The sequence below is a fragment of the Podarcis pityusensis genome (genome assembly GCF_964106645.2).
Source record: "Podarcis pityusensis genome assembly, chromosome: 6".
Taxonomy (NCBI): domain Eukaryota; kingdom Metazoa; phylum Chordata; class Lepidosauria; order Squamata; family Lacertidae; genus Podarcis; species Podarcis pityusensis.
This window is the reverse complement of record NC_138030.1, coordinates 48,963,878-49,035,631: the sequence shown is the minus strand read 5'-3', so window position 1 is coordinate 49,035,631 and position 71,754 is coordinate 48,963,878. Positions and strand designations below refer to the sequence as shown.

Genomic DNA, 71,754 nt, shown 5'->3' with positions numbered 1-71,754 from the left:
AGGTTGGCACCCCAGCCCTGACCGCGTCACCCCAATCCCGTTTCTATCTTTCTCAGAACTGAACCTCATAAGGGAAAGTATTGACAGTGGTCTCCCTCGATGTTTTCTGTGGTATGGGTGATTCAAGACCGGCAGCTCTACGGTCCCTAAGGGTGAACTTCAGTTTAATTTCAGTCCATGGTAATTTCACATGCGTTCATTCAGAAGTACCGTAAGTCTCATTTTTGCACTGATCTGGGTTTGTTGTTTTTAAAAAGAAACAGATTTTCATACAGATTTTTTTAATTTTAAAAAGTATTTAAAATACTATTTTACCGCAAAATATGACTTTTTTTACCTTAACGTATGCATTTCTAAACATTTTGCCCTAAAATAATGTTGGGACAAGCTTTTCACACATTGGGGTATGTGATTTGAGACAAGAACTGTATTGTAAAATTTGGAGAAGTGCAAAATCTAAATGACTAATGCAATTGATGTATTAGTCCAGGTCAGGTCACCTAAACATGCAGAGCAATTGATGTACTCCTGCTTCTCTAGGGGTAGCTGTTTAAAAACTTATGGCACAGTGGCTACAAGTGAATGGAGTGGCTATGGGGGTGTTTCCTCCCCTGTGGATTTAACCATGTTACAAGTGCTTCTGGACATAATTAAAGGTACCATGTGATAAGCTTTTTAAAGCAATGTCATCTCCAGGTTTTTGTGGAGGGGGGATGAGGTGGGCTTGTTCCCTACATCTTAGTGAGCCCTTTTGATGCAAACTGCTTTGTGCTAATGGAGCAAGCCTCTGGGAGTGTGCCTTGAAAGGTGGTCGCTGTAACCACACCACCTTTCAGTGCTTGCCAATCAGTGCTTGCAGCGATCCCCGTTGAACTTTCCCAGGTGTCAATCACCGGACATTGTGATCTCAGGGGATTGTCTGGTGGGTGGTCCTGCCCGCCGGTCAAAGCTGGCCTGTAGAGGGTCGAGGGCTGACCAATCTGGTTCATGGGCCAGATCTTGTTCCCCACCCCTGAGGTAGGGCTTGAGCAACCCAACTTCAAGAGTCTTCCTAACTGAGTAACACCACTTTGTCTTCATCACTACTTCCCATTTGCTTGTGGGATCAATCTGCACCATTTAGAAGGAGAGGCAAGGCAAGTGGAGGTTGTTGCCCCTTTTCCTTACTGCTCTCTGAGTCACTGTTATATTTTGTACCTGAACTGGGAAAAAGAAAAGGGGAGCTGAATGACCTGCAATTTTGTATGCTACTGTAACACTGTTAATAGCTATTTCATGGGATTTGAAAAACAACCAGTGCCAGATGATTCATATACTTTCTGACTAATAGCCGAAATTGCAGCCATCAAAACACAATCTCAAGTACAGTGTTACCTCGGGTTAAGTACTTAATTCGTTCTGGAGGTCTGTTCTTAACCTGAAACCATTCTTAACCTGAGGTACTACTTTAGCTGCGCGATTTCTGTTCTCATCCTGAGGTAAAGTTCTTAACCCAAGGTACTACTTCCAGGTTAGCGGAGTCTGCAACCCGAATTGTTTGTATCCTGAGGTGTTTGTAACCCGAGTTACCATTGTATTTGAGAAAAGTGATGAAGAACTGTCTCCTATGTGCTTTGTATATTAAATCAGGCAAGTTACTTTAAAAAATGAAGCAAAAAATTGTGATATGCTGCTGTGGCAACTCAGACTTATGTCACCCCATAAAAACCCTGATCCCCAAACAGTGAAAAAGCAGTGTGTTGCGGTGTGTGTGTGAGAGAGAGAGAGAGAGAGAGAGAGAGAAAGAAAGAAAGAAAGAAAGAAAGAAAGAAAGAAAGAAAGAAAGGGGGTTGCTGTTTCTGAAAGGGTATGCAAGTTTCTTAGAAATTTTCAGGATGTATATGTATTTGAAAGAAATAATCCCCCTGGCTACCTTGTTTAAAATAAGAGTTGTCACCCCCCTCCTATTTCTAATAAATTACCTGTTGCTTTCAACTCTACCCCCACAAATTGCTGAAGAATTGTCTTCAGCTTAAAAAATTGCAATGGTATAAACACACTGAAAACATTAAAAAGTAAAAATAAAACTGAAAGGCATGTGTAGCCTTGTCATTTATCCCACACCAAAGTACAGTGGTACCTCGGGTTAAGAACTTAATTTGTTCTGGGGGTCTGTTCTTAACCTGAAACTGTTCTTAACCTGAAGCACAACTTTAGCTAATGGTGCCTCCTGCTGCTGCCGCACTGCTGGAGCACGATTTCTGTTCTCATCCTGAAGCAAAGTTCTTAACCTGAAGCACTATTTCTGGGTTAGCGGAGTCTGTAACCTGAAGCGTTTGTAACCTGAAGCATCTGTAACCCGAGGTACCACTGTAAATATCTTTGCCAATAGCCACTAGAAATGTAGAGCCAGTGAACAGGCCACACATCTTACCTCTAGAAGCTACTCTTGTAGACACAAGTCAATATGAGATTCTGGCAGAGAAGGGAAAGCGCATCTCTTCACCATAGTGAATTTGCTGCCACATGATGTGGTGTTGACTAACCACCAGCTTTAAAAATGGGAGTCTTGCCAGTCCTAGTGCTAACAAGGCTCCCATGTGGGATGTGATGCAGCAAAGCAACTTTTCCAAGAAGATCTCCTAGTGAAGAATTTGCTGCCAGGGTCATTTCACCCATTCCAGGCTCTTCCCCTTTCCTTGAGGGATGGAAAGCCTTAAAGGGGCAGGCCTCTAGCTTAGAACCTAGCCCTCCCCCATTCCGAAAAGTTGCTCTGCAAGCATCAGTTGCAATTAATTAAAAGTTTTGTTCTTGCTTTACTGTAATGCTTTCAGGTGCCACTAGGTGGCTCCCTTGACTTCCCCTCTAGAGCATAACTTGAGAGCAACAATAGAATATTCAGAACCATTGGCACTTCACAGAATCATAGCATTGTAGAAGTGGAAGGGTCACCCCAAGGATCATCTAGTCCAACCCCCTGCAATGCAGGAATCTCAGCAAGATCATAAATGACAAATGGCCACTTAAATGTTTTCTGACTGCAAGCATACATTGACTGATCTGAAGTGAAGCATTTCCTACAGCAATGTATTGTTATGGTGCTGCTTTGCCAGAAAATGTCTGCCATGCTAAAAATGCCCAAGAAGCAGAGACCAGAGAGCAGTAATATTGATTTGATTCAACAGGAATCTTTTAGAAGATCTTGTCCTGCCCCCAAGGCTTACTAGATTTCTCATGGGCTCAAGTAGATCTAATGGGTCCCCCCCTACCCATATTGCCAGCCCAAAACATTTTCTTGCCTAAACTGGAAATTAAATGCATTTGCTAGGGCCAGCACTTTAAAAAGTCTGGTTGCACCAATCAGACACCAGTTCTTGTCTCCATTTTGCCTTTAGGGTACAGTGGTGCCTCGCAAGACGAAATTAATTCGTTCCGCAAGTTTTTTCTTCTTGCGAGTTTTTCGTCTTGCGATGCACGGTTTCCCATAGGAATGCATTGAAAATCAATTAATGCGTTCCTAGGGAAACCGCCTTCAGACCAGGTCCGGGGACAGTCTGTCCCCCGACCTCTTCTGAAGGCTGGGGGGGGGGGACACAAGGGCTTTTCTTCCCACCCACCCCAGCATTTTAAAAAACCCCGGGACAGCGGAGGGCTTCTCCGCTGTCCGGGGCGATCTTAAAATGCTGGCGGGCGGCATTTTAAAATCGCCCCGGGACAGCGGAGGACTTCTCCGCTGTCCGGGGCGATGTAAAAGCCCCTGGGAAGGCAGGCAGGGGGGACAAAGACTTTTGCCCCCCGCCAGCCTTCAGAAGAGGTCCTGGACCTCTTCTGAAGGCTGGCGGGGGGCGAAAGTCTTTGTCCCCCCCGCCTGCCTTCAAAAGCTGTCCGGCCAAGGCTTCGCGGACCTCTCCGCAAGCAGCGGCAGCACTGCCGCTGCTTGTGGAGAGTTGCCGGCATGCCGAAGCCTGCGCGAGCTGAGATCAGCGTGCCCAGGCTTCGCGGACCTCTCCGCGAGCAGCGGCAGCGCTGCCGCTGTTTGCGGAGAGTTGCCGGCATGCCGAAGCCTGCGCGCGCTGAGATCAGCGCGCCCAGGCTTCGCGGACCTCTCCACGAGCAGCGGCAGCGCTGCCGCTGCTTGCGGAGAGTTGCCGGCATGCCGAAGCCTGCGCGCGCTGAGATCAGCGCGCCCAGGCTTCGCGGACCTCTCCTGCCTTCAAAAGCCGTCCGGGATAGCGGGAAGCGCTTCCCTGCTATCCCGGACTGCTTTTAAAATGCTGGCGGTGGGGAGCAAAGCCTTTCGGCCCCCGCCAGCCTTCCTGGACCTCTTCTGAAGGCCGGAGGGGGGGGGAAGGCTTTGCTCCCCACCGCTAGCATTTAAAAGAGGTCCCCGGAGATTTCCCTATGGGCTTTCGTCTTGTGAAGCAAGCCCATAGGGAAATTCGTTTTGCGAAGCGCCTCCAAAACGGAAAACCCTTTCGTCTAGCGGGTTTTCCGTCTTGCGAGGCGTTCATCTTGCGGGGTACCACTGTATTGTCTTATCAGGTTGATTTACCCTGCTGCAAGGCAGGTCACAGCAGGCCCAGTCCTGCCCAGCTGCGTCCAGCTGCCATATTAATGTCCCACAATTCCCCTAGTGTAGTACCACTCTGGGACATTATGGGAAATTAAATTGGTGGCCAATCTCAATCACTCAATACTACTTGTTGTATTGCTGTCGCCTGTTTCACCAGGTAAGCCCCAGTAGGGCTGTTCACACAGGAGGGAGCCCATCCAGGGTTCACTTTGAACAAGACACCCTCAGATCTAGAGCAGTTTCTGGCCAGACCTTCATTGTCATCTATTCAGGGAGACATCCCACAAAATCTAGTCATCTTCACCAAAACCACTGCATGTGCATAAAGCAGAAGAGTGAGGAAGGGCTGTGACCCCCACAGCTGGAGAGGCCTTAATCAACTCTGACACCTAGATGATACCTTTGTAGAAGCTGTGGTCTCTGCAGAACCAACTTGGTGCTCCCTCCTCATTGGTGGAGAATATATAAAGTGGTTCCTGTGTGACTGAGAATCTCAAATCTTCAGAGAGGGCATCAAAACTCCTATCAGGTACCAGGCTGCTCACAGTTCTGCATCTTGTAATATTACTGAGAAAGATCTTTGAGGAGCATACTAAACTACTTGCTATGAAACAGAGTTCTTGTTTTTCTAGGGCAAGCCCATATGTCATTGTGAAAGCACATGTAGTTTCACTTAACTGATAGCGGGCTCTAATGGCTGATGGTTTTTAGCTGCTTTTTATATGTGGAAAGTCTGCCTTTTAGCTTTGATCTCTGATCTCTCTCGTTATTAAATTACAGGCTGACCCGGTTAATCCACGGTTGATTAATATGCGCTGAATGTCTGGGTATCAGAAAGATTTCCTCTGTCTCATGGCGTGTACTGGGTGTACCAGGTTCTTTGTTAATCTGATTTTTATTTATAAAGCAAAAATCTGAATAAAATGTGCAAACTGGAGGAGGGGATTAAACAAGTCTGGCTGTCACTGCTCACACAAGAAGACAAGCCTCTGCGCCTGAGGTTTCAAGTTGAAGCAGTTTTGGCAGGCATCCCCAGCACTGGGCGAGAATCTGATTCGCACAGCGAAGTTCTTCTATGCCATTCTGGCAGTGCAAGCAGACTAAGAGCCAGTACATCCGTTCTTAAAAGGTCAAATGTTTCAAATCATGGACGAGCTGCAATCATGCTCAAGCTCCCTCTTCTGATGTTGTACTGCTCATATGAAACATTCCTGTCTTACAGCAGATACACAGGTCAATACTGATGGTGAGTCAGGAAATATGCTCTCATTATGTTCTCTTGTGCTGAAGCTTGACTATTGATACAAGCTTCCCACAAGAGTTGGCAATAGTTTATTAAGCAAGTTTATATAGAACTTAATGACAGGACTCTAAGCGTGGGCCTCCAAGGAGAACTCTTGAGTCTGGTTTGAGTCTACATTTACTTCTCTGTGTCTGGATGCATCACACTTACAATGTAGGTGAAAAATCACACCAAGTGGTGTGGTGGTATTGGCACAGTTGCAAATTATTTGGCTTCAGGTACTGTCTTTGTCATTACTGTGTCCTAAACATCCATCCCTGCCCTGACACCAAAACATATATATAGATTCTTATATCTATGTACGCCCTACTCCTCTGTGAGCATGTTCATCTTTATAAATTTTCAGAAAGCAACACCAATACAGACATAAGGCAAACTTCTGCTGCGGAGTTGAAGAAATATTTCCGGTCTGTTAAAACTTTCTGAACTCTTATCACCAGCAAAAGAAGCATCAGCTTCAACTCCCTCCTTTTACCTTCCTACTTGAATGAGTCTGGCCTTAGAGGGCTAAACCAACCCATCCACAGGGGCTACTTCCATGGGTTGTGGGAGGAATGATAAAACATATAGAACTGAGGGATCCTCAGAGATCCTGCCCCAGTTTTAAAGGGTTTCAGACAGTGAAAGAGGGCGAAGCCATTCCATTTTCCATCTCCACTTTCTCCACTGCTCTGATGTACCTGCAGATACATCATTATTTCACATCATTACGGTGACTCCATTAAACTAACTTAAAGAACTTCTAGAATCAATCACACAATAGGAAAGACCAGACATTCTTTGCAGTTCTCATAATTTTAATAAGCAAAAACAAAATCCACAGAACACTGTGGTTTTAAGGTCATCTTACAGGACATAAGCCAGCAGACTAAAACTAATACTCTTATAATCCCAACAACCTTAATAAAATATTCTCCCCCCGCTTTTTAAGGTAATGTTTTATTTTACAAATAATGAACAGCACATAACATCATGGAAATATGACCGGAAAAACTGCAGGAACCTTTTAAAGTTATTGAAGCTACTTTAATGAGGTAATTTTAATTAAAAAGCTAGCTGGAAGAGGTGAGTCTTCCAAACCTCTTTGAAGACCAGCACTGATAGGGTCAATTGCATATCGCTGGGAAGAAGGTCATTAAGCTAGGAATCACGTATCACATTAAAAATTGGTCTAGGTTCACTTATTCCTTTAGTGGAGATACATCTTGAAAATAATAAGAATTGCTCTGTTGGATCAGACTAATAATTCCATCTAGCAGAACATTATGTCTTCTTGGTTAGCTAGATGCCTCTGGGAAGCTTGGTCTGTGTATAGAGGTTCCATGTTTAGCTATCATGGCTAATGGATGTTGATGGGCCTATTCTTTATAAATGTTGCCTGATGCTTCTTCAAAGTTATCTGGACTAGCGTCCATCAGCACAGCTTGCAATAATTGCATGAGTTAATTATGAATTGCACGAAGTGCTTCCTTTTGTGTGTCTTGAACTTACTACCAGCCAATTTCTTGGCAGCAGGAATGCAGCTAGGCTTCTCTGTTCTGATTATTTGTTGTGGCTGTAAAGACACCCAGTATTTCCTCTGTGCTGTCCAAGCAAACACTACACAGTAATGGAGTTGTTGATGTAGAGGAAAATGAACTAACCAACTACAAAGCCATAGTCTTTAAACCGTTGACATGTTTGGTGCTATCCTCTATAGGTTTATTGGCAGATGCTCATTGTCCTTTTGAGAAATGAGGCGTAGTCCATTTTGCTTCTTCATGTGCCAGAAATTCTTTCAAGGACAGAACAACATACATAGCTTCCCATGAAACATCTCTGTTGCCCCCACCCTGAAACAGAAAAAGTATAATCAAATTAAACTGCAGCTAGAAATAGAACTTGAAATCAGTTGTAACAAATTGTTAAAATTTGGCATGATCACCCAAAGTTGAGTCCTTTTTGGACTCACTGATTTCAGTAAGGGTGAGTTAGGGCAGAATATTGAATTAGAGAAGCCAGTTTTCATGCTTGCAGGTAATACTTGTACTGTGTTACAAATATATGAATATAATAATGAGTATGTCATATGTTGATTACTTTTGATTAAGATCAAATCAGATTTTAGAAACATCTCACATTCTCAGTGCTTAGAATTAAGGTAGAAATCACATTACAAGAAGTACATATAGCTACACAACAACCCTTGGAAATATTTAAAATATTGTTGACAATTCTTCTTCTTTGAAGTGTGTGTGGATTAGCAGAAGAACCACCCATAAATCACCTGGTAAAGATGCCATCTTCACTTGCTCCAACTCTCCCCAGTATAATCTGCTTTGTTAGCACACTTTTTTTTGGGGGGGGGTGTCACCAGAGGTCAAAACTCAACACTAAATGCTTCAAATGAGGACCAATAGCCAATGCATTTCTTAAATGAGAAACTTCTCAGACAAGGCCTTTTAAAGGCAATGATGACCAAGTGTTCCAAATAGCAGCTGACATGCTTGAGCAAGTGGTGCTGAATCTTTACTGCTGGTAGCCTTTTGCCAATGTTAAAGATGTGCATGCATGATTGGAGGCAGGGCAAGATTTCCTGTTTTTGTCCTCCAGGAAGACTCAGATTGGCTTCAGTGCACCCAGGACCCATAGTTCTCATTGATGAGTGGTGCTAATGGTGGCACTGGCAAGAGACAAACACATACATACGCGCACGCGCATGCGCGCGCGCGCACACACACACACACAGTCTGGTATATGTAAGTCTGGATCTTCCTCCCCGCCCAAGAGAAAATTACAGATGGCAAGAATACTGGATGTTTTGATGATGATGATAATAATAATAATAATAATAATAATAATAATAATAGTAATAATTAGAATCGTAGAATTGTAGAGTTGGAAGGGGCTCAAAGCATCATTTAGTCCAACCCTCTGCGAAGCAGGGATCCTTAATTTATATCATTTTATATTTTTTATTTAGTTTTATGATATTTTTATGACCGTTGAGTTGGATACAAACATTTGACCAGAAAGGGGCTCTTACCCAAACAGTTCCACAAAGGGTGGCCGCTTACACAGGGTCAAAAAGAGGGGGCGAGAGCCTAGATGGCCTAGAACTATAGATGCAAATTTAGAGATAGTTACTGTAATTTCGATAGAAATACAGTATATAACACCATCATGGGGGAGACTGACCAGGAGCCTGCGCTATCTGCTATCCAGCTGCTCCCCATGGATGGGCATTTTCAAAGCCCCTGCTCTTCCTTCTTTGAACTAGACTTGGGACAGACAGACCTTCAGTTAAGGGTTTGACCACTACCCACTGTAAGGTAGGGTACATGGCCAGCCTAGCTCCACGTCATGCATACTTTAAAAGGTTCCTTACATCTGCAGCATGCTGCCTACATAGCAGGCTACCTGCAAGGTTCTTCTGCTATATTCTGAGCAGCAGCAACAGCAGCCAACAGAACTAGGATCCAGTTTCTGTTAGGCTACAAGAATTCCAGAAGCAAAGAACTGTTAACAAATAAGGAATAATGCACTGATCCCACCACCCTTCACAGCTCCATTAATTATGACTATCTGCTCAGGGGTAAGACCTCCTCCTCCTAGGGAACACATTAATTGTTGCTTTAAGGCGAAACCCCCCCAACCCCTATCCTACTCTTCTTCAGACAGACTCCAGAGGTTTGACAACATCAAATCAGATACAACGATCGAATCACAGCAACAAAAACTGATAAAAACTAAACAGCAGCATTAAACAGCAGAAATAAATATTATTAGTGTAGTTGTTTAGTTGTGTCTGTCTCTTCGTGACCCCATGGACCAGAGCACACCAGGCACTCCTGTCTTCCACTGCCTCCTGCAGTTTGGTCAGAAATAAATATGTAGGTGAAAATACGTAGGGCTTTAAAAGCCGTATAAATTGTTCTGGCTGTGAAAATACTGATTAATATAAGCACATGAAAGTCAGCATTTAGTGAAGCAGTACTTATTAAAATGCCCAATACTTTCTTTGAATTATCATTTGTTATGTTTTATAAATTTTGGTAACACAACCAATTTTAGTAACCAGCTATCATATTCCATGCATGTGAAATATGTAACTCTGTATTACACGATTAATTTATTCTGCTGAATTCTAATAACTACTGAGCTTTATATATAGGAACCCTATACTTCTTTTACAAAAAAAATTCCAAGAGACGTATCTAACTTGTGGAACTCACTGCAACAGTATGATACCGAGGCAAAGAAGTTAACAGGATTAAGGGAGGGCAAATATTAGCTAAGTGTATTAATAGTGAGCTTAATCCACAGCTTCATTATAGAAGTAATTTCCTTTATTTATTTATTTGCAAAGGATATAAACACTCACGGCGTTATGGCTTGAGTCATAACAGCTGTCTGAAAGGCACTGACCACTATCTGTGGCAGGAACCTGGACTAAAATGAGCTGCTTGTGGGATTCAGAGTGGCTACGGCTGCCTCAAAGTGAGTGTGAGCGCACCCTAGCTAAAGGAGCCTACTGTCCTCATGGTCTCAGGCAAGAGGTAGGCACACCTAACTGAGTGTTTATTAATCTTTGCTTTTGTTCTTTGCGTAGAGATCAGGTCTCTGGGCTGAGATATTAGAGGGTCCTTTAGAAAGTATGTGAGCAAGCTCTCTGCCTGGTACCCTCTCCATTGAGAAATACCGAGTAGCATCAGGGATTAGCTGCAATATCTGAGCGAAAGGCCTCAGAGGGGCCCGGGATCATTCTGAAGGCTGCTTCCCACATTAAGGTATTTGGGTGTAACTGCTGAACGTTTTACATGCACACCTGAGCAAGTAGTACATGCACACGAGGGACAGGTGATTCAGCCACTTGTAATATGCAGATACATCTGCCAAGGAAAGGGGGGATTGACTGTTATTCCTGACTCTGTATGCACATGTTGTGGCAAGTGTTCCTGAGGTTTTCCTCTTCCCCACTGTTATTGTGCATCGGGTTGCCATGTCACCTTTAAAACTCTGAAGCACCAAGACTGCAGGATGCAGCCACTGGGTCTCCCACATCATTCCTCACCTCACTGCCAAATGAACGAAAGCGTAACCTGGGATAGCTCAGTTGGCAGATCATGAGACTCTTAATCTCAGGTTCGTGGGTTCAAGCCCCATAGTGGCCAAATTATTCCTACATTACAGGTCGTTGGACTAGTCAGGATAATTATTATTATTATCATTATTATTATTATTATTATTATTATTATTATTATTATTAATTACCTCCATGTTCCCTTCCAACTCTACAAATCTATAGTAAGTATGTGCAGCTCACATTTCTTCTGCTTCCTCTTTCCTCCTCTTCACTTGTTGTGTTCACCTTTGAAATTTAGATTGCAAGCGCCTTGGGGCAGGGATCTCTCTCGTTTGCTTCTTTGAAGTGCCTTGCACACTGATGATGCTATGTAAAAGCTGGTGTAGCATCATAGCTAAGAAGAGTGTGAACAATGAACTTGGATGTCCCTGGTTCTAATCTTGCCCCAGCCATAGGCAAGCTACTGCTTCTCCTAACCTCTCCCCTCACCTGCCATTTGGGGATAGCGTAAGGGCAGAATACAACCCTTTGCATGCAAAAGCTCCCAGGTTTGATCCCTGGCATCTTCAGGTAGGCCCAAGAAAGACCCCTGTCTGAGAGCTACTACCAGTCTGTGTTTTTTGTTTTTTAACAAATTTTTATTGGTTTTTAAACAAATACAGATACAATAACTATTAAACACTTATCCAGCAATACTGAGGTAGGTGGACCAATGGCCTGATTTGGGGCAAGGCAGCTTCCCATGTTTGAATGAAAATAATATAACTGACCTACCTTGCAGGGTGGTTGTGGGATATATGTATGTATGTATATGCCACCAAATCTTGCATTCACTGCTTACTTATGAATTCCTGATGACTGAGAGCCACACATGTACTTGAAATGCCCTTTATGCTAATAACCATTACATAAATAACTGATTATAATAAAACAATTTCTCCATGTGTGCCCTGGTCCTCTCCCCCATGCCGTGAGTCTGGAGTCCTGCTGGCTACAGCACATGGAACAGAAGGGTGGATGACATGAACAGCTGTGGAATGGGGCAAGGGGTGCAGTGGGCTGCTAGTCTAGCTCAGTACCTTTAAAAGATATAGTTTCCGGATAAGGATTGGCTGTAAATAACAACAGGAAAGGAATGAAGTCATATTCAAAACAAAACACCACATATTGAAGCAACGCAAAACATCCTTTCAACACTGTTGTGCAACTTCCTCAGACCTGTTTGTTGCAACAGGGTGCATTATGAGAGGGTCTGGGAAAATCATGCACGTTTTCTGTTTTGAAACCTGGCAGAGTACATTATGCTCCTCGTGAGGGACAGGGAAATGCTCCAGCTTTTCCTCCCGTGGTGCACATGGGAGCTCATTGGAGTAAATGTATTCCTGTCTAGACTACAAGGATATCAAATATTGCAGGCGGGATGATTCTATAAGCAGTTTAGGGTGATCATATTGAAGGAGTGGAATGGGATAAGAGATGAGATTGTCCCGGAGGTTATTTGATCTTACCTGCCATTTCCACCAAGCCCGGCTACTTCATCAACATCTTTCAAAGGCGACTTTGCTGCGTCTCGAGCGTTAACTGTACTTCTCAGCTCCTCTTCCCGAAGCCAGCCGGACAATAAGATGAAAGTCTTCTTTTTCTTTTCTTTTCTTATTCCCATGAAAAAACAGGGGGGTAATGTTTTGGGCTACAGCACCATATGCTACTGCAGCCTCTTAGGTACCAGCTATCCGGATGTAAAGTTAATAAAATAGAAGAGAGCCGTGTCAGTTACATTGCCTGCCTGCTGCTTTTATCCTATTCGGAAGAACTTAGCAAAGGCAGATGTGAATTTTCTTTTTTCCCTCCTCTAAGTTTTTTTTAAAATTTGAAATATTATTGTAAAATTGTTTCATGTGACAGATGCATTGAGCTTTGGTGGGTCTCAGCCTTGTACCGGTAAGTCCTGAGGCTAAGTATATTACAGAGGGTTACTTGCTTTTAAAAACTCACTGGTCATCTTGACTAAGCAATCGGGCTGGGGTGAGGTGGGGACAAAATGATGCACTGCTGCATCTATTTTGCTGCTTTCCCCCCCATTTACAGTGAGTTTTAGTCACTGAAGAAACCCAAGAGCTCCTTCTTCTCTGAAGTGAGACCAATTTTATGTAACTGCATTTTGGGATGGGACAAGGGCAAGAGCTTGTTTGGTGGGGGGAAGGAAGAGAAAGCACAGCATAAATATACTAATTTACAAAGAGAATGTGATGGGAGAAACACTCTACCTCCTAAAATGACCTTTATTTTTTTCCGGCAGAGGATTTAAGATAAAGAGTATTAGTTAATCAGATTCTGGGAAGCAGCTGTTGGATGATTTACAGAGAGGAGTAAATGAGACAACTTTCCATTTTGAAATCAATGCTGAAAACTAAGTTATATGTTGCATGTTTCCTTGTGGCTTTGCAGATACATTGTACTTTTATTTTCTGAAAAGGACGCCAACTAATACCCTTAAATAGTCCATGAATAGGGCCAGCAGCCCCTGGCTTCCTTTGTTAGTTTTTTTGCAGTTAGCTATGAGTAAGTTTTGCAATTAGCTTTACAGCTAAAGTGTGCATTTTCATACATAAGCAACAAGAAAAATACAGTGGAAAATAGAAGCATGTCCACATGACTACTGGTGTTCCCGTGTTTGCCTTTGATGCATTCATTTATGGCAGAGCAGAGTATGGTACTGATCAATGTTGATCCTACGATAATCTGCACAGCAGGTGCAAATGGAACAGTTAGGATGTTCTCCTATGCTGTATTATTGAGCCACGGCAATCCACATGGCCAATAATGTTTCCATAATGCATACTAAAGAAGTTAATCCTGCTTAGTAGAGCTTAATTAAAAGTTTCTTCCCTGCAGCATCTTCCCATTTTCTTGCTTCCTCTTTGATGCAGCGGGGGGGTATGTGATGCCTGTTAGTTACTCAGCTTCTGTTCCAGCTATATAAGTTCATGCCTGGGTGTAAGTATGAATATTGATTTCCTTGCATTATTTGAAATATTGCTATTTTGCTATGGAATTTAAAAGAAGTAAAATAGTGGAAGGAAACCAGTACTTAAATCCATCCAAGCAGGTAAAAAGGTAAAAAACTGTGTTGCACCGAACAGGAAGAGATAGCAAATGAGCAGAAGCTGCAAATAGGAAGCTTTTAATTAAAAGGTACAGTATCCCTCAATTGCGTCAAAAGAACTTTGCATGTGCACACATACAAGCTAGCACAGAAACAATGTTTTATTCCCCCCAACCCCAGTGGTGGACCTGGACACCTCAAATTTCAGTGCTGCCCTGTGTGATGCCAAAATCTGGCACCGCCTCCTACCTCTTACCTTCCATTGGATGTCAATAGTTGTGGCGCCTGCCGCAGCACCCCAGAAGTTGCGCACCCAGTGCGACCAAACCAGTCGCGCTCCCCTAGATTCACCTTTGCTCACCCCAAAAGAGCAACAACAACTGGCCTGAGAAATATAGATTAAAAGCAGTGTGTGTGTGTGTGTGTGTGTAACTAGAATGCAAAGGCTGGGCCTCAACGTCTTGATTCTTCATAAAATATGAGTGTGCAAAGGATGGCAATTCCAGAGAAAAGGGCTCATGCAGTGCAATCTATGACTGTGGTCTCCATATTGCTCCCATTCATTCCAATGGGACTTGGGCAAGAGACTTCTCTAGCCCTGTGGAACGCCCTCCCACCAGATGTCAAAGAGAACAACAACTACCAGACTTTTAGAAGACATCTGAATGCCGCCCTGTTTAGGGAAGCTTTTAATGTTTGATACATTAGTGTATTTTCATATTTTGTTGGAAGCTGCCCAGAGTGGCTGGGGAAGCCCAGCCAGGTGGGTGGGGTATAAATAAATTATTATTATTATTATTTATTATATTGTGCCCATAGTCTACAATGTGCAAAACATAAGCAGTTTTGCAGTGAAGCAGTGCACTAGGGAGGCCACATTCCTTGTGAATGATGAGCAAAAGGAAGACCACATCTACTGCGTCCTTGGACCCCAGAACCCCCCTAAATATTCCCTTTTAAGATGATAGCATTTGAAGGCTGTTTTGCTCAGGTGTATAGAAAGGGTGATCTGATGACCATACATGGGGAAAATGAGTGGGGAGATTATTTGTAAGTGTCATTTCACATAATGGACACAGCTGCAATTACTCGGGTTGGAAACAGTTTCATATCAGCAGTTTCATTGGCACATGAGTCTGGTTGTCTGGTGGTTCTAGAACTTCACCTGCCATTCGCCATTCTCAGGCAATGGTGTATTGTATTACTATCTTGAGAGAGTGCAGCAATAGTGGCGACGGCAAACTGTAACCAATACACACAGATAAGACTCATCAGTCATTTGTACATACACAGGCTGAACAAGCTCTGCTTTCCTCCATTAAGGGGAGAGCTGTGGCTAATTTGGTGTGCTGTGAAACATCATCATCATCATCATCATCATCATCAAAGTATTGCTTTCACGTAGTAAGAGGGAGAAGGTAACAGAGCTCTGTGGCATCTGCAGATGGATGCAAAGTGACTGCTTTCAGTAACAATAGCTTTCCCCTTTGTGTTGCTGGTGTTGCCAAGGCAGAGTAATGCAGCAGATTTTGGATTCCATCAAAGCAGCAATCAAGAACTTCTGTTCTATGGGCCTAACAATGTCCAGCAGCACCTCCTGCATTTTGCCCATGCTCTGATTTGGCCCAGGCTATGCCCACCTGATGCTCTGTGATGCCAGGTGTATGTATGACAGAAGATGATGTGGTGCAAAATTAAAAGAAAAGAAAACTAGGAGTTTGCTACTTGAGTTCCGAATGTTTTGAATTGTGACAGAAAATGCAACAAATTAAAAAAGCACTGAATTTCCCAAGCTGGTAAGGAAGAATTGGGAGCCTGCTTAGAGAGACTATGTGCCATTCTTCCTTTGAAGGCATGGGTTGAAAAGGAAGAATCTGTGCAGCTGTGACTTCATTTTTTTCATTTTTTTACTCAAGCCGTAGCTTTAAAGGAAAAATCAGGAGCGCTCCTGATACTTTCTTTGTAGTCACAGGTTTTAATTGGAACCACCTGATGTCCTATGGCATCAGATGACTGGCAGATGGGCGACCCCACTACCTGTCAAAGTGGCTCATGGAGGGATATTCAGTTCTGGATCCCCATCCTTGCATTAAAGAGAGCCATATACAAATATATGCACACGCATCTACATGCATGACCACACACCCAGTGCAAAAAAAGCCAGTATCTTAGCCACAAGAACTGCACACAGTTTTAATTCTTATTTAGCTCCCAAATATGGTGGGTGGCAGGAACTATGGTCACACAACTCTGAATAGTGTACATTCTTCATATCTGTTTCTATGTACTCCTGTAGAGGAGGGATTGGGCTCATTCAGGAGTGGTCACAGAGGTGGACCAGAGCTGCCCTCCTAACACCAGTGTTACTGCCATTTTCTGGAACAGTGTAGAGGTGTAACAAAGAGGCAGTGAGATTAGGGGCTTCACAGGAGCCCCAGTAGAACCACTCCAGTGCTCCTTCTCAGTGTACCAGATATTTTTGACTAGACCAAAATAAAAATGATGCAGATCAAATACAATTGCTAGATCTTGACTACTCCCCACCCCTCCTCCGGGGCTAGGGGCAGAGGGGAAATTTGATTTTGTTCACATTTTAATGAGAAACTACCTAATTCCCACTTCTCCAGCCAATATATGAATTTAAACAGCAATTTGCACTGAATTCTGAATTTTGCGATACAGTTCTCCAACGAAACAATACATATATTGGGGAGAAATGTGCAAAAAATGCATGTATTCATGGAAATAACATCTTAAACACATTACAGAAAATTGGTTGCAGAAATGTGTATATTAGACAAAAGTGCACATCAAAATGTGTTCATTGAAGGACATTTGCATTAAAATGCATACAATTTTTCATGAGGATCCCCCCCCCCGCACAGAAGTGTGAAGAACTGAATTTTAAAATGGGAAAAATGGGAAAGGTAGATAACTGAAATTGACAGATTTGTCCATTCCTATTTGGGATTGCAGCAGCTAGAGATAGCATGCTGAGCAGGGTAGCCTTGTCCTATGTCACTTGGGAATATCAGGAATTAACCTCCGTGATCAAGGGTGTGCTACATCCCATTTTATACTTAAGACGTTTATCTCTGAAGTTCAGCCATATCTCTCCAGCACAATCATGACATAATTTGTGTTCTACAGGGAAGATCACAAGAGTAAATGTAAGATGTTCAGGCTACAATCCTATATTCATTTATCTGGATGTGGGTCTGATTGAACTCCATGGGACTTTGTGTAAGTACATTTACAATGGTGCTGTCTGTGCTGGGGAAATAGTCACAAAACGGTGCAGACATGGGAGGGAATGGTTTGGCTTCTCTCAAACAAGCACCACACAGAACTAAAAATCAGATTCCAAAGTCAGATTGTCAGAACTTTGGGTGTCTACAAGCCAACAGAGAATTTGAAAAGCTGAGCAAAACATTTCTAGTACAAAAATCAACCCCCTCCCAAATTTGTTTCAGCACTTTTGCTCCTCTTTTTTATAGAGGAGTGCCATACCTTTCAATAATTTTAGTAGCACAAATTCCTTTCTCAAAAGTGTCCATACTTCATTGTAATGCTATAAACCCTTTCCCAGGTTATTTTTGGACCACTCAGATACTGGCATTTCTGGGGTGCCATGAGTTTAAATCCAAGTTTGTGTGATTTTGCCCTTTGATGTGTTGGTCCTGCTATAAAATTGCTTTGTTGTAGTAGTAGTAGTAGGGAAGACAATGCATTGTGTGTCCAGTCCAGTGCTCACAATGGCCTTTACTAGTGGCAACTGATTTTCTTCTTCTTGAGGCTTTGATGATTGCTCTGAGCCCATGGGGAATAACCCTCCCATGGGTTTCTGCTCCCAGACATATGGGAAATGGGCATTGTTACCAGAAGAAGCTGAACATCTGCATATTGTCCTCTTAGCATTTTGTCACATGGAAGCATGCAAAATTTGCAGCTTCTGCTTGTTTTGAAGAAGCCAGAGCAATGCATTTCCCATATGTTTGGGAGCAGAAACCATGACGGGGGGGGAGGGGGGAGCTGCGGTAAGCAGGTTAAGACTGAACTCATCCAAACTGGCCACTGAGGGTTCTGTTGCTTGCCCGACTCTGCTCTACCCCAAACAAGGAAAGGGGGGAAGCAGGTCCTAAAAAGATGCTAATAAATTAAATATTAAGGTCCTCTTTTCCTGCCCCAAGGATCTTTGCTTTGAAACTCTTATAGGGATAACCTACAGTGCCTGGGAAAAGAGCAGAGGCGCTGGATTTCTGGAAACCATCCAAGACACTGCCCCTGTAAAACCCTGTAACCTTCAGCACTGTGCTGGGAGGTGTTGCAGAAATAACGAGTGCATGCGAAACACCTACTCGAATCCTCCCTTGAAGGGATAACAGCAGCAGTACTAAGTTAATAGCATTAAAAGTAATTAATTTTGTTTGTTTGAAGATGAGTTACCCTGGACTCAGTTTGATTTCATTCTTTGCGAGCAAGCGACACATAGACATAAAATCCTCTCGGTCTCTCTGTCTGTTCACTTGCAGATCATCATAGCGTGGGAAAGACGCAAGCTGCCGGTATCTAACCTCGGGATTTATGCCGCTAATCTGATTACCCCCATATGATGGACGTGTCCACTTGGAAGGAAATGGAGGTGGCACTGGTTAGTTTTGACAACACCGACGAGGTAGCAGAAGAGCCTTGTTTTTCAAATGACCTCAGGGCTGCTGGCCAATCGCACAAAGGGCATCCCAGCTGCACCAGCCTCCTGTCCAACTGGAGAATTCTCATCAACAGTGAGAACACAAACAATGAGACCATATTCTCCAAATTGTCTACTGAGTTCAGTGACCACCTGGGCTTGGAGAATGTGGGCATGGATGAGGGCGACCAGAGAGTCATCATAAACATTGCTGGGCTGAGGTTTGAGACGCAGCTCAAGACTCTTGATCAGTTTCCAGAAACCCTTCTTGGAGATCCTGAGAAGAGGATACACTACTTTGATTCCATGAGGAACGAGTACTTCTTCGACAGAAACAGGCCTAGCTTTGATGGGATACTCTACTACTATCAATCGGGAGGAAAAATCCGACGCCCAGCCAACGTCCCTATAGATGTCTTTGCTGACGAGATCATTTTCTATGAGCTGGGCGAAGATGCCATGGACCAATTCAGAGAGGATGAAGGCTTCATCAAGGACCCTGTCACTCTTCTGCCAACCAATGACTTTCATAGGCAGTTTTGGCTGCTGTTTGAGTACCCTGAAAGCTCTAGTGCAGCCAGAGGGGTGGCTTTGGTCTCGGTCCTGGTTATTGTCATCTCTATTATCATTTTCTGTGTAGAGACCTTACCTGAGTTCAGAGATGAGAGGGAGATCAAGGACCTCAAGGCTGAAGCTAACAATCTAACCAAAGCCATTGCGGTCCCTAATACCTTCACAGACCCCTTCTTTGTGATAGAAACTGCCTGCATCGTCTGGTTCTCCTTTGAGTTGTTTGTCAGATTCATTGTTTGTCCCAGCAAGGCTGAGTTCTTCAAGAATATTATGAACATCATAGATATTGTGTCCATCATTCCTTACTTTGTGACCCTCACCACGGAGCTGATTCAACAGACTGAGCTAAACGGCCAACAGAACATGTCCCTGGCCATTCTCAGGATTATTCGCCTGGTGAGGGTCTTCCGTATCTTCAAGCTTTCCCGGCACTCCAAGGGGCTACAAATCTTAGGACAGACCCTCAAAGCCAGCATGAGGGAACTGGGCTTGCTCATCTTCTTCCTTTTCATTGGGGTCATCCTGTTTTCTAGTGCCATCTACTTTGCAGAGGTGGACGAACCACAGTCACATTTCTCCAGCATACCTGATGGCTTCTGGTGGGCTGTGGTCACCATGACGACTGTTGGCTATGGAGACATGTGTCCTATCACCCTGGGGGGAAAGATAGTGGGGACTTTATGTGCTATTGCAGGGGTGCTCACCATTGCACTTCCTGTGCCAGTCATTGTCTCCAACTTTAACTATTTCTACCACAGGGAGACAGAGAATGAAGAGAGACAAATATTACCTAGGGAGGTAGAAAGAATACTCACCGGTGTGGTTACAGGGAATGGGAGTATGGACTCCCTGAACAACACAAATGAAAATTGTTCTCAAGACAAGACAAAAAAATATTGAGCAGTCACAGAAGATATAAGCCTTGAAGGGTCTAAGGGTCTCTGACTGACCGATTGATAAACCATGTCTACTGTGTAACTCAATCTCTTTTTTTAAAAACAGCAACAACAACTTGGTTTGGGTTTTTCAGTCTTTCATTTTTGCTATCTGACTTCTTGTGACTTTTCGAATAAACAGAGTATTTCTTATCTCTCTTCCTTGATCCTCTGTCTCTTTTTATAACCAAGTGCTAGGCTGTCTCACATTTGTTTCTTTGCTTTGAGGTCAATACTTGCTCCCTAATGTGAGAATTTATTATCAATGTTTTGTTTTTTTTGCTTTGTTTTATAAACAAGCTCTTTCCCTTAATCCTAGGTTGGCCATAGATACTCTGGTTCCCTCCTCTACACAAATGGGATTATTGTTGATTGAAATTAACAACAAGAAAAATTTAAACTGATCTTTGTTTTAATTGCTATTAGTCTAGATGAAGTAGCAGGAATTTGACTATTGTGCCAAAATGCAGTTGCTGCAACTCCTTGCAACAGGAAAGCTTCCTGCTGCCCTTTTTGTCAGCCTGTCACAATTGCTGATCTCAGCAAAATTTGGAGATTTTCTTGGTAGTAAGGGAAGGCACTCTGTATATGCTCAGAAATATTCTCCATTTCATTACAGTTTTCAGCAACATTTGGAGGTATCCTTGGTCGTAAGGGAAGGCGCTCTGCATATGCTCAGAAATATTATTTATTTCATTGCAGCTTTCAGAACTGAATCCTGCTGCTAAATTATACCTGCTCAGGGAAGCTATCATGAATATGCCATGCAGTTTCCTTTGGCAAAAACTGACCACTTCCCCAAAAGAAGATTTTTTTCAAGTCAGTCATTAAGAATGATTAGTGCTAATATTTTGACTGTGGATGGAAAGAAGAAGTGAAACTTTAAAATAGAAAGGAAGATAAAAGGAACTATTTCTGTATAATAACTTTGCATAAATATCCCATGATGCATCACTTGGTAATCATGCAGAAGCGTCGGAGAAGACATCCGGCTGCAAAAAATGTTTTGTTCAGCTCTATAATTGGCAGTTCATTGACCGTGAACACTTGGTTTTATTTTTGCTTTAAGAAATTAACAATTACATCAGCATTCCTAATATTAATCAGTGTCTGTAGTACTATATTACTAAGGTAGGTTTTTAAAAATGCAAATTTTCACTGCAATCTAATAGCCCAATCTAATAGCCACTAACTTTGAAAATAAGCCCCTTTCTTGCAAGTAGACATGTATCAAATTACAGTTAGAAAGGTATTAATGGCATCGATTCAAGTTTTCCTACTATATACATGATATTAGGCGATATGAATTGCTGTGGTAAATTAATGCTGTTTTATGGTCTTCCTCAATGGATTTCTCACTCAATTTGACCCATATGCAATTGTTTGGCAGGATGTCTGGTTATTATGAGCCATTTTTGATCACAAGACGTGCTATTAAAATAAACCTCTTTTTTGCATTTATTTAGAATATATCTGAGCATATATTTTTGAACCTTGTTATGCATTTCCCGCCAGCACTGCTGAAAACTCTCCCCCCCCCGTCCTTACCAATGAAATCTGAGATTGCTCCCCTGTTCTCACAGCTTCTACCAAAAGCTGTTTGTTGAATAGAAGTTGCGTATAAGATAAAAAAAGCTACAGAAGCAGAAAGAGGGAACCTGCATAAAACTAGACAATGACTGCAATCCTTCTGGTGCATAGGATTGCCCTGTGGGTCAGATTAACAGGGCAAAATCCACAGCATTGGTTTCAAACAGATATTAAATATAGCAAATTTTACCAGCTGAGCATCTGACTATGTATGTAATTAAACACACACACACACACCACCTCTAGATTGTCTTGTTTATTTAGCAACAACGCTACAACTATTAAGTATGAGAGAACTTGAAAGATCCAGTTCTCAGGTAGCATCTTTTGTATTTCACTCTGACAGGATTCTTCTTTCTGCTGCTCCTTTCTGAGCCCCTCCAATATTTCTAGGCATGCTACTGTCTGCAATTTACCCAAAAGTGCACCTGCTTAGACCTATTTCCTCTGTTTGCCCTTCTTTCATCCCTATCCCTTTTCACCTGGTTCAGCTCCCGGTGTAAAGGTGAGTGCCTGCTGCTGCTTTCTCAGGTGGCAACCCTGTACACCTGGACCTGAGAGCAAGTCCCTTTGCACTCAGTGGGACTTGTTTCTGAGTAGATATGTGTAGGGTTGCACTCTCAATCACTGGCAGCCCGCCTCTCGACCAGGGTATGTTGCTCAATGCTTGTCACATTTCATTTCATTCTCTTTCCTCACCTTATCTTTATAATAATCTTCTTGTATCTTCCATAAACATGCGTCTTTTCTTTCTTTTTTTTAAAATGATATTTATTAAAGTTTCAAAGAATACAAAAACATAAAATAAAAATACAAGAAAATACAAAATACAGAAAAAAGAATAAAGTTTTTAAGATACAACAAAAAAATAAAAATAAAAGGAAACATACAAAATAGAAACAATTAAAAACACATCGTTAGTTTTCCATAACATATCTTCCTTTCACTTATTTCCCCGGACCTCCTCATACCTCCCTTTTTTGTATTCCAGTTCAGTTTGTTAGTTCAGCAAGTCCTTACCATTAAGCTATGCGTCTTTTCTTCTCAGAATTGCGGGCATGGAGTGTTTTTGCCCAAATAAGCACACAAAATAAACACAAGCTTTTGTGCAACCGTGGATGATTTTTCAAGTGTGGGTACCCGCTTTCCAAACCATTCACATGATGTAGAGAAGTACATACCTCCTTCTTTACAATGAGCATCAAATATTTCTTAGGTCAAATGGATGAAGTTGAATGAGCACATCACAGAATTCTAACTTCTTCTATTATCTAGTGAGGTTTCTGTGATGGACAGAAGCACTCTCAAAAAAGGTGGATAATGCCCTCATCTGACAAAAAAACTTTGAGGTAAAAGCACTTCAGGATTTTTTGAATTTACACATTCCTGTTATTTCCTTGTTTTAACTCCTCTCCTTGGCCATTTTCACACAAACCTTTAATTCAGATTAGCACACACACAGGGCAGGATTTAGGTTTGATGAGGCCCTAAGCTACTGAAGGTAACATATTTTAATATGTGATACTTTAGGGAGCAGGCTAGCTGGCGAGACCCATCACTTACATCATAGGAGCCTATGCAACACAAAACACTGTTGCTGTATGTAGGTTTAATTTTATTTGTTTTTTATCTTATATTTTGGAAATGTACATCCAGTCCCCCCCCTTTAGATCTTATCTTAGATTTTGGAAATGTACATCCATATTTTTTCTTTAAATTTTTTTGGGGCCCCCAAGAGAGTGGGGCCCTAAGCTATAGCTTGTTTAGCTTATACATAAATTTGGCACCACACACACAAACCTTTGTTTCAATGCTATCTGTTCTTATTTAGATCCAATTCATATAACCATTGGATACCTGGTAGCTGACTGTGTGCAACTGTGGCTCATGCATGGAGCTGAACTATTGCACACCGCTGCAAATGCTTTTTAAAGAACAAAACCACAAACCTGACTCCTGCAGTAAAATCTGACACAGGATGGTGGCTGCAAATAATCAGATGGCTAGAAGCAGCCAAGGCAGTAGGCAGGGATACACAAATCTCTCAGTTTCAGGTTCTCTCAGTCTTTCCCCCATTAAAAATTAGATTCTCTGCATTTCTACATCAGTTTGTGAATTTTGTTTAAGTCCTCATGAAAATTCACCAGTGAATTTCTCCTAATATACACTTTTGTATGCAATTCTGTGTAATATACATGTTTTTGCAGAGCAATTTCCCCTGAAATAATGCATTTTGTATGCTATATTCACCAAAATGTGCATCTTTATACACACATTACCCCAGTATATGCAGTTTCTTATGCATTAATTGGCCTAAAAGGAGAATTGCAAAATTCAGGGACTTTTGAAGGATGGCTGTGTTTCGATTCATGTATAGCTTCAGATAGTACAGATTTGGTAGGTTCACCTTTAAATGCAAACGCAGTCAAGTTTCTCCTCCATCCCTACCAGTAGGTGACAGCTTTTCAGTGGTCACTATATGCCAAATGTGACTTGATCCGGGGAGAGGAGTTAAAATGGAGGTAGCAGGAATATGAAGTCCTCTTTAAAGAAGTGAGTATACCTCTGTTTCTGGTTTCTGAAATAGGAGCCTGGAAGCTGGAGGCTGCAGAGCACTAACATGCCCCAGGCTGTTATTTAAAAAGAAAAGAAAAACCACATATGGCTGGTTGTGGCTCTCAGTCTGCCTCCTATGGAGGTCTGAATTGGGGGCGTAGGCTGTGGCTTGCCTCTTCAGTACCCCTGTTCATTGCTGATTTCAACCTCAAAACCTCTCCCCTCCATATGATACCCTTTTCCCTCCAGTTTACTGGAAATCCCTTCTTTTTCTCTCAGTTGCTATGGCAACCATGAGAAGGTCAATTAGATAACGGATGTGCATGTAGGGATTAGATGTCAGATGGTTAACAGCCTGGCTTGATAGACAGCTTTTCCTCAATTTTTAACAACTTTGCTGTCGTAGTAACTGATTACCCTCAGTTGCAAAAACATAATAGCCTTCTGTAATTCAACTTCCTTCAAACGACACAAGTGGTTTACACTTATGCTCAGGCATATTGTACCCTTTCCTAAATTACAAAATGTGCGACCCGTTTTTTTTAAGTTTAAAAAACCCTCACTCCTGACTGCGCGCCAACTTTCTATGGAAAGCAAATCCACAAAGGTCAGGCTATCACGGAAAGCTGAATGAATATCTGTAAAAGTAAGGTTGGGAAATGCGATGCCCTGCTTACTATTTTGGGATCTTGAATTTAAGCTGCTGATTACAGAATTATACGAGTGGACAAGGCTTGATCAAATCCCACCACAGGCCATAAGGATACTGTGCACTTGCGCTGTATACACACAAGGACTACAGTCTTGCTCGTTGTATTAATTAATCCAAAGAAATTTATTTCTAATGCCCTAAAGGGTATCATTAGCAACAGCAGCCTTGCCACCCCACTCCCAAATTCAAAAAGGCCAGTGGGCAGTATTAATAGTAATAGTAGTAGTAATTGCTGCTGCTGCTGCTGCTATCATCATCATCATCATCATCATCATCATCATCAGGGTGCTTACTCACAAACTCATCACCAAGAGGTAAGAAGGTGAGGCAGTAAGATCTGGCAGTTGGCAGCTATTTGACCCTTTGACTACCTGTGTCTATGATAATGTCACAGTCCACACAGAACCGAGAAGTAGAATTAATCTGAATGTTGCAAACCTAAAATTACTGGTAATAATACCATATTGGCCCAAATATAAGCCGCACCTGCAAATAAGCCACACCTTTAAAATTCAAAGGGGAAAAAGAAAAAAAGACAATACCAGAATATAAGCCGCCTGCAAAAGTTGCCGTACAATCTCTGAAATTGTGAATCGCTATTCAATTGCTACAAATCCATAGGCACTCACACCCGTAAATGGCAAATGTAGAATAAAATCCTATGGGTATTAGAAAGGACCCGCAAGTGGGTTAAACACCTGTTCATAGCACTGTAAATACAAATAAAAAAACCAATATTGCACTGTAAAATACGGGGAAAGCGATGAATGGCATTAGAATTAATTGCACAACCGTCTCAAGCTTGCAAATCAGCAATAAAACGTTTTTTTTTCCGTTTTACCGTATGTCTGTTTCAGCAGCGATATCATAAAAGCCAGTTTTTGTAAGGTCGCGAATTTAAGCTACACTTTGACTTTTCATGGTCGGAATTTGGAAAAAAAAGTGTGGCTTATATTCGGGCCAATACTGTATATTAACAATAATGAATGAAGCAAACATAGTAGGGCAACTGGAGTGGAAAGTCAACAGTGATCTAGAGGAGGGAGGAAAATAAGCAAGGGTCCCACACCACTCTTTCAGTCCGGGGTTTGTTGACATATTTTCCAGCTGGCAATAGTTATGGTGGCCTCAGCCTCATTCTGGAGGGAGAGTTTGAAAACAAGTGGGGGAGTGGGAATGATCAGGTTGTTCAGCACTGCTCACCAAGTTACCATCACCACACTTTCTCCCTCAAACAGGAATGGTTGTCTTGTTTTTCGGTTTTGCTTTTTTTTGAAGGGGAAGAGGACTTTTCACTGGATCCAGCTGCTGGCTGTCGCTTGGGCCTCACCTCAGAAATCCAGCAGGCCTCTGGACCAGATAAAGGTTGACTTTGATCCTTGACTGAAACAACCCTGTGGTGAAAGCATGATAATACAATCAGGTACGAGATATTGATATGATGAAGTACAGAAATGATGCAATAAGCTCTCAGAGCCCTTTGTCCTTTACTTTTACCATTGGTGGTCCTGCTAGGGCCATTTCCCCATCTTAAACCTGATCTCTGGTGTGGCATCCCTGGTGCTTTCCTTGGATTTGCTGCCTTGGAATTCCTCCTCCTTAGTGACACATGTTGATACAGGCTGCAGTTGCTCATGGTGAGGTATAAATACTCTGCAAATGCCTTGGAGGAGCTCTTTAGCCATACATTTTGGAGTATTGCCTTTTTGCCCAGTAACAGATTCTGGAGAATCCCTGCCATGCATTCCCCTCGTAATTTGGAGTCACTGTGTGGCACCATTGTCCCCTGGCTTTGGAGTTATTGCTATGATTTTCATGCAATAAATAAGATTAAATTATCTGTATCTATAAAAAAGGAGCAAAGTCAAAAAAATTCCTCCCACTTTGATAAGAGCAAGACAGGGGCAAAAATTTAAGCTCTCTACCTTGGCCTGTCTTGAGGGTAGACCCCACCAGCTTTGTGTGAAACAAAACCAAACCCAGTGGCACAATGACATTGAACGTCACATCCTTTAAAAGACATAAACTACAGAAATATCTCACCTGAAAAGTCCCTTAGTTAGCTTGGATAGGCTGAGCCACTATGTGCAGCAGAATAAAATGGGAAATTTTGGGAATACGACTCTTTACCTACAAGTCTGAAGTAGTGCCATCCATTCAACTATCTCAGCATTCTTTTGCGTCATTCTGCTGAATGAAGCTGACTGTGGCTTGGGACAGATTCAGCTAACTGGTCCCACCAGCAGAAGCCCATGAAAGATTTGCACTAGCACAGATGGGCTTCCTTACCCCTTACCAGTAGTGCACACTGTTGGGGAAATCTCTGCTTGGCTTAAGAGTAAAGTGTTTTTCAATGAAGAACAATCTGGTTGAATAAGAAACCAAAAAACCCCCTCATTTCACCACTTTGCTAAAAATAGCACAGCCTGTGGTTTAAACTGTATAGAAACATGTCTCGTCTTGAACTCTTTAATGAAGTGAAACAAAAATCCATACATTAGTCATCCTTTGCACAGTCTGGCTGGCAAGTCTAACTTGGACTAGTTTATTCTTATTCGTATTATTATGTCTGGCGGTTCCCTCACTGCGAGAAGCGAAGTTACAAGGAACCAGGCAGAGGGCCTTCTCGGTAGTGGTGCCCGCCCTGTGGAACACCCTCCCACCAGATGTCAAGGAAATAAACAACTATCTGACATTTAGAAGACATCTGAAGGCAGCCCTGTTTAGGGAAGCTTTAAATATTTGATGAATTATTGTATTTTAATATTTTGCTGGAAGCTGCCCAGAGTGGCTGGGGAAACCCAGCCAGATGGGCGGGGTATACATAATTATTATTATATTATTATGCTGGGACAGAGATGGTTAGACTGATACAGCTTTTTTGCCAGGAAAAGGATTTTCACAGGGAGTGGGGAGGATGTAGGAGTGGGATGAACATTTTGAATTTTTCTTTCCAGCTATTCCTTGAGTGGGGGCTAAAGCAAAACCCTCCTAAAAATACAACAACATGATGGGGAGGTGGGAAAGGAATTTCTCTGACATTTCCAGGAAGGGTTAGCCATCCAACTGACTTGACCTTAGAGGTGGCCAGGATTTTTCATGTTTTCTTAATATATATAATGTAAGTATCTTCGCTCACAGTCAGAGGTAAACTGGCCTCCCCCGGGCAACTGAGTGAGATACTTGATGACCTCTCCGCTGCGTCTCCCGGCAGGCTAGGTCATAAACCGGCGATTTCCCTCATTAGATGTGAGGAAAACACACCCTCTGCTTCTCTGCTTCTCTCCCTCCCTGCATTCTCCCCAGGGAGGAGAAATGAGACAGACAGGAGTCCTTTCTACATGTTTTATTCCTGTCACTCAACAGTACATAGAAATGTGACTGCACCCTTCAGTCTCCATTAGAAGAGTCACAACTCCTCCCCTGTACTTCCAGTACAGGTCAGATGACACACTGAGCTAACATCCGGTGCTCAGTACAGAGAATAGGCTCCACCTTTTCTCCAACAGTACATCTGCAAAACACAACATCCTGTTTTGCATTCCAGCCATCTGGAGCTGGCTTTTGCCTTGGTGCTTTTCCCCAACATATAATATTTTAAGTTTTAAAAGAAAACTTAAAATAAACAACGAATCAACAAAATGAACACTGAACCACCTCTCTAGATAAGCAGGGTAAGCATTTTTTCAGTGACATTATTTGCACTTCTGGGCAAAATTGTCAGATGAATCAGTTCCCAATCAGTTCCCAATCAGTTCCCAATGCTCACATCATCACAAGGCTCCTTCTGCAGCTTCCTGCTGGCTGCACTTCCTGGAAAGCCTTGGGATCAACTCCACAACAATTGCATTGTTTTGCTCCCAAGGCATTGCGTTGTTTTGCTGCCAAGAACGTGTGGCTGGCCAGAAGTGTCTCAAGGTTCTCTCCATAGCATCTTACCAGCTGCACTTCCAGGCGGGATCCAGGGCTGGTGGGGGTGTGGCCTGGGGAGACTCTCAAGGGCCAGAGAGAGAGAGAGGGCTAGAAGGCTGCATTTGGCCACTGGGCTTGGGATTCTCCACCCCACCTTTAACTCTTAAATTGCCACCATTAACTTTCAGTTTTCCTAGACCCATTTTGAGTCAAGCTAATGACCCCTCCCCTCCCCAGATGTGTCAAAATCTGATGTGCGGGTTTCTTAACAATATGCCCCCAAAGCTGTGAGTTTATGGAAAGTATACATTATGGAGATGGCTCTGGCAAGTGCAAAGAAAGCTGATTCTCTTCTACATGTTACACTGCTTTCATAGATACCCCTGATTTGACCTTTGTCCTTGAGACCTTTTCATTTGTCAGGCTTTTTTCTTTCATTTTCAGAAGCCAAAGGTTGAGAGACATCAAAGTCCTTTTTTATCCCAAGTATCCTTACAATTATACAGGACTGCAGTCATGGTTCCTGGCCGCTAGAGGCCACTGTAGTCTTTATGCATATATAGAGAGACAGTGACAGCAATTGTTGGTGACGGTGTTGGTTTATTAGGGAGAGGGACTCAAACATGAACTAAAAATATCACAACGTAGCAAGTATCTATCCTAGGTAATAAGAGCCTTATCTGCTGGTTTAAATATAACATGCACCCAACTGACGATATGATAATGTTGTTGTGTAAATATACAATGTGACTGCACTTGGAATACTGCATAAAGTTCTGGCCGTCTCACCTGAAAAAGTATCTCTCTCTCTCTCTCTCTCTCTCTCTCTCTCTCTCTCAGTACTAGAACTTGGGGCTATCCAATGAAATTGAGTGCTGGAAGATTCAGAACAGGCAAAAGAAAGCACCTCTTCTCACAGCGTATAGGAATCTGTTCCTCCAAGAGATGGTGGCGGCCACCTCCTCAAACGGCTTTAAAAGAGGATTGAACAAATTCATTGAGGACAAGGGTATCAATGGCGGACAACCACTATGGCTATGTTCTACATCAATGTTGGAGGAGGAATGCCTCTGGATAGCACTTACTGGGAATCACAAATGTGGATAATGCACTCCCATTCTGCTTGTGGGATTCCCATGAGCATCTGGTTGGTCACTGCAAGTACAGGATGCTGAACTAGTTCTGCCTTTGGCTTGATTCCACAGCCACATCACATGGCCTCATGCACTTTCTCTACACTTGGGGAACACCGATGAATTTTATGTTTTAATTTCAATGGCATATTCCAATTGTAAGATGACAGAGCGCACAACCAACTTCTTTGCTGTGGCCATCAAAACTAGATCACAATTATTGAAGGGGAAATTAGTCCAAATTTTCTGTATTTTTACCTGTTTCTGGATTTTGTAATGTTCTTGCAAAGAGGGCACAATTTGTGTGTGGGGACAGGTGTTTTGTTCCCCCCTGCCCCACTTATCTTGATACTCTTACAGTGCATTTGATGTTTATGGTCTGTTGACCAAATACACTTGACTTAAATATTCATTATGTAAAGTGTAGAGTAACGTGATGACTCGTTCAAAACATCTGCTGTCAGCATTTCCCAGTTCCTATATGCTTTAAGTCTCAAGCATTCATTACCTCACTGCAAACAAGACCATGAGGACTACACTCAGCTATCTTCTGGGTGAGTAGGAAATTGCTAGGCTAAGAAATCCAACGTAAGCAAGGAGAAATATCTCAGAGAGAGAGCAAATGCATTGCACCTAGAAGGTGGCAGACTCAGTCTCAGTCCCTGTCATCAGCAGTTAAGAGGATCAGGTAGTAGCAGGCAATGTGAAATAACTCTTTTCTTCCTGATACCCTGCAGAGCTGATGTCAGTCAGAGTGGACAAACAGACAGAGAAATAGTCTGACTTGGTTTAAGGGTGTTTCTTATGCAGGCAGATAAAAGTGAGCAACCCATAGAAACGAAATCTACATGCCAGTCAGTGCGCCTGGCTGGTTGGTGGCTTGAGCCCACCTAGGGAAGGATTCCTACATTGTAGGGAGTTGGGCTAGATGATTCTCAGGGTCTCTTCAGATTCTATTATTCTAATAATAATAATAATAATAATAATAATAATAATAATAATAATTTATTATTTATACCCCACCCATCTGGCTGGGTTTCCCCAGCCACTCTGGGCGGCTTCCAACAAAATATTAAAAATACAATAAAACATCAAACATTAAAAACTTTGCTGAACAGGGCTGCCTTCAGATGTCTTCTAAAAGTCAGATAGTTGTTTATTTCCTTGACATCTGAAGGGCTGCCTCGTTCCTACTGAGTCTAAGACTGTAGAAGTTAACACTTAAAAAAATCTATTGTAGAAGGTTTTGCAACTGAATTATTTGCAGATCTTTATAATATGTTTGCTCCTATTGGGATAGCTCCTAACATCTTATAGGAAAGCAAACCTAGATCCGGTCCGCACTGAGCATTAGGGGTGGGGGTGGGGAAAAGATCCTTTCTGATCCTGGTATGCCACATTGAGATGGCCGTAGTTTAGCTTCCACCAGATCTATCCGTAGGCAGAAAGGAATCATGATGGGAGCAGTGCGAAACTACCTCCAGCTGTTAAGGCTGCCAGGGCTTCTATGCACTTGGGAGAAACCAGTGTGGCTCATTTTAAGGTAGTGCCTGTTAAGCTTGGCATGTGCAAGAACTTTCATTGGGCCACAACACAACAAACTGCAATGAGGACCATTTAGCCAAAGCCTTCAGCACACTCTATTTTCAGCGAAAGTGGTAGACACATATGCAAGGATTAGCACTAGTGTAACTCAACTTCCACCCTTTTCCTCCCCCTGTATGCACCCAAACAGCCCCCAGCATCTGCTTTGGAGGTTTGAGGGAACCCCCAGAATAGCCCCAGGGGGCATGTGGGGGGAGGGGAGAAGGAGGGAGGACTTTCCAGCACACAAAGAGAAATCTTTGCCTTGATGGAGTGTTTGCTTTGGCACTGTGTTGAACACCAGGCTCTCCCAATAGCTCAGTCGGTAAAGCATGGTACTGTACTCTTGATTTTGGGGTCTTAGATTTGAGCCCCATGTTGGGCAAAAGTTTCCTGTATTGCAGGGGCTAGATAATCCTCATGCTCCCTTTCAACTGCAATTCTATGATTCTATGATTAAGGAGGAGGAGGCGGCAGGGAGTTACAGCCCCTTCCAGAAAAAAAACACACCTGGGAATATTTGAAGGATATCTATTTCAGTAAAAATGCAAAGGACCCTTTGGCATTTTAAAGATGAATGCATTCAATTTTGTGAGGAAGACTTTTCTGCTTTAGACATCTTTTTGCTTAATTTCCAAGCACCTGCCGTCTCAGCAACGTTCTGTTAAAAGAATCAATACAGGGCTTTCTATCCCAGCAAACAGGTGATTTTTAACACAAATTTATTTTGGTGTTTGGATCATTTTTCACAGGATTATCTCCGGATTTCTCATCCTCGAAAATGTAAAAGGTAGAAATTACTTCATCTGCTGCGGGATGGGGAGGGAAGGTCAGTGATATCTTAAGTTACTGCGGCTGTGATGCAGTGTATCTATGCCAGCTCATTTTCTTTGCAGTGAAAGCCTGCTTTTCATCATGTTGTCCCTTTTCTAAAGTTATCCATAACCACAGCAGCTTTTAAATTATTGAAAAATAAGGTTTTACAAAGCCCAGTCTGGGATGCTAGTTCTCCTGCGCTGCATAGAGCTCACTTGAACTTACGGGGACAGGCTAGTGCAATTCCAGCTATGTCAATGTGTTTGTATACTCCATATTTTTATGGAACATTCAAAACATTTTTGCTATTTGTTGGCAGCAAAAGTGGGACTATGCTGGTGATTTTCAGGGAGGGCTTCTCCCAGTGGCAGTAGTGGCAATCCTCCAGCTGGCGGCTAACCCCCCATCTTAAAGTGCCTTGTTCAGCAGCTTCCTGTTTTCACCATTTTCAATTTTGTATAATACACATATGCAAGTAAGTAAAAAAAGAAAGTGATAAAAATGCTTCTTCTTTTTTTAATAGGAGCACTTGGTCCACAGCAACAGCTCCCTGCTGCATATTGGATTCTTTTGGAATCGAAAGGTACATTTTGGACCATATCTGCAGCATTAGCAAATCATATGCTAAATAAACTGAATAGTGCACATAGCACCATGGAGTGGTGCCTGACACTAAACAGACACCAACACAGCAATTGCACCTGTTATAAATCAGCATATACAGTCCATGCAACCATATACAAGTGACCTCATGGCACAGTGTAGATTGCTGTAGATTAGTAGAGCATTGGCTTGAATTTGATTGCCACAGAACCAGCTGCAAAAATCCATTGACTATTTTTTTTTAATGATATTTATCAAAGTTTCAGAAAAGATTACAAAAATAAGAAAAGGAAAAAAGAAAGAAAAGAAAAAATACAAAATACAGAAAAATAAAAACACTTAAAAACAAATCAATCTTTCCATGTCTTGTCTTTCGTTTACTTGTTTCCCTGACCTCCTCACACCTCCCTTTTTTGTATTCCAGTTCAGTTAGTTAATTAATTCAGCAAATCCTTTCCCTCTTTGTTTTTATCTTAATCCTTTAACTTAATATATTATAACTTTAGATTCTCACCTGTTAACAATCCATTTTTACATACTCCTTTATAACATTGCTGCTAAAACCACTTAACTTCATTCCGACATCATTCTAACATTCATTAATTTTGCAGTATTTCTGTAAATAGTCTTTAAATTTCTTCCAATCTTCTTCCACCGACTCTTCTCCCTGGTCTCGGATTCTGCCAGTCATTTCTGCCAGTTCCATGTAATCCATCACCTTCATCTGCCATTCTTCCAGGGTGGGTAAATCTTGTGTCTTCCAGTACTTTGCAATAAGTATTCTTGCTGCTGTTGTAGCATACATAAAGAAAGTTCTATCCTTCTTTGGCACCAATTGGCCAACCATGCCCAGGAGAAAGGCCTCTGGTTTCTTCAGAAAGGTATATTTAAATACCTTTTTCATTTCATTATAGATCATCTCCCATTGACTAAGCAGCATTTAAAATTTAAATATTAAATCATAACAAAAACCAGGACAGGATCGCCAGATTAGGATTCTCAGTCTCAAGGATAGCTGTCATCAAGTTGCCAGATACTGAGATGAAGTAAGTACAGTGGTACCTCGGGTTACATACACTTCAGGTTACATACGCTTCAGGTTACAGACTCCGCTAACCCAGAAATAGTACCTTGGGTTAAGAACTTTGCTTCAGGATGGGAACAGAAATCGTGCGGCGGCGCAGCAGCAGTGGGAGGCCCCATTAGCTAAAGTGGTGCTTCAGGTTAAAAACAGTTTCAGGTTAAGAACAAACCTCTGGAACAAATTAAGTACTTAACCCGAGGTACCACTGTACTACTTTTCCTGTCAAATGGAGGAGACTTTTCCTGGCCTCTTGCCATATTGACAGGCACTCCATGTGACATTATTTGGACACATGCCTGCTGACTTGCTAGTAGCGATGAGTGCAGCCATGGTCCACTGTTGTCATTGGCTCATGCTGAGTAAAGCAGGACGGTCCGATTCATCTGCCACTGTGACTCAACTGACAGGACCACCATAGAATCATGGAGCTGGAAGGGACCCCGATAGTCATCTTGTCAAACCCCCTACAATGCAGGAGTCTCATCTAAAGCATCCATGACAGATGACCACCCAATCAGTGCAGAGTCCACCACCCTGTGAGGCCTTGTGTGGATCCCAGATCCCCTCAATTGCTGCTCATTGCTTGGTCATCTACGGCCCTCTATCCTATCACTATGACTTAATCAAAAGCTGACATTTATTCAGAGGGAACCAAGGCAGTATAAAGTAGAGATGGTCTGAAAATATTGCATAGAGCTGATCATTGTTCCCTTTTCAGATGAAAGTCATTGCACTAGTTAGTACTGCTTCTGCATGTTTGGCGTAACTATTTGCTGGTTGTCCACACCTTCCTAAGTACTTGTCAATAAGACCTCTTCTGGATGAATTTGGATGAAAGAGGGACCATTTCTGCCCTTGAAACACACTTTTTATTTTCCTAGGTTTCTTTACTGGGCATGAGGAAGACACGGACTTCAATGGCAGTGGCATAGTCTGTGAAGAAGGATACAGGGTTGTATCTAGGAAAAAGATTTACCGGTATATGTGTATAACACTGTGAGGCCAGATGGCGGTGTGGAGTCCCGTCTTTCATCGATGTGATTTCCCTTCATGAAGTTTACAACATGTTTGACTGAAACGCTTCTTTAATGCGTCTTGATCCATCCTATGTTAAAGCTACTGTTCTGAATTTTGCCCCGTGCTCTGCTTATATATCACAAACTGCTGCAAACATTAAATAATGGATTTTTTTTATTTTCCAGAAAAATGAAGAAAGCACTGCTTCAGGAAAACAACAGAAGGTGGAAGAGACATAATCTAGTACTGTGTTTTCGTATCTATCTCCCATGTCCAAATTACAACAGAATGAAACTGGACAGACTACAGGAATGTTTCAGATCCAGACAAATATTCCTTGTTTGGTTGCCTTATCCTTTTTTTGAAAAAAGATTATTTTGCATTTTTGTAGACGTAACATAGAAGAAGACACCCCCTTTCCATCACAAGAGTACCTCCAGAAAGTCAAGATGCTCCCATCTTTTCGATGTACCAGGATTCCAGAACCATGTAGATGCTGAACTCCAAGACCTTTCCTATTGATATTAGCATTTTCTCTCTGTAACTTAAAAAACCAATATCTTTTTTAGATCTCTAACATTCCTCGTGCACTTTCTATTTTTCGATGGGACAGTGTGTGCTCTTAACAAAGCAATGGATTGAAGAAACACAGCAGAGAGAACACATCACTATTATTGGAGCTGCTCAGTAGTGCCTTGGCAGCACCACACTATTGGCAATAACTCTCTCTCTCTCTCTCTCTCTCTCTCACACACACACACACACACACACACACACGTAGTGATCCTTGAGTGTGTGCTTGGGTGGTTGAATTGTGTGATAAATGAAGACTGTGAATGGCTATATTGGACTGCATCGGGGCTTTGCATGGATGGACTTTAGAGGTCAACCCCCTTGATCTAATGAGCGATTCATCTAACTCTTTTCCAATGCCAATTCGGTGTTATCCAGGACCAGTACACACGTGGGTAATCTGCTTGGAAACTGGCCCTTTTCAGTCCAGGATTCCAATGTGCTTTGATTCCAATGAATGTGAATGGATTATTAGGAGCACCAACTAATTATATATTCCACTTTCCAAATCATACTGGTCCGCCTTCTGAGATGAATATAAGGATAACTAAGAGAAACTAATGGGAGAACAAGGAGACACAGTCCTATCCCCTCTAGCCAGTTTATGGCAACATGTGATTACCAATGAGGGCAGGCATGGGGAACCTGTAGCCTTCCAGATGTTGCTGGACTACAAATCCCATAATCCCTGAGCATTTAAAGCCCTAAATGGCCTCGGTCCAGTATACTTGAAGGAGCGTTTCCACCCCCATCGTTCTGCCCGGACACTGAGGTCCAGCGCCGAGGGCCTTCTGGCGGTTCCCTTGCTGTGAGAAGCCAAGTTACAGGAAACCAGGCAGAGGGCCTTCTCAGTAGTGGCACCCGCCCCGTGGAACGCCCTCTCACCAGATGTCAAAGAGAACAACTACCAGACTTTCAGAAGACATCTGAAGGCAGCCCTATTTAGGGAAGCTTTTAATGTTTAACAGACTATTGTATTTTAATATTTTGTTGGAAGCCGCCCAGAGTGGCTGGGGAAACCCAGCCAGGTGGGCGGGGTATAAATAATAAATTATTATAATATTATTATTGTCCATAGTCCAACAGCATATGGAGGGCAACAAGTTCCTCCTTCCTGCATTAGGAGTACCTGTATCTCAAACTGTATTGCACAGTAGTTGCTATGCATTATTAATACAGCATGAAAAAGAAAATAAATCACAAGAAATGAATTTAACATATTTTGGTGTTCTGCTGACCTCAGAAATGGCACCCCAACTTCACTCACAATAACTGTAAGATTTTGCACATGGTTTACTACTAAAAGCTTAGCCTTGGGGAAGTTTATTAATTTGGAATTAACAGTTTTCAGGTCATATTTGCCAAAGCCATGACCTGCAGGTTCTTTAAAGCAAATACTAATTTCAAAAGGACAACACTGGAGCTGCTATTTTTAGCTTAAATACATGGCTATGAATTTAAAATGCAATTTGAGTTACTGTATTTTTCGCTCCATAAGACACACTTTTTCCCTCCTAAAAAGTAAGGGGAAATGTCTGTGTGTCTTTTGGAGCGAATGTGTGGTCCTTGGAGCCAAATCGCTGTTGCCCCGCGCTCCTGGGCTGCTCTTTGGGGGTGGGGGGAGGAGCCACAGTGCTCTGCTGGCAGCCTCCACTTTCCCCTGAAGCCCCAGCAAGGTTTGCAAGCAGCGGGAAGGCTGTGTGCTCCTGGGCTGCTCTTGGGGGCGGGGGGAAGAGCCACACTGATTTGCCTTCAGCTTCTGCTTTCCCCTGAAGGCCTGGCAAGGTTTGCAAGCAGCAGGAAGGCTGTGTGCTCCTGGGCTGCTCTTTGGGGGTGGGGTGGGGGAGCAGCAAATTGCCGTCTCTCAGTGCCTCCTAATTCAACTGCAAAGGCTTGATTGCCTAACTGGATTCTGAGCTCCATTTGAAGTTTAAAAATATTAAGTTTGGGGATTTCTTCAAGCAGCAGTTTTGCGGAAATAGCCATAAATACATGCAAAGCATCTCCACAAACCAGTAATAGTGAGCTTAGCTAAAACCGAGCAGGCATCTGGCTCAGTAAGAGTTTAAACTCCAGAACTATAACCGGACATCCTGTGTGTTTGTGTGTGGACCATGTTCCTAGCAGCTAATATTTATTGCAGAAAAGAGGCACTGATATTCCACTCCAAATCTATAATCCATTATACAAATTCTTACAAGTATTGTCCACCTATACCAAACCAAAAGCATTGTGTTCTGTTGGTATTGAATGGAAGCTATTTATCTGCCCTCTTTTCCTCCTCTGTTCTTTGCTCAGTCACTCCATTTCCCACTCTTTGAATCTTCCTTTCAAAACAACCATGCCTGTTTTGAGAAAACTTCACAGTTTTAGGAACTGGAGCACAATCATTTGATTTCTTTGCTTTTCCTTCATACTCCGAGCACTTCTCATTTGCACAGCCCTGCTTTCTCTCCCTGACTATTATCATTCTTGATTAATAACAGTAAAATGCTCAAATTTTAGTTTATGTGACGGCTGCCAATACTGACTTCCCAGTGATAATGAAAACAGCTACATTGTAATGGAATGTCTATCCTTTTTCCATTCTCTTCATTATATACTGTGGCTCGCTTTAAAGCAGCAAAGCGGACAGGAGCCACCCGCTTTGCTGTTTTAAATAGTTTAGTACAACATTTGAGTCAGAATTTTTCTTCTTCTTGTTTTCCTGCTCTAAAAACTAGGTGTGTCTTATGGTCAGGTGCGTCTTATGGAGCGAAAAATACAGTAAGTTGCTGTTGCCTAAAGGTACACTTATTTGGCAGTGCCTTTGCCAGTCCAGGAGCCTCTAAATAACTTTTTTTTTAAAGCACTAAATTCCAATTTCGATAGAATTGAAGCTCAAAAACATACACTCCTGGTTTAAACAAAATTTATAAACAAACAAACAAACAAACAAACAGCAACGATGAAGTTCTTAGTGCACGACAACTTCAGAATGCCACACAGCTCTCAAAACAATATACTGAGACTTTAGTTATCTATTTAGCCAAGTTGTGCTCAGTGCCACAGTGTTGCCCAAATGCCACTATGATGCTGTGCCAAGCTAGCCCAAGACACTTTGCTGCCTGAGGTGAAAGACAAGAACACACCCTATTCTCCATTTAATGCACATAATTCAATATGACGGGCACTTTTATTTCAACACTGGTGATGGAGCAATGCCCTCCACCATATTTGAGGGCAGCAGGCTAGTTTAGGGGTCACAGGGCAGGCAGTGTGGCATCCAGAGCTATGCCCCTTAAACCCTCACTGCCACAATAATTGCTAGTAACCCTTCTGGTTTCTTAGGGAGGGGGAAACCCATCAGTAACTAAAATGGTCACAGTGCAGTGTGCATACAGAAATTGTTCCTCATTTCACACTCCAGTTAGATAAACAAGGAAGTTGTTCTTAATTGTAGAAATGGGGCTCGGGAACTCGCTCCCAAGTTAACTCGCTGCAGTTAATAGGGTCTTGGACAGGAGAATTCAAACCCCCAATCTGCCATTTTGGAGCGGGGAGGTTGCATCCTCGCTGGCACTAGCCAATAAAACCCCCAAAACATGGTGCTTGAGGCAGGGAAGGGGTTAGGGATAGGGGAGAAACTTGAATTAGTTTGCATTTGTAGCCAAATCTATCAATTCTACACTTTCTGAAACAATATGCAAACTGAAGCACAGCTATCCTTCAGAATTTTGCAAAAATAGCAATAGTGTTTACAAAAATAGCAATAGGAATGCGGTGGTCTACACCACTGAGCCTCTTGGGCTTGCTGACCGTAAGGTCAGCAGTTCGAATCCCCCCGATGGGTGAGTTCCCATTGCTCTGTTCCAGTTTCTGCCAGCCTAGCAGTTTGAAAGCATACCATTGTGAGTAGATAAATAGGTACCATTGCGGCGGGAAGGTAAACAGTGTTTCCATGCTCTCTAGCTTCCATCATGGTGTCCTCTTGCACCAGAAGCACTTTAGTCATGTTGGCCACATGACCCGGAAAGCTGTCTGTGGACAAACACTGGCTCCCTCGGTCTGAAAGTGGAGATAAGTGTCACACCCCATAGTTGGATTTGACTGGACTTAACTGTCCAGGTGTCCTTTACCCCCCCTTTTTTTAACCTTTACAAAAATGCATAATTATTAAAGAAAATAATACAGAGGATTGCTGTGGGAAATAATGAAGGCAGTGTTTAAAGGCATATGTATTTAAGAAAAATGAAGACTCATTAAAATATAGAGGTCACCAATGACACAGAACAGGAAGTCTCCTTCGTGGAACAAAGGCACAGGACAACAAGTTCAAAACACGAAAAAGCATAATTTAGGGGAAAGTGTGCATGAAAATGAAAATACTAGTGAAAATATATGAAAAATACATTATATTAAGAAAATTGCTTGCAAAAATGTGAAAATTAGTCAAAAACTGCCTCTACAAATGTGCTTATTAAGAGAAATTCACACTAAAATGCTGGTGAATTTTCAGAAGGATTTTTTAAAATCGCAAATTGCTGCAAAATGGGGAGAGCCAAATGAAGATTGGAAGAATGAGAAAAAGAGAGAACTGAAATTGACACATCCTTCCATCCCTAGTGGGGCCCTCTGCTGGATCCCATGCCAACTGCTGCTGGGACCAAGAAACAGAGTAATGTGGAAAGTAGAGTCCACCCAGGTTTGGTATTTAGGCCTGTGTTTTTTAACTTATTCAGAAGATTAGTGAATGGTGGCTCAGGGGAGGGCATTCTCTCGCTATGTTGTGGAACTCTCCATAGAAGTGTGCCTGGTGCCTTCATTATATAGCCTTTGGCAAATTCTGAAGATGTGCCTCTATACTCTTGCCTTTGACATATTTTTTGGACCCACTTTATTTCTGTGAATCTAAGTTGTTTTAAACTATTTTTAAGATTGTGTTTTAATTGTTGCAACCTGCCCTGGGACCTTAGAGTAAAGGGTAGGTTATTATTACTACAGTGGTATCTCGGGTTACATACGCTTCAGGTTACAGACTCTGCTAACCCAGAAATAGTACTTCAGGTTAAGAACTTTGCTTCAAGATGAGAACAGAAATCATGCTCCGGTGGCGCGGTGGCAGAAGGAGGCCCCATTAGCTAAAGTGGTCTGTCTTCAGGTTAAGAACAGTTTCAGGTTAAGAACGGACCTCCAGAATGAATTAAGTTCTTAACCCGAGGTACCACTGTACTATTATTGTTAATAATAAATGAATGAATAATGGTATAGAGTTAGGAGTGAGGTGGTGAAGTTGTTGATGATACCAAATGGTTCAGTGTGGTTTTTGTGAAAAGCTCCAAAAGATTCTCTCCTGATGGGATGAACAGTCAGTAAAATGGCAAATGCAGCTCATTGTAAGCAAGTATAAAATCATGTGCCCTGGGGCAAAATTTTTGAAATTTTGCATATACTCTCAACTGACCGGGAAAGAGATCTTGGGGTCAAAGTGGGGACTGAACCTGAATACTACTTATGGGAACTGTTCTAAACTTGTGGTTTCAGCATTTCTTAGTTCCTTTTTGCTTTAACTTGTAGTCACAAGCATAAACAAACCATTCATTACCTCAGTACCAACAAGACCATGAGGACCACACTCAGCTGCCTTCTTCTGGGTGAGTAGGAAATTGATAGGCTAAGACATTCAACATAAGCAAGGAGAAATAGCTCAGAGGCAAAGCAAATGCATTGCATGTAGAAAGTTGTTGATTCAGGCTGCATATGCCCCATATATTTAAAGGCATATTTAAAACACATTCGCCCCCAAATGGTTCTGGGCATGGTAGTTTATGCTATAATTCCCAGCACCATCAAGAAGCAAAAGTTCTCAGGATTCTTTTCTCCCTCCCTCCCTCCCTCCCTCCCTCCCTTTTTGCAAGGGGATGTGCTTTAAGTGTGTTATAAATGCATGGTAGTATGTATGTACTGTTAGACAGGTAAGATACTAGCGGGTGATGTGAAAGACTCCTGTTTTCATTGGAGAAATGTCGGAGGTTGTGCTGTTAGGACTGGCTTGTGCAGGAACTTTCAAGTTTCATTGTGATGCAGTAGAATGAATTGCTGTGAAGACCATTTAGCCAAAGCTTCCATCACACCCCATTTCCAACTCAAGTGGCAGACTCTGATGTTCTGGGTGGTATTCAACTAAATAAAAGCACTAGTACAAGGGTAAGCACTAATGCAATTGGACCTCCCCCCTCCTACCCCTCTATGCACTGCACACTGCCCCCAACTCTGCTTTGGAGGGTAGAAGAATCCTACAGAAAAGACACAGGGGGAATGGGAGGGGAGGGGTGGGGGGAACATTCTGCTGCATTGGAAGAAACCCTTGCTTTGACAGAACATTGTCCTTGGTGCTATGCTGAATACAACCCTTTGTAATTATGATTAAGATGGAAGCGGGGAGAGGAAAGGGACAGACACAAACCTGGAACAACCAAAAAACATTAAAGGAAATCCGTTTCTGCAAAATGTGAAGAAGTCTCTGGCATTTTAAAGATGAATGTACAGAATTTTATAAGGAAGAACTTTCTGCTTTAGACATTTGTTGCCTCAGCAATGTTTCTTTTTTAAAATAAAACTCAGTATGGGGCTTTCTATCCTGGCAAACAGCTGTTTTTAATATCGTTTTTTAAATATTGGTCCTAGGATTTGTTATTTGTCAAGGGATTTGTCTTGGATTTGCTGTTGTGCACAAAGATGAAAGAGGTAAAAATTATTTTCTCCTGGAGAATATTTGGAAAAATGTGGGAGCAATTATTGATTCAATTTTTACCATTGTTTACTATTGTTTTAATGTTGTTGAAGAGGGCAATGTTCTTGGCCTCTACTCCTTCCAGGTATCCATCTATTTAAGAAATGTATTTAATCAAATGATCTATCAGCACATGTCATGGTCTTGCAAAAGAGTACAAATTTTGGGAAAAGGTGATGAAGGAAATTTCTGAATAATAGACCTCAATCTGTGATTTTTAAATATTTTTATGGGTCAAATATAGACTTAATATATAACCATAACATAGGAACTGAAAGTAATGTCAAACTGCACATGCATTGTCCTCTGTACCAGACTTTGGAATGAAAATAAAAGGGTGGAGAATTCCTGATGCATGGGTTTCACTTCAGAAGATGGCTAGCTAATTTGCAACTGCAAGATCCAGACAGAAAGTGAGATGGGGAGAATTAATATGGGCAGCAGTCAGCTCCTTAGTTGAAGCCCAGGGACAAAGGTTAATCCCTCTTTCTTTCCTTTATCTGCTGAATAGTCCATAGCGTTTATATTATGTACACATCCTATCCTCAAATGCACTAGAAAGTACTTCCATGTAAACATATCTTGTTCATGGGACTCTGCTTCTTTAAAAAATGTTAACAATTGCTGTTTCTTTGTAGGATCTGGTGGTCCACGACAATGGCGATTAGATAACATTTTGAAGCGTTATGATATAGGTATGTTTTGGACCATGTCTGCATCGTTAGCACCTGTAAATCCCATGTTGGAGCAATCGAAAGAAAGGGTCACAATGCACATTGCTCCGTGAAGTGGAGCCTGACACGGAACAACACGGCATTTGCACTTGTTATGAATCAGCGTGTAAATGTTACACGAAGCGTGTACAAACAACCCCACCACACAGTAGAATTTGCAAAAAAGGGGAAGGCCATTGGCATGCATTTGATTGTCACAGTATGTACACATTAAACCATGACAGAATCAACTTTAAAGTTAATGCAACAGCCTAAAGGATAGTGACCTGGGTGGCAGTGCGAGCATTGCCTCACCTTGGATCAGACTGATTTAACTGACCAATTGTGTCGCAAATAACTCGGTTCTGCCCCCCTCCCCCAACATAAAGCTTGTCCGTCTAACATTAAGCCTGCCCCCCCCAATAAATCCTGGCTATGCCCTTGGCTGCCACCATGTTATGCTTGCTGGTAAAATAATGTAAAGCCCTGACCCTCTCAGAGACAATCAAGCCAGTATAAAATGGAGAGGGTTTGAAAATATTGCATAGCTAGCTGGTTGCAGTTCTTTCTAAAAGTATTTTGCATGAAAATCAGTGAGCTCATACTGTTTATATACTTGTCATTGTGCTAGTTAGTATTGCTAAGTAACGCTGCTTATATACTTGCGGATTAAATATTTGCTCCTTGTCCACTTCTTCCTCGGGTGGCGCTGTGGTCTAAACCACAGAGCCTAGGGCTTGCCGATCAAAAGGTCGGTGGTTCGAATCCCCGTGACAGGGTGAGCTCCCGTTGCTCGGTCCCTGCTCCTGCCAACCTAGCAGTTCGAAAGCACGTCAAAGTGCAAGCAGATTAAAATGTACCACTCCAGCAGGAAGGTAAACAGCGTTTCCGTGTGCTGCTCTGGTTCGCCAGAAGCGGCTTAGTCATGCTGGCCACATGACCTGGAAAAACTGTCTGCGGACAAACGTCGGCTCCCTCAGTCAGTAAAGCGAGATGAGCGCCGCAACCCCAGAGTCGTCCGCGACTGGGCTTACTGGTTGGGGGTCACCTTTACCCACATCTTCCTAAGACCAACCAGTTCTTTTCTGCCCTCAGTGCAGGAGGGCACAGCTTGCCTGTGGAATACCATTTTTATCTTTTCCTCTGTTTAGTTTATGTGGATGATGAAGACAGTACTACCAGTGACAATGACACATCCGTAGACTGTGGTCCTAATTCTGTTTCATACAGTAACTCCAGCTGTGTCTGTGAAGAAGGATACAGGGAAATGACAACTTGGGGAACCAATCACACCAGTTGTGAGAGTAAGTGTATTAATTCTCAGATCCTTTAAATGGCATCTACTTGAGCTGCACAGTGATGAAATTTGATATTCAGTCATTGCTAATGTCATAACCAATGGCAATACGCCATTATTTTTCTGTCAATGTTAAACTGTTTCTCAGAGGGTTTTAATTGTCCTTGTTTCAATTGGCTTCTTTATTGTATGTTTTAATAAATGATGTTTCATTCCTCTCTTATTGAATTGCTGTTGTGTATTATAATCACGAATGAATGTCCTAATTGATTCTATAGTTGTAAACTGCTTACAAGCCATTCTGGAATGCAAGAAGTATATAAGTTAATAAATAACACTGGGGTTTTAGCCATCCCAAAGGGTAGAAAGTATTTCTTTATTATCAATAAAATCCTAATTCTGTAGGTGGAAAGATGGTGCAGCTGTCAGGATCAGAAGCCGAAGCTCTTTAGGCACAGATATCAGCAGAGGATTGCTGGAAAACCTGGTGGGTTGAGGGTGGGGGCTACAATATATTCTTCACACATAGCAGTCTTCTCTTACACATATAAGCTTAAATGATTATTATACAAAAGCAATCCATGCTAAAAGTGTTTAGTATTTAGAAGCCTAAACTCTTTTAGACCCCAGTTCAATACATTCAGAAATAACTAGAAGATATAATTTTTGATCAGAAAAAATGGTGGCACAATCTGTCATCTCCAAACACATAACAAGCACACAAATCGTACAAGTTTACATGGAGCCCATGCATTGCATGTTAGTTGTACATTATGTTTTCTTTACAGAAATTCCCTACCACTGCCAACCAGATATTGTAAGACAAAATGGTGGTCTAGGGGTGTGTTTCAATGCAACAAAACCAGAGGTATGTGTGTTGTGATATGTGTGAAATTAACACAGTTCTGTAAATCTGATATGCTTAACCTTACTGGGTTGGTTGGTATGCTAACACTGTCAATGTTTCTTCTTGGAAATGCAAATGGTGATTCTCCCCACTAGAACAGTAGTGCTAAATGCAAATTAGATGTTTTCATTGTTAGCTAACTCACTCTCATTCTCCAAATCTGTTGAAAATTGAGGGAACTGGAGGGAAGGAGGAAATTGGACAAGGAAAATGCTTGATTCATGTTCTACTCACATGGAACACATAATGAAAATCCTGTGCTAAGCATGTGTGGGAGGCAACCTGCTTATGATTTCTATATGCGGAGCTAATTACTCTATATATCCTCGATATTCATATATATATATATATATATATATATATATATATATATATATATACATAGTATATATTTTGTATTGCTCATTGTTTTAAAGTTTACTGGTTGTAAAATGATTTTGTTGTATTCTATCTTTGAGACTTTTATGTTCGTCACTAATAAATGTAATAAAAATTATTATTATTATGTTCCAGACCTCACTCTGATGTTAAAGGCAGGGTGTGTTAAGAAAGGGGTTGGGGGAGGGTTGTGAAAGAACCACTGTTTTTGTGAAGAGCTGCTGGAAGGAAAGGGAGGAAACTGAAATAGGTCTTATCTGCCCAACATCTCTGTGAAGTAAGTTTGGCTGAGAGATAATGGGCAGATCCACCCCATACATTTACAATGTATTCAATGGACAATAATCAACATGACTTCCTTCACAAAATCCTGGGAACTGTAGTTTGTTCAGAATTCTGCAAATTGTAACCCTGGGAGGGGGAACTACAGTTCCTAGAATTCTTTGGGGGAAATAATTTGCCTTAAATGCACAACTGATCTGCCCAGCAACATGGCCAAAGCTCTCCTAGTGAGCGTCATACCTAAGAGGGGATTTGAATCTGGGTGTCTCTAATCCTAGTGCAACCATTATAACCACTATTTGGCCCAGCAAAATATTTTCTGCTCATGCCTGGGGCAATATCAGACCATTTGACTTAACCCAGCCTATACTACTTTTTGGGGGTATTTCATTGTATTTCCTTGTCAGCTGATCTCTGCCATCACGCATGTCTTCTCTTCTCTTAGAATTACTTCAGCCATAACAACAGTTATTACTGCTCAGTGGTGGGGCCAGCCTTCAATGTTTTTTTATCCTTCTGTGAAAATGGCAGTGTGATACCAACTTCCTTGCAGGTAAGGCTTCCCAAGAACTGAGGCAACATTTGGCCACAGCATCTCCTTCCTGAGAAGTTCTGTGCCTTCCTGTTTGCAAGACTGTGTGGTTTCCTACTGTGTACTGTGGTCAGTGAAGGATGGGTGGCTCTATGACAGTTTACACAGACAAGGCTTTCAATGTTCAAAACTGTTTAATTTCAAACAAATAAAAATATGGAGATCATGTGGCCCTGCAGATGTTATTGGACTAGAATTCCTATCATCCTTACCCATTATCCATGGGAGAAGAATACAGAAAAAAGGTAATATTTTTTGATCTTGAAGTGGTCTATGTAGTTGATATTAAATTGTAAATTTTGTTGTTGTTTCACAATTAAAGAACAGACAGACAGGTAGATATTTTCTTTTGCTCTAGGATAATGTACACCCATTGAGCCGTACAAAATCTACTGTGCTATGTACATATTCTGAGAATTCATTCATTCATTTATTGAATTTTTATACCGCCCTATACCTGGAGGTTTCAGGGCGGTTCACAAAAAAGATCACAATATATGAAAATAAAAACAATAATCCAATAACACTCCCCTCCCCAAAGAGTCACATTTTAAATTTCAGCCAAAGGCCTGGTTAAAAAGTAATGTTTTTGCCTGGTGCCTAAATTTCAGCCAAATTTCAGCCAAAGGCCTGGTTAAAAAGGAATGTTTTTGCCTGGTGCCTAAAAGTGTATAATTAAGGCACCAGGCGAACTTTCCTGGGGAGAGCATTCCACAAACGAGGAGCCACTGCAGAGAAGGCCTGTTCTCATGTAGCTACCCTCCTGCCTCTCTTGAAGAACTGATTGTAAGAAGGCAAGCAAGGTTTTGAATTGTCATGTGGTTTCTTGGCTTCTTGTAATGTTGCAGGACACAGTGGGCTCCGTTGACAAACTTCTTGTCAGCAGTTCGCTACAGAGTATTGAAACAAATGAGGAGCGTGTATCAGCTGTGACATTGGTTTTGGATGGACTGGCCTCAGCCGCAGTTGCAAAAGCTATTGCATCTCCAGAGCACCAATCTCAGACTGTGGTTACTAACTCAATAGGTAAGGAGAATTGTCCATGGAGTTTTCTTGGCAGGGATACTGGAATGGCTAGTCGTTTCCTGCTCCAGGTGGATCACGTTTAGTCAAAACTCTCCACTATGACCTGTCCATCTTGGGTGGCCCTGCACGGCATAGCTCATAGTTTCTCTGAGTTGTTCAAGCCCCTTCGCCACGACAAGGCAATGATCCAACTACCACACAATTGCGCTCATTTCACATGCTAGCAAGGTTATGCTTAAAATTCTACAAGGTAGGCTTAAGCAGTATGTTGACCGAGAACTCCCAGAATTGCAAGCTGGATTTCGAAGGGGCAGAGGAACCAGAGACCAAATTGCAAACATGCATTGGATTATGGAGGAAGCTAGAGAGTTCCAGAAAAACATCTACTTCTGTTTCATTGACTATGCAAAAGCATTTGACTGTGTTGACCACAGCAAACTATGGCAAGTTCTTAAAGAAATGGGAGTGCCTGATCACCTCATCTGTCCACTGAGAAATCTCTATGTGGGACAAGAAGCTACAGTTAGAACTGGAAATGGAACAATTGATTGGTTCAAAATTGGGAAAGGAGTACGACAAGGCTGTATATTGTCTCCCTGCTTATTTAAGGCTGGACTGGATGAATCCCAAACCGGAATTAAGATTGCCAGAAGAAATATCAACAACCTCAGATATGCAGATGACATAGCCTTGATGGCAGAAAGTGAGGAGAAATGAAAGAACCTTTTAATGAAGGTGAAAGAGGAGAGCGCAAAATATGGTCTGAAGCTCAACATCAAAAAAACTAAGCTCATGGCCACTGATCCCATCACCTCCTGGCAAATAGAAGGGGAGGAAATGGAGGCAATGAGAGATTTTACTTTCTTGGGTTCCATGATCACTGCATATGGTGACAGCTGTCACAAAATTAAAAGATGCCTGCTTCTTGGGAGAAAAGCAATGACAAACCTAGACAGCATCTTAAAAAGCAGAGACATCACCTTGCCGACAAAGGTCCGTATTGTTAAAGCTATGGTTTTCCCAGTAGTGATGTATGGAAGTGAGAGCTGGACCATCAAGAAGGCTGATCGCCGAAGAATTGATGCTTTTGAATTATGGTGCTGGAGGAGACTCTTGAGAGTCCCACGGACTGCAAGAAGATCAAGCCTATCCATTCTGAAGGCAATCAGCCCTGAGTGCTCACTGGAAGGACAGATCCTAAAGCTGAGGCTCCAATACTTTGGCCACCTCATGAGAAGAGAAGACTCCCTGGAAAAGACCGTGATGCTGGGAAAGATGGAGGGCACAAGGAGAAGGGGACGACAGAGGATGAGATGGATGGACAGTGTTCTCGAAGCTACCAACATGAGTTTGATCAAGCTGCGGGAGGCAGTGGAAGACAGGAGTGCCTGGTGTGCTCTGATCCATGGAGTCACGAAGAGTCAGACACGACTAAACGACTAAACAATAACAACGGAGAATTAAGAGGGCTTTCAAAGCAGCAGCAGCAGCAGCAGCAGCAGAAGAAGAAATGTTTTGTTTGTCTTCATTTTATATTGCTGAAACCCAGTGGATAAAATTCTGCTTCTCCTTTCCTTCCTTCTTTCTGTTTCCTTGTATTTCTGTTGTGATGCTAACAGAAAGCCATGATTGGGGATTTTTTACCAACTATATTGGAAAGTTGAGAAGGAAGGTTTGGAGATTTCGAGAGATTTGTCACACATAGGGATGGAAGAGAATTCTGTTTGGTCTGCACTTTAAACAGAACATACATGATTTGCAGTAACATACATTGAGTGGAACACAGTTAAAAACTCCCCTGCATACAAAGGGGGTTGGGGGATGAGTACAAAATGTGTATATTAGGAGAAAATGGATGAAACCACACAAACATTTTTCTTCTTCTTCAAAAAAAGTGCAGTAAATGGGATGGAACAGACTTATTATTGAATGCATGTGAAACTTACTTAAATGGAAATAAGCTGATCCATACACCCCTAGCCATTTATAGTGATGGGTGAGCTCTCAATGGCTAGATCGGGAATGAGCTAGGCTTTTTGTGAACTTTCATGGTTAGTGTTTGGAAAAGTCAGTGTTTCATGATTTGTGTTTCATGACATGTGTGCTCCTGCCTTCATATCTGTTGTTGCGGTCCCTTCTGGGATTTGCTTTTTCATTGTCCTACAAACACATAGTTAGTCATCATGATGTGTATCTAAGAACCCATGTCTCTTCTTTGCTCATTGTAGTGATCCAAACCCACATAATCAGTGAAGAGTTTATTTCAAAAAATGAAGCTCTTCGTTTAGAGGCTCAAGAAGACCAAATGACCATTGATCCCAGAGCAGTGATTGACAGGATCACCCAAGGTATGCTTTCTGCTCATTTCTCAGATAACACTTGTTCAAGATAAAGAATAGCAACTTATCACAGTGCTTCTAAATCCCTTAGAAAAGTACCTTGAATATTCTCTTTCTTCAGACACACCAAACTTTTTACTATCTTTACCATGTACTTTTAACTAGTTTCATTGACTGTCAGCATCAATTTGACCTGTATTTCTCAGCAGTAAAAAAGTGCAACCTAATTGTACGTATTTGAGAAGGAGGTCCAGTCTTCAGGTACAAACCACTGGCCCTGGCTGGGAAATGAGAATCTGGGACTTGCGGCAGGACAACTAGAAAATATGACTCCCTATCCCTTGTGGCTGGCATCAGGATGTGGTGTCCCTGTGCAGGGACAAAGAGTGCATTGTGCAGACAGCAGCATGGGAAATTTATATGTGTGGAATTGCCTAAGGGACAATCAGATTCTCACTCCTGCAACACTCTATTCTACCAAAGAAAAGTACATGTGTGTATACCGAGGCAATCTTTGGTATGTGACATGTATTTTCACTATTCTGCCTCCGACATTCCTTCTGTCTCTTGCAGGTCCTGTCGCTGTGGCCTTTATGTCATACAGTGGACTGGGATCACTCCTGAGTGGTATTCTTCTGCAGGATGAGACTCAGCAGAGCAGGGGAATTCTGGGAGAAATCTTCCACATGAACTCCAGGATGCTAAGCGCTTCCACCAGCCGCTGGATGAGGAATATTTCCAGCCCTGTCAACCTCACCTTTCGTCACCTTGAGGTGAGTAAATGAATTCTGTAGAGGAGATCAGGGAAGTGTTTTTTCTGTTCATATTGTGAATATCTATTAAGACGTGAGAGAGACCCCTCCCCCAATGTCAAGGAAAATGTAGAGCTGGGACAAGACCCTCAGCTGAACTCCCTGTATACATCCAAGCTTTGCTCCCTGACACTCAGATTCACAAGCAGGTATCCTAGTTTATCAGAAATGTTGTCGTAGACATACCGTAGTTCATTCTGTTTGTCATGTATTCTTTACCTGTTACTTTGCGGCTCCTATTCTTTGCACCAGAAAGACGCATAACTTTCAGTGGACTTTCTCCAGATCTTCCTCCAACCCTTCCCCTTTCTTACAGAATAAAGTTCCCCAGGAAAAAGTGGTTTGTGTCCACTGGGACTCTGCAAGCAGAAGTGGTGCCTGGTCCCCTGAGGGCTGCCAGCTCCTCCAGTCTAACAGCACTCATTCAGAATGCAGCTGTCAGTACCTGTCCAACTTTGCTGTGCTGATGGCCCCCACTCCCAAGCAGGTAAGTCAGACTTAGGCCTGACAATGTCTGAGTTCCCTGTTGGAGGAAAGAGTGAAAGACCAGACCCTAAGTCACCACTAATCCATTTGTTTTGGGTCCTGTTATAGTACCGTATTTCATGGATTAGATAGTGTGAGGCTACTCCAGAGTTAGTGGTGGAGAAACACGTTCATAGAATACTTCTGCAAACTGCTGCAGGTTTCTCTGTCATCATTAATGGTTAAAAGGGCAATTCAGACACCTGATGTGCCACACTGGTGAGGGGGTGGAATCAGGCTGAGGTGCTGCACACCAACTTTTTATTGTATTTAAGGCATAACTATTAGGTTTAATAGATAGATAGATAGATAGATAGATGATAGATAGATAGATAGATAGATGATAGACATTTCAGCAAGATGCTCAGGATCACTTTAATTTCCCTTATGGAATCACTGGAGCTTGTGGAAGCTGAGGATTTTGTTCCTTTATGGAATCGAAATCTGCTAGATGAAGTGTAAAAAAACCATGTTTATCAAAAGTCAGTTTTTGGTTCTGAGAGCCACTGTCCTGTGTTACAGGGAGCTCTGATCCTCTCCATTATCAGCTACATTGGACTGAACATCTCGCTCATCTGCCTCTTCTTGTCCATTGTTACCTTTCTCTTTTGCCGCTCCGTCCAAAACAGCAGCACCTTCATCCACCTGCAGCTGAGTTTGTGCCTCTTCTTTGCAGACCTCATCTTCTTAATCGGAATTGACAAAACACAGAACAAGGTATTTTGGCACATCCTTGAAGGATATGGCAGAGACTCGATAACTCTGCTCACTACCCCATCCAGTCATGCACTCTGATCCAAAGCAGTACAGGATTCTAGTACTGAGTACTGACAAAAGGGCGCCTTTTATTTCCATTCCAGATCCTGTGCTCGGTCATAGCTGGGACTCTGCAGTACCTCTTCCTGGCCTGTTTTGTGTGGATGTTCTTGGAAGGTGTGAACCTCTTCATCATCGTCAAGAACCTGAAAGTGGCAAATTACGGCGGTACCAGCAAGTGCATGAAGATATCCATGTACCTCTGTGGCTATGGGCTCCCTGCCATGATAGTTGGCATTTCTGCAGCAATTTCACCCGGGTCCTATGGGACCCATTATCAGTAAGTGTCCGTTTTAGAATATAGGGAGGCAGGGAGATCTGCAAAGGTCATCCTTTGAAGTCCTCTGTTTAAAATAATTGGATTGCCCATGTAACTAGTGCACCTCAATCTTGAATGTATTTACTGATAGATTTTATTATCACTCTACAGACCCAGGTTTGTGGGCTAACAGACACAAAGACCAGCTAAGGTTTTCCAAGCCCTTTCCACACACCCCAACACAATAAGGAAGTGGTAACTGTGATCTTAGTTAGAACGTCACTGGGCAGATGTGGATCCCACCTTCCCTGCAATCGCTGGATCCTCCTCCATCTATATTCAAATGGACATACTGGGCATTAGACATAAAACAGAATCAATCTGCATTGGGTTTCTATTTTCAGAATGAAACTACATTTATGAAAAAGTGTTTTTGAGGGGTATATAGTGAGGAATAGTTCCAGACTGTGTGGACTAGTTAGGGGAAAACAAACAAACAAGCTGAGTGAACACTGAATGTAGACTATATAATGTTGTGTACATGTAGCCGTGTTTTCAGGTGTAACTGCAGTTTTGGAGTTTGTGGGTTTTCCAAAAGTTATGCTGATGGTATTTCTTTTTCCTTAGCTGCTGGCTTAACCATGAGAAAGGTTTTATCTGGAGCTTCCTGGGACCTGTCTGTGCCATAATCGTGGTCAGTAAAAATAGCTCTCATTCTCTAAAAATAACAGGAAAATGGGGCAAAAAGACAAGAAAACACAGACTGCTTGTTGAACATCTCCCTGCTTTATAACTGCTAAAGGAAAGGAAATCTTTTATGGGCTGAGGTGCAGAATTCATAATTCTTGTTGTCAGCCAGATCTAGGCCAGGTCTTTGGCTTCATCTAATACTTGAAAGGAGTCCTGAGAGTTACTTCTATATTTGCCCTCATGCCTTCAGTTTAATTAGTTATCAATAATGTGCAATATCTCCTTTTTGCTACACTGATATGGGCTACAAATAATTTTGCAATGTCACTAGAAACTTTTTCAAACTGATAGTGAATCTGCATCACTCATCTAGAAGCTGGATATGAATAAAGTGAATTCCAGAGAGTTTGTTCATTGAAATGTCATCCTGATTGGTTTTCACAATATTTGCGGGAAGGTTATACAATGACCCAGTTTATTATTTCTGCTTAGTTCATGGAGCAGTTACATGAGTTACCAGTACATTGCCCCATCATTTTATTTCCTGCAAAAGGTCTGGTGTGTGTGTGTGTTTTACAAGCGGGTTTATTGCATGTAAGCACCAAATTTGTTTTCATTGCCCAACATAAATTTACTGCTTTGCAATTGAACCCCACTCACAAAATGCAACAGTCCTAAGAATTATGCTTCACATTTTCCCGTGGAGCACTTTTTATCCTTTCTCAAATTATTTTTCTTTTTCTCAGATCAACATTATGTTTTTCTGCCTTATTCTGATGATCTTGCGTATGAAACTTGCATCTCTCAATTCTGAGATAACTACCCTCAGAAATACGAGGTAAGATAAACCACATAGTAGTGCAAAATCCAGCTGCCCAGTTTTAAGTGGTGATTTAAAAAACTGGACTTAGTGATTTGGCACCTGAGTTACTGGAACACTTCAGACATTATAGCAAATCTTAACTGCTTTCCATTGCTACCCACAACTTTTCCAAGTCTTATGAAGCTTTGGTTTCCTTCTATCAAACATGAGTGAAGAACATGTACTTTCAAGGACAGCCACCGAGAAAAAGAGGATTGTCTGGGATTCGTTCAGATAATACAACTTCCCAGTACTGCCCTTACCTTTTCATGACATCCATGCTGTTGCCTTCCTCTTTTGTAGGTCACTGACATTCAAGGCAATGGCCCATGTATTCATCCTGGGTGTGACTTGGTGTCTAGGCCTCTTTCAGTTTGGCCCTCTGGCTGAGGTAATGGCATACCTGTTCACAATCACCAACAGTGTGCAGGGATTCTTCATCTTCCTGGTGCATTGCTTGCTGAACAAGAAGGTAATGTATGGAACAAGAGAGGGCAGCACTTAGAGCAAGCAATATCAAATAAAATGTGGGGCAATAGGATACAAGTGTCATTTAAATTCTACTCAATATTGATCCAGAGCAGATTCCAACATATACTTAGCGGAGTAAAAACTTAGACCAGAGGCAATGAATATTTCATCCAGCAGAGCTTTACTGCTATTGAAGGCAAATGAGCATAATGGTCTCAAATCCAATACATTCAGGATTGGCACTGTCCATAAGAAATCCAGTTGCAGCAGACTTAACTTAAACTTACAGTACTTATAATAAGTCTTAAACTCAACACTAACCCACAGAACACCACACCAGACAGAAAAGAGATAGAAAGAGAAAGTAAGTGAAACCCAGGCGCCTTCTGGCCCTACTATTATAGTCTGCATGACCTTGACAGAAAGAGATAACAGAACCAGTTCAAACCAGCTGTACTCAGCTTCTCAAACATCATGAAGCTTCTTTCACACAGAGAAGCTTCAAGAATCCTCTTGAGCTAAGTAGAATAGGAAAGATCTCTGCACATCAGATCAATACTTTCTGTACTAAGAAATGTAAATTGACAATAAGATATAACTTAGTGCAAATTTTCAAGGCTGACTCCTGGTGGACCATTGAACAAGGGGCAGTTTTGTTCCTTGCTCCCTGCAATACTCACTCCAAAGAAACAGAATGAGATTGGCAGCCAATACTGAGCAGATCAGCTCTGCAAGTGCACCTTGGGTTCAGAATCAGAAACTTCCTTCCTCCTCCTCCTCTTATGATTCCCCAATGACCATTTATATTGCTACTACAGGTATTCAGAACTAAACTCCTCACTTTTGACAGTGTTTGTCCCCTTCCTTCTCTTAACTGGTGCAAGTGGAATGACTTTATGAAGCCTAATTAAGAGTATATAAATCACATCGAACAATTTGCTTCAATTTGGCTGGCTGTTACATGCATGCAATAGAGGTTATGCTCTAGTGCAGGGATGGGGAACCAACAGTCTGGGAGCTATTCTGGGTTTATTAGGTATCCAATTTGGCATGTGAGGAGGTCATTTCCCCCAAAATGCACCCACCTACCCATCAGGTGATGATGTCAGATGATGGTTGGGAGGGCAATGTTTAATCCTGCCTTGGCTGTGTGCCCTGTTCCCAGGAGGAAAAAGGTTCACACAGCCAAGGCACCAGGGTTTAATCTCTGCTCATCGTCTGATGATAGGGATTAAATCTTGCTCAAAAGCACTGTTTGAAGCAGCTCGTGCTTCTATGAAGTGAGTGGCTGGGCAACTGTGACAATACCCTCCCCCAGTGGTGCTGCTGCTGCCTGCCTGCTTGCATGGGAAGCATACAAGCTACTTCAAAGAGTGCTTTTGAGAAACACTTTGAAGTAGCCTCCACAATCCTCTTTCAGCTCTAATGTCGGTGCAGAAGCTGCCTTAAAGTGCTTCTCAAAAGCTCTGTTTGAAGCATCCTCATCTCCATGCATTTGTTTAAAGGTTATTGCAGCGATGGTAGATGGTAAAACTTAATCTGTGCCATTCTGTTTTCTTTCTTTTTGTTCTGCACTCTCATCTTCATATAACCTAATTAAGAGTGTATAAATCACTTTTAATAATCTGTCCCATTTTGCTTGCTTGTTATATGCATGCAACTGTTGGGATACTGCCAGGGAGATAAAGTCCATCATGGCCCCCAAGCCGGCTGCCGGACGATCCATCGATCTCCCGTAGACACGCAGTATCAGCAATTAGCGACATGAGCTCCAGAACGTTCTAGAGCCGATGCACACTCTCTATCAGCAGATAATGCACAGCAGAAGTCGCACTCAGGAGAGCATTATTTACAAGTTTATTCAGCGTTGATCAGAACAAAGAAAAACATGACTGCCTGCATCAGTGTCTCCAGACACAGAGAGAGAAACGAAAGCAACAGAAAACATAAACATCCTGTGAACAGGAAATGCGCAGATTCTGACTCACAAAGCCTGCTCCCTTTTAAGGTGGAACGGAAATATCCTAACAGCAACATAGGCTATGCTTTAGTGACTGCAGAGTCTAGGAGGATTTGACTGAGGCTAGAACTTTAGTCAGCAGCTAGCATCTGCACTACTCTGTTCCCTCTTTTTTTCCCTGGCAGTTTTTCACTCTCCACTGTGCAATCAGGCAATACTGGCGTTCTCATGAGTGAGGACTATGAGCACAACCCTGAGATTTATTTTAGAGAAGCAAGGAGAGGGAAGACAGGATGTAGTTAAGAGAGGGCCTGAGAGTTAAGATGAGAAACAATAGGTTGAGAGTGGGGAGAAGCAGGAGAAAACTGAACATTGTGAATGTATTGGAAATGACAGAAAGGATGTGTGATAGAAGGAAAAGCATACAGCCACTGAGACACATGAAAGGAGATGTGGTGTTGGCTAGAGAGGCTCATTCCAGAGATAGATCAGAAAAAGAACAATAGGCTCAACAGAGACGGTTCAGACCTGCAGCTGTGAATCACTGAGTGATGAGGCATCAAACAAAGTGTTAACAAGTGATGTACAAGTTTAGGTAAAACAGCCCTCTGTGGAGGATGGGGTCAAAGACAGGCCCCAAATAGGGAAGACTAAAGATGGATATCAAAGGAGGCACTGAGAAAAAGAGGAAACGATGGTCACTAGTGTGAATACTGAAGTACTCAAGAAGGAAGGGCATACATCAAAATCTGAAAGGAAAAATCAAATAGGAGAGGGGCAGTGGGGAAGAAACAAGCATATACTTCAAAAGGAAAATTAGTTTGCGGAAAGTGTGACATGGGGCAATTAAATGGGGAGAGGAGAAAGGTTAGATAGTCACAATTGTCAGCATCATGTGAGAAGAAGAGGCAGCGATGCAAGGGAGTGTTTTTATGGGGAGACTAGAAATCTTTTCCTAGTAGCTTTGTATTTTGAATCCTCAGGTAAGAGAAACCTACTGGCGTTTGATTTCTTGCAAGAAAGATATCAAGCCTTCTGCTTCTGACATGACGATGACTTCTGTCCCCATCACCAATCCCATGGTAAGAAAGGTGCATAATCCAGATATCGTAGCAATAATGATATGGTTACCCTTGCTTCCGCCATGTATTCATGGCATTCCATAGGATATCTGCACATTTAGGGGGCAGATATGCTTCTCCAGCACATGCCATCCTCCTAGTAGAAGCATAATCTCTCCACAGATTGTAGCTGGGAGAAGTTAGCTGGGCCATCATCTGGGTATCATATGCCTGGTTAGAAAGAGTAATGCTGATGCAGGTTCTGAGATGTCTATGATTTCTGTACCTGTCAGTGTCCCCATGGTAAGACAGATGCATGATCCAGACATTTTCTCTAACCAGCAGTGATATGGTTAACCTTGCATCTCTCAGCCCTAATATTCACAGAATTTCACATTCTTAGGACATCTGCCCTTTATAGGTGACGGATTTGCTTCTCCAGGACATTTGTTCCTCCTACTATGAAATACCATCTATTCACAGATAGCTGAGCTGTTGTGGGATTATTATATACCTGGCCAGAAGGAGCAATGCTGGTGTAGGCTCTGCATGATGTTGTACCTTCATTTCTGGGAGTTTTTCTCCACCTTTCTGGTTCAGCAGTAAATTGCTGAGTCAAGTGAAACCTCAGTGCAACCTCAATGAACTCTAGAGAGCAATCAGAGCTCTGCCTGTAATAAAAAACATCACTTTGACCTGTCCTGTGCTGGACATTTTGAAACTTTCTTTTTCAACCATTCATTGCAAGAGAATGAAAGACTCCCAAAATATCATGGGGGTGGGGAAAGGAAATTTGTTGGAAGTTTTGAGAGGGGTTTCCTTTCTTTAACTTCATCAGGTGGCCAAAGGTTTTCTTTTTTACAAGCTTTTTTTTAAATCCCATTCTGCTGAAATGGTGCAAAGCTCTTACTGCAGCTTCCCACTGGCCACACCCACTGGAAGGGAATTTCCGCCCAGCCTTAATTTCAGGCTCATATTTTAATAAACTATTTGGTTTATAACCCTAGTACTGATCACTGCCTTGCAGGGTTTAACAGAGAGGAACATGATGGGAGGAACATGTTGTTCATTGTGCAGCCTGGAGCTCGCACAGCAATTGCGCCCTAATTGGTCCCAATACCATCGCGTGATTGCAGTGCAGCCAACTTGGGATGCAACAGATTTTATAGATCCAGTATTTCATGGAATGTTTCGTAGGAAATGTGTTCAGATATTATGGATTACAGTTTTTAAAAGGACTGTTTTTTACTATTAGAGTTGCAGGTTGAGTGTTGTAGAAAATTCTCCCTGCTGTTAAATGCTGGTTTCTTAAAGGCTGAAGTGGCCGATAGGTTTCTGTGTTAAAGGTAGACAGACTCACATATTCTGAATTTTGCACTCTTTTGCTTATGTATCATAGCCTGTGACCTAAGGAACTTCTTTCCTTATCTTTTCCAGAGGAAAGAGGAAAGCACTGCTTCAGCGAATCAACAGATGGTGGGATGGGGGACAGAGCCATAATCAAATACCATGTTTTGGTCTCTTCCTTCTGCATCCAAAATACAACTGAATGAAACTGGACGAACTACAGGAATTTTTCATATCCAAGCAATTATTCCTTGTTTGGTTGCCTTCCAGCTTTTTAATGTACCAGGATTAAAAAAAACCATGGAAATCCTCATATTCAAGACATTTCCTATTACTATTACGATACACTGTAGATCTCAAACACTCCTGTTGCCCGTTGAAGTTTTAGGTAATAGAAGATGATGAGCTTAACAAAGCAATGGACATTGATTGAACCAACAGAGGAGAAGACTCGTGGCTGTCACTGGGACTGCTTCATAGTGTCTTGGCAACAGTAGCCTAATGGCAATAACTACTTACTTTAGGTAGCACTGATCAAGTCTGTACCTATATATTCATATTCATATTCTGGCTGAGGCCTTTGAGGCAAATTTTCCTTCGAAACCCAGGTTCTCACAAATATTTGGGAACAGAAGAAAAGCTCAGCTAATAATTTCACCTGCTGTCACTTGAGATGAAATATGTATACATATATGCATACATACATACATACACAAATACGATGATTCTTGAGTGTGGAGAGAGAGAAAAACACCAGGAAACACTGAAAACGCTTGTTGTTATTTATTTTCTTTCCCTTTCCTGCCCCCCTTGTTGACATCGGAAATGGCGCCCTATCTTAACTCAGATTAACTATAGGATTTCACACATGAATCGCAAAAAGCAAAACCTTAGCTTTGGGACAGTTTATTAATTTGAGATTCATAATTTTCAGATTGTACACTCTATGCCATATTAGCACTCACACCTGCAGGTTCTTAAAAGACACCATCCAGATGCTTATTTTAAAACAACACAATTGGAATCACTACTATTAGCTCAAATATCTTGCTATGAAGTTAAAATGAAATTTGGGTAAGCTGATTACATGAACAGGCACAATTATTCTAGGTTGCCTTGGCAGCAAAACCTGTCTGTTTGCCCTGTCAAATGTACTATCGTATTCTCAAAGGTGCTTGTTGAAAGCCTTTGAAGACTTGAGACACTGCTGCCAGCACGAGCCTCCGAGTGACCCAAACCTCAGTCCAAATACCCCAAACTTGTATCTGAGCCAAAGACTCCCAGAACCCTGGCTAGCCATTTGGGACAATCCATCCTCGAACCACAAAGCTCCTCTGGTTGGAATTCTGACTGCTTGGACAGTCTGACCAACCAAAAACCCTCACAAATAACTTATCACCCCCTTTCTCCTCAACTGACAAATCTCAGCTATCCTACCAACAATTGACAGTTAACTCCCAACTGACTGGAACCACTAGTTGGCCAGCAAATGATTTTCTTCTCATGCTTGGAGTAATATTAAACCTTTAAACATGCCTGGGATCACTTAAATCACCACAACAGTTTCTACTGCTCAGTGATGGAGTCAGCCTTCCACCATCCCTCTGAGAAAATAACTGTGTGACACCAACTTCCTCACAGGTAAGGCTTCCTAAGAACTTAAACCATGTTTGGCCACAGCATCTCCTTCCTGAGAAGATCTGTGCTTTTCTTTTGCAAGACTGTGTGGTTTCCTTTTGTGTACTGTGGTCAGTAAGGGATAGGAGGATTTATGACACTTTACTCAGATTATGCTTCCAATGCTCAAAATTGTTTAATTAAGAAAAATGCAGGGAGACGATGTGGCCTTGAAGATGTTATTGGACTAGAACTCCTATCATCCTTATCCATTATCCATGGGAAAAGAATATAGAAAAACAGATAATATGTATCTGTTTTGAAGTTGTCTATGTTGTTTGTATTAGATTAATTGTGAAAAAACCACAAAAATATAAAGAATAGACAGGAAAGTACTTTGCTTTGCTCCAAGTTTCTCTCTCTCTCTCTCTCTCTCTCTCTCTGTGTGTGTGTGTGTGTGTGTGTGTGAGAGAGAGAGAGAGAGAGAGAGAGAGAACTAAGTCAAAATCTCTGCAGAACTTAGAGCTTACAGGAACCAGAGACTCCTATTTTCCTGCTGCTTTCCCCCAGGGAAAACTGCTGTTTAGTGCTCAGTTGGAGCAAACAGCAATTTGGGTTTTCTCCGGGCTGATCTTTGCTCTGATTTGGCACTAAAGAGTGGGTTTTCTTTGGGAAAGGAATGGGGCATGGGGGGAAAATGCTCTGAAGCATGCCTAGTAAGCATGGGTCAAGAAGAAAACCATTTGGACTCGTGCTTTCTAGTCATGGGAGAAGCAGAAGTGTGGATGAGCCTATTCGAGTGATTCTGAGTGGGCCTTTGTCCTTCGCCTTTTCCCTCCCCTCACCTGCTCACTGACATCTGAAATGGCACCCCAGCGTCACTCACATTAGTTATAGGATTTTGTACATGAATCACAAAAAAAGAAGAAGATTTGGACAGTTTTTTTATTTGAAATTCATAATTTTCAGATCATATATGCCACAACAGTGCTACCAAATATTACTTTTTAAAGGACATTATTGGAGTTGCTATTATTAGCTCAAATACATGGCTATGAAGTTAAAATGCTATCTGCGTAAGTCAATTAGATGAACGATTACAGCACTTGCTGTTGTTAAAAGGCACAATTATTTTAGACTGCCTTTGCCAGTCCAACTTGGTTGTTCTCCCGGTCAAAGATACTGTAGTATTCTCTGATGAACACATCTCCTAGGTTCCAACTGCCATCAGATGAGTATCCGAAACCACTAAAGCAGCCGCCTTGTTTCTCCTAGAGAGAAGGAAAAGGATAGTCATCACATGCAGGAGGTTCTACAAAAATATCATCCCAGAAAGTAATTGGGTAACAATGCATACAGTAACATTCCAGCGCAAAGAAGGAAGAGTTTCTCCTGAAAAAGTCTCCAAAGGAGATAAATAATGTAGATACAACAACAGTACAATAGTAATAGTGCACAAGACTGTACATTATGTATTTGGTCTCTTAATCAACAGGATGATCTCCCAATCAATACAAGCCAGAGAACTGTACAAATAAGCAAAGTATTGAAAAGTGATAGGAATCCTCCACAATTCCAAAATGCTTTTTGCCTACAAAGGTAGTGGGTGGGGGTGGGGAACACTCCCATTGGAATCATGGGAACACAGGGAGGTGCCTTACGCTGAGTCAGACCACTGGCCCTCTAGAACAGTATTGTCTACAGTTCGACTGACTGAGTTTCGTGCAGAAATCTTAGCCAGCCCTACTTGGAAATGCTGGAGATCTTCAAGTTGCAAAGCAAATGCTCTGCCACTGAGCTATGGCTCCTCCCTGTGGAGCTGATGAAGAGCACAAGAGAATGGTTTCCTATCTCCTCCCCTGCCTTGCCCCCTGCCACAAAGGCAGCATTCAAGTGAATGCAAGAGGCAGTGACAGTACAGGTGTATAGCATGGGCCCATCCACATTCCTGTTTGGTCCATGGGATTTTGAAACTCTCTAGAATGCCTCATCACCACAAGGAGGAAACGAGGGGAGGAAAAATAGTGTTTGCTTCCACCTTTTGTCTTCTCTACAACTTCCATGCAAATACTTGGAACACCTGAGTGCTCCATAGATACATTGCTACATTTTGATGGAAGATGTAATATGCGTCCTGAGGATGAGTGGGCACCCAGGTTTTGCACTAACGGGGATAGGGATAATTATTCTGTGGTCAGAGATAAAATATCTGTAGACAGAGATACAATACAATCAATAAATCATGTTGGTATGGAATCGGGATGTTGCTCAGCAGAACAGAGCCGTTATCCGAATTTGCATTGATTTTTTCCCTATCAGACATGCATGTATTAGCCCAGCATTTCTGACATTTTCAGCATATCTGATATTATTTCCCCCAAAATATTTATTCCATTTTTTCTGTTTTCAGCCCATGTGTTCATAAAGATTTTGCACTTTAAATCTGCCCCAACCCCTTTTGAATTTGCATTCTTATGGCAAGTAAATGAGATTTGAGAACGATTATGTACCTTAAGAGTATAGGCTGATGGAGGCAAAGGATAGTGGATTCCATTGATTACAAAAACAACATCTGGCATATTGGAGCGTTTACTGCAGTTGATTTCACTCTGAAAAAGATAAGGAAGAGAGCTGAGTTCTTGTGTTGCTCTGATGATGAAGGAAATGAACTGGCAAACCTCAAACTTGGTTAAGAAGTACAGTGGACTCGTTCCAGTGTCAATTTCAGGAAAGAACCTTAAGTGAGAAGTTGAGTATTCTGGACTTCTCTTCAGACCATCAAATGTAGCACACAGGTCTGAACAGTGCATTGTAGCACGGAAACAGGGCATCTAGCCAAAGATTGCAAACAAATAAACTCAAAGCTTTGAGTCCAGTCTTCATATCCCAAACCATCTCCTCTCAATTCAGATGATACAACCATCCATTCTAAATTCTGCTCTGAGACCAAATTCCCCATTCTAAAGGCGATGATGACATGCTGAGATACTGAATCTGTATGTCTGTTCTTTCTTGAAATATACTGTTTGGGGAAAATAAAGATATCACAACTCTGAATACAACTATTTTGAGGAGAGGCAATGGTACTAGATAATAGCAGCAAAGCCTGCCCCCCTCTCTCTGCAGATGGAGTGCAAAAGAATTGTGCACATTTCATATTTGTACTGAAGAAGGACCTTCCGCAAGTTTAAGGTTGCATGACAAGGTACATCTGCTGAACTTCCTTCTTCTGCATAACTCTTAAAGGTCCTCTTTTGCCAAGAGCCAATAAACCCATGAAAAACATATCCTCACTTCAGCTAACTTTGTTAATTCAACATTAGGCCCATTTTTTCATTGGATGTCACACTGGTCCAGCCAAACCCCAGTTTGTTTCCTTTTCCTGCTCTTACCGTTGCCTCTCCTTACTGCACTCTCACTACATACTCACAAAGCCTTGCTTGCCATATCCCCTATGCTCAGGCACATTAGTGTGCATGAGCAATGCCATGAAGTACTGTGAAGACTAGGACTGGGATGCAAGAAGGAATCCAAGGTCAAGCATAATCTTAAGCACCTTACTCTGCATGTATCTGAATTGTGAGCTCAGCTAATGATATGGGGTCTCTTTCAGCTACTGTGTGAAGACAATGGCCAGAAAGTAAAACTTACCATGCCAAAGTACGTTGGAGTGGCTCCAATGGCTTTTTCGATTTTAATCATATCATATTTTGGGCCAAGTAAGAGGGATGTCCCTGTATCAATGATTCCGTGGCATCCACCTTTGCAGGCAATCTCTGTACCATTCACTAAAACGCTGAGAAATGAGAAATCATTAGAGTAAGACATAGAACTTGCCTTGGATCAGACCACTGGTCCATCGAGCTCAATATAGTCTATGGTGAATGGCAGCAGCTCTCCAGGATTTAAAATGTGGGGTTCTTCTAACCACGTTTGGAGATATCAGTTATTAAACCTGGGATCTTCTGCATGCATAACATAGGCCCTACCACTGACATACTATCCGTCCCCAAACATGGACTTAAAACAAAATGGATAGTGGGATATGATAAGTGGTTTCAGGAAGCTATCCATCCCTATGCAGCTTAGGTTCTCCGTTGTACTAGCCAATATTACATCACATATTGGAAGCTGTAGAAGGTAGTAAAGCAAAATGCATGAACTATCGATTGTAAGGTCTTCAGGGCAGGAACCTGTCCTTATATACACTGTAGATCACCATCAACATAATAAATAAATAAATAAATAAATAAATAAATAAATAAATAAAATGATAATAACATTGACAATTCATCCTAACAACTGACATCTTGCAAACACAAAGTAAACTGCATATTAGTATTTACATTTTATTGCAAATCCTTCTCTTCATTTCCTTTTGTGCCTTATATTTTTAGCTAGCCAATAACTAGGGCTGGATCTGCACTGATATGTAAAAACACAATTGAAGGATTTTATTTTAAAGTTACATAGCTCTCAATGTAATTTCCCATTGCCAACTGATTGCTTCTCTACAGCACAGCACTGGTGTCATATTTTTATAACACATTTTAATGTTATAACTGACCAGTATAGATTTGGCCAATGAATATTAGTCACAAAAATTTTCCAGTGTTATTGTAGACGGCAGCTACTTTCCCTTGTGGCAGTCCATATGTTAAGAATACCTTAATGCTACAACAACAACAACAACAACAACAACAACAACAACAACAACAACTAATAATAATAATAATAATAATAATAATAATTCCTGCTTACCTATCTAGTGCAATCTGCCAAAAACCAGACTGATAATTAACAGGTATCCAATTAATACGACCAGTAAAGTGAGATTGATCAATTCCACCAAAAATGAACTCACTTCCTCTTTTCTTTCTGAAACATGAATATATGGTGTGCTGTTACCAAGCCATTCATTCAGAATAAGTTGAACTGCATGTTAAAAAACGAATGTATCATATTCTTGTACCTCTGTGCAAATTACTACCGAAAGAGGAAAAAAAGAAAGGAACATTCGTAATGCACCAGTACCTAATTGTGAACAATGAAGATTCTGAAAGGTGAATGCTGTTAATACTGTATACTTTTCCTGTTTTGTTCTCCATATCACCATGCTTCCTGTTCTGCTTTGTACATCACACACTGACTTCCCCCTTCATAATCTTCATAAGATTTGTTCTTCCCTAATTGGTTTTCATTGTGATTTTAAGGAAGCCAGTTTGGGGCAGTGGAGGCCATTCTGCAGAAGGGGCCTCTACTCCACCAACCTCAGTTTACCTCCAGCCAGCCTCACCTGCCTGCCTGCTTGCTTGCTTGCACCCAGTCCAGGGAGTGCCATTGCCTGTGAGATGCCTTCCCCTCAGTCAGGCTTACTGCTGCCATTATATACACAGCAGGGAGGAGAATGTGGAAGAAAGCGAGAATTGGTTGTCTTTGCTTGTGACTGGCTCTGCTTCCACATACTGTTTGCCTTCCTGCCTTCTGCCCTAGAAAGGCTAGCTGACATCACTCCACCCTTCACTCTGGCCTTTGTCTGTCTAACTACTAGCAAGTAGAAGGAGGGGGTCCCACTTATTTGCTGGCTAGAACAGAGATCCTTCCTTTGTTGCCTGGATAACTCATCACCTAGGCTATCACTTCAGCAAAGAAGCTAGCCTAGCTATTCCAGGAATTCGAATCCTTGATTAGATTTTAACACTTGTTGGATCCAGGAATTAAAAGGGTCTTGCCATACAGCCTACGCCTCTCACAACTCATAACAATACATTTTGCTGACTACTTGACCTTAGAAATAGTCAGGTGAAAAGGTCTTTGTAATGCTGTCCTCCCATTATTCTGGATGGGGTACCGTTGCAATTGGGAACAAAGATTCCATAAGTGTTTTTAGGTAGGAGGGTGATCCAATATTAAATTAAAATCAAAAGCGATGTGAGCTATACTGATGAGATATAATCTAATTTCCTATTCTGCATTTACATAAATTATAGAATGCTCTCCGTCTTCACTCTCAGCCTCAACTCTCTACCTTCCCACATCAACATAGTTCACCTGAACTTGGCTCTTCCCTTAAAGCAAAGCTCTTCTCTCAAGGAGCAAAGAGCAAGATGGCGCAGTCAACAAATCAACTTAGCAGTAAAGCAAAATAGTATTTACCTGCTGAGATAAACAGAAAATTGGTGTTTCTCAAGCAAGCCTTTCTTCATCAGGCTATCAAAGAACGGAGTTGCTTTTTCTTCAGAAAGGGAGGGGTAGGCTAAGCCCAGGATCCCATCAAATGGCGTGTTGACAAAGGCTTTACCTGGCTCAGTGGTACTCAAGCCAAATCCCTGATGAGAAATGGAAAGACTGGATACCTAGGAGAGAAGCAAAGTATCTCCTTACTTTTATATCAAGCTGTGAAGTACAGAGCAGGGTTCTACTAGTGATGTTCATCTGCTTATTGACACACACACACACACACACACGATGTATTGAAGGTGCAGCCCTGTGCATGTTAACAAAAAGGAAACCTCATCAAGCAGTGTTCTGTCTTGCTTTTCTTTTTAAACATGTATGGAATTTGGCTTTCCAGAGAATAATATTCAAATGTGGATAGCGGGTAAGAGTGACTTACATCCCAGTTTTAAACGTCTTTATTCAGAAGTAAATCTCAACAATTTCATTGACATTTACTTCAGGATCCCATGATTTTGTACTGCTTCAATTTTGTATTACTTTGATGCTAACAATGGCAATTAAAAATCAAGAAATCAATGGACTATGCTGCTATGTGGGGAATGCTTTGATGTATATTAAAAATCAAACTCAGGGTTGGCATGTTCCCACCATTTTTTATTTTATTTGGCAGTAGCCCTTTCTGCTTCCCCCCAATAATAATAATAATTCTCATTTTCTTGATTGATATTGGATTGAACCTTTCTATGATATGAAGTGATATCTAAGTATGTGTCACAGAACTATCATAGTAAGTCACCAGTTGGTTCTTTTTTGTTGTATTGTATAATGTTTCGATTACTCAGTAAAGTCTTTTTAAACAAAAAATAAAACAAAGCTATTAAGTTAAAATATATTTTGTTTTGAGTTCCTTTATATGCATCCATCTGCAGCATATAATCTACATATGTAGATCTACATATGTATTTATGTATATATGTATATGTGTGTGTGTGTGTGTGTGTGTGTGTGTGTCCAGAGAAAATAATGGGCTGTTTTGTTTTTCCTGCATTAAAGTTTGAGTTCCAGCATTCAAACAGGCTGAGATTCACTGGCCTTGGAAATGCACAGAACCAATAGCTGAGTATAACATTGTACTGTACCTGTATAATACTATTAGTTTACCTTAACTGTATCAAATACCAAGATTCCTTTCATGCTTCCGGTTCCATACTTAATGTGGAAGTGTTTTCCTGTTCTGCGGAAGGTAGAAGACTTAGATGAGTCAAACCTCCGATGTTTTACTAAAAGTAAAAAAGAAAGAAAGCATTAAATAGATATAAAAATAGTGTTTAATTAATCATAGATATCAGGCAGAAATCACAGTATAAAATAAAACTATTGTAAAATTTTAAAGTAAAGGGTGTTTGGAAAATACTAGCAATCTTGTTAGTCTACCTGCAGGAAATATTTAGATAAAATTGGGAGCTATTATTATTTAACTGAATAAATTTTACCCAATACAAAATGATTCCCTGATATTGAAACTTGAATCTTTCTTTCCCTCCCCCATTTCTCTCTCTCTCCCCACACACATGCATATATTCATTCTAACATTTTCGTACCATTAACTAAAAATGTCTGTGTTCGATGATGGGAATTGAGTTTCACACAACCAAATCCACTTGATATTCTTGTATACTCTTATGCGTGTTTACTCAGAAGTAAATGCCTCTAATGGACTTTGATGGCACTTCCTTCCAGGAAAGTGGGTATATAGGATTGGAGGCTCACTCATCAATCCAATGCATATTTATTCAGAAGCAAGTCCCTGTGCATTCAGTGAGTCCTAGGTAACTGGAATTATAGCCTCAACCAGACTCCGGATTTCTGGTTGTGAAATAATGAGCCCATTCCTTATAGCTCCCCACCACCACTTTTACATCTGACTAACATGTTTGACTACATTGAGGTACTCAGTTACTTACGGCATGCCTCACTACTGCACTTGACAGATGGTACCCAGAGATCGGATGACCCAGTGTCAAAAACAACAGAGAACTTCTGTGGCGGGGTTCCAATGTAGATTGTTCCATAATATTCGAGCTGTTGATTTATAAAACAAATACACTTTGTAACACTTATTTCGGTTACTTCTCTCTTTTTTTAGACTTTTGAAAATTTTAGTTCCTCACAGATATGCAAGCTAATCACTGTAAATTTGAGTGCCACATAACTAACTGAAGGGTGGAAGCAGGAAATAGATTCTTGGCAAAAATTGGTTCATCCAGAAAGGGTTGTTTTTTTTTCAAATAAATGAAGAATAAACATCAAAATGTTCAAGCTGGATGCACAGAAACGTAACCTACAATCAGCAAAGATACAACAGTAGGGCTACCAATTTTCCCCGGTGTCCTTCTGTGCATAGTCAGTAAGGTAAAATAATATTTTTCTGGCTCACATCACCCCAACTTGCCCTACATGTGGTTCAGTAGGGTGGCCAGATGCAAAGGAAGTCAGGACTCACAGACCATTAATGGATGTGTAGAATTAGGGTTGTTATTTAGCAAAGGGGATTTCAGCAGGTCTTAAGTTTGCATGATGAGAAATCACTCCTGTTGGAAACATCAAAGGTGCAAGAGCTCTGTTCTCTTTTGCATCTAGCTCCCCCTGGGTGTCAATGGGATTTCAAAGTGCTTAACTATGGGTGGATCATGGGTACAATCCATCCAAAGTTAGTTTCAACATGTCCCATAGAAATCAACAAGGCTTTAAGCTAGCCATGACTAAATCGTATTCTGTTGCTTTTAGTGGGAATGACTATGTCTTGCTTAATTGTGCCTATTATGTTCTTAAGCCTGCATGCCGAGATAAATATTAAAAGGGTCTCAACTGAGCCTCATGAATATATTTGGGAATGTTGTTCTGCAGCACAGCAAACTGATAATAGAAAAACATGAACTCACATCCAAGAAATCCAGAAGCGGTTCCTTAGACACCTGGCCATTTTTTGTAAAAGGGAGGTATTGACAATAGAAGCCATAACAGTTTTTCAAAAGAAAATCTTCCAGCAAGTTTTTCTCCCTAAGAATCTTTCTTAGACTCTTCCTCCTCTCCAAAGAAATCCTGGTACAAAAGAAACAAACAAACAACAACAACAACAACATATTTATATGCCACCCGTCTGACTGTGTTACCCCAGCCACTCTGAGTGGCTTACAACAGATTAAAACACAGTAAGATATCAAACATTTCAAACTTCCATATACAGGGCTCCCTTTAGATGCCCTCTAAAAGTCAGGTAGTTGTTTATTTCCTTGACATCTGATGGGAGGGCATTCCACAGGGCGGGCACCACTACCGAGAAGGCCCTCTGCCTCGTTCCTTCAGGGAGGGTGCAACTACTGAAAAGGCCCTCTATCTGGTTCCCCATAACCTCACTTCTTGCAAAGAGGGAACTGCCAGAAGGATCTCAGTGTCCGGGCAAAATGATGGGGGTAGAGACACTCCTTCAGGTATGCAGGGCCAAAGCCATTTAGGGCTTTAAAGGTCTGAATGACTATGCTTGTATTTTTTCTCTCCTGGAAATGTGCTTATTTTGCAATTAGTCTTTCCACTCTATAGCCCAAAACTTAAGAATAGGTTTGATGCAGTGTGTATCTATGTATACACACAAATATAAGTGTGTGTGTGTGTGTGTGTATATATATATATATATATATATACACACACACACACACATTACACACACACACACACACACACACACACATTCTCTCTCTCTCTATATATATATTCTTAGATTTGTAGATACAATTCACACTTCCTTTTCTCTCTTGCTTGATTAGTTAATCAGAAAGCACATATGTCTGTGAAGTAAATATCAGCAATATAACGAAAACTTACTTAAAGAGACATTCGGAGAGAGTAATAATGGTGAAGAGAACTGTTAAGGCACTTCATCCTGCTTGTTCAGCAGAGGCTGCTCCAGTTTCTCTAGTGTTTGTTGCAGAAATGCTCTTCTTTTATAGCTCCTTGTGAAGTAGTCAATGTTATTGAAAGGGTGAATTATGATATTTCATCACAGAAAGCCCCTCCCATTCCAGGAAACCAAAACTGACCAGTCATATTTCTTTGTAAATACGCTGAAATTCTCCCTAAGGTGTGTCTTCATCATAAAACATTTTCAGTTATAAATAAATCCAGTGAATAAATTGCCACGCATTATATTTTCATATCTTATTTGAAACCACGAAGATGTGCTGATGGTCAAAGTAGGCCAGTAGTCTTCAACCAGTCCAGACTCAAGACTAGAGATAGTGGAGAAATTCATCCAGGCAAACTGAACAGGCCCATGGTTTGCATGTTCATTGTCTTTGTGGTCTTGCTTACAGAGAAATATGGTGGCTTTCCAATACTGGGGCTGAGCCTGCTTGCTTGTTTGTCTTTGAGAATTTTGCCAGTATGGCAACATTGCTTTCTATACAATTCAATCAGCTTCTGCCAGACTTGGCATCTGAACTGAAGTGCCTACTACTGCTGAAATCTGTATTTGCTTTAACTTCAGTCTCTTTGATTGATTGTGGGGGCAATGATGTTAGCCATTAACTAATAACATTCACCGTCTTATTCTTGTCTCTCCCACCCCTGCCCCCTGTGACTATAGCCTCCTTCCTGGGCTTTCTTAGTCCTTTCTCTGTTGCCACTTACAGGTCTTCCTTCCTTTCACAATTCTTCCCTTTGTCAGCTCTCTGCCTGTCCCCTTTCCCTCTCTGTTGACACCTTTGTCTACCTTCTTTTTACCTAACCACACAGTGGAGTCCTCTCTTTCTCTCACCTTATTCTACTTTCTTTCACCAGCTTTTATTACTTTTCTTATAGGCATTCAAAGCCATTCCATCATGCTCCTATGACCCAATAAGAACTAGCTAAAATCATCTCTCCACCCCTTCTTCACACACGTAAATCTACTTCTGATGCACATGGAAAGTTTAGCACATCTTTCTTCATGTGTAGCTCACCAGAACATTAAAAAAATAAAAGTGCTGGTGTGAGGCTGGGTGAAATG

The 71,754-nt window shown here is 41.7% G+C and overlaps 3 protein-coding genes across 4 annotated transcripts in view; 2 read left to right on the top strand and 1 right to left on the bottom strand.

The window, feature by feature from the left end:
- KCNA10 (potassium voltage-gated channel subfamily A member 10) overlaps window positions 1–20,327 on the top strand; it is a 24,043-nt gene extending 3,716 nt beyond the window's left edge. Inside the window, exon 2 of the mRNA XM_081010425.1 lies at window positions 18,559–20,327. Coding sequence (XP_080866551.1) covers window positions 18,636–20,189 — 1,554 coding nt within the window. The 5' untranslated portion in view covers window positions 18,559–18,635 and the 3' untranslated portion in view covers window positions 20,190–20,327. The remainder of the gene's footprint in view (window positions 1–18,558) is intronic.
- Window positions 20,328–30,662: 10,335 nt separating this feature from the next.
- Window positions 30,663–59,683, top strand: LOC308479653 (adhesion G protein-coupled receptor E3-like). 2 transcript variants are annotated; one of them, XM_081010424.1, is made up of 20 exons: window positions 30,663–30,681; window positions 33,051–33,110; window positions 35,417–35,487; window positions 41,361–41,437; window positions 42,471–42,530; window positions 43,215–43,271; window positions 44,441–44,593; window positions 45,375–45,454; window positions 46,599–46,706; window positions 47,594–47,771; window positions 50,000–50,119; window positions 50,684–50,883; window positions 51,239–51,409; window positions 51,970–52,164; window positions 52,308–52,543; window positions 53,150–53,216; window positions 53,959–54,050; window positions 54,378–54,546; window positions 57,489–57,587; window positions 59,004–59,683. In XM_081010424.1, the coding sequence occupies exons 4-20, from the start codon at window positions 41,407–41,409 to the stop codon at window positions 59,064–59,066; spliced, it is 2,079 nt and encodes a 692-aa protein (XP_080866550.1). In that variant the 5' UTR covers window positions 30,663–30,681; window positions 33,051–33,110; window positions 35,417–35,487; window positions 41,361–41,406; the 3' UTR covers window positions 59,067–59,683. The 2 variants fall into 2 exon arrangements, with proteins under 2 accessions (XP_080866550.1, XP_080866549.1); XM_081010423.1 differs by lacking the exon at window positions 30,663–30,681 and adding an exon at window positions 32,450–32,501.
- Window positions 59,684–61,470: 1,787 nt separating this feature from the next.
- LOC308479217 (embryonic pepsinogen-like) lies at window positions 61,471–70,681 on the bottom strand. The gene is made up of 9 exons (XM_081009671.1): window positions 70,593–70,681; window positions 69,653–69,812; window positions 68,675–68,792; window positions 67,872–67,990; window positions 66,687–66,886; window positions 65,292–65,408; window positions 64,182–64,326; window positions 63,041–63,139; window positions 61,471–61,801 (listed from the first exon to the last, which is right to left on the bottom strand). Exons 4-9 carry the CDS (start codon window positions 67,902–67,904, stop codon window positions 61,664–61,666), a joined length of 732 nt encoding a protein of 243 aa, XP_080865797.1. The 5' UTR covers window positions 67,905–67,990; window positions 68,675–68,792; window positions 69,653–69,812; window positions 70,593–70,681; the 3' UTR covers window positions 61,471–61,663.
- Between the last annotated feature and the right edge of the window lie 1,073 nt (window positions 70,682–71,754).

What these genes read in the sequence shown, in the direction of transcription:
- LOC308479653 (XM_081010424.1), top strand. Translation starts at nt 41,407, where the DNA reads ATGAGGACCACACTCAGCTGCCTTCTTCTGG. An exon ending in TTTGAAGCGTTATGATATAG is followed by an intron (nt 43,272 to 44,440) that starts GTATGTTTTGGA and finishes TCCTCTGTTTAG; the next exon opens with TTTATGTGGATGATGAAGAC. An exon ending in TGTGGTTACTAACTCAATAG is followed by an intron (nt 47,772 to 49,999) that starts GTAAGGAGAATT and finishes TGCTCATTGTAG; the next exon opens with TGATCCAAACCCACATAATC.
- LOC308479217 (XM_081009671.1), bottom strand. Translation starts at nt 67,904, where the DNA reads ATGAAAGGAATCTTGGTATTTGATACAGTTAAG. An exon ending in TGGTATTTGATACAGTTAAG is followed by an intron (nt 66,887 to 67,871) that starts GTAAACTAATAG and finishes CTTCTCTCCTAG; the next exon opens with GTATCCAGTCTTTCCATTTC. An exon ending in CTCCAACGTACTTTGGCATG is followed by an intron (nt 63,140 to 64,181) that starts GTAAGTTTTACT and finishes TATCTTTTTCAG; the next exon opens with AGTGAAATCAACTGCAGTAA.